Source organism: Bidens hawaiensis, unplaced genomic scaffold (genome assembly GCF_021521415.1).
Source record: "Bidens hawaiensis isolate Kalapana, Puna unplaced genomic scaffold, B.hawaiensis_p1.1 tig00021689_1, whole genome shotgun sequence".
Taxonomy (NCBI): domain Eukaryota; kingdom Viridiplantae; phylum Streptophyta; class Magnoliopsida; order Asterales; family Asteraceae; genus Bidens; species Bidens hawaiensis.
In genome coordinates, this window is record NW_027493373.1 from 1 (window position 1) to 72,089 (window position 72,089).

Sequence of the window (72,089 nt, forward strand, 5' to 3'; positions counted from 1 at the left end):
GTAAGATATTGAGAAGAAGATGTGTAGATAAATGCATTTTGGCACCTCATTTTCCGCCTACCGAACCACTTAAGTTCACCATGGCTCATCGGGTTTTCGGTGCTAGCAACATAATTAAGTTATTACAGGTAAGTAATTGTGTTTGTGCTATTTTCTTAACTCCTATGGGGATTTTTTTTCTAAAGAAAAAGTGTTAGAAAAAACAGGGTAGTAATTTTCATTTTCTTGTCAATTAAAAATACAAGGCGGGTATGATTTGATTCAGTTATGAGCTTAAAACGAACTTACAACCGATTCAGTTATCCAAAGATTAGTGTTTGTATCATAACATATTACATTGTGCATATATGTCTATATGAGACCAAGTATTTGACTTGTGTTAAAAATTTCAGGAATTACAAGAATTCGAAAGACCGGATGCAGTTAGTAGCATAGTATACGAGGCTAATGCAAGAATCATAGACCCGATTTATGGAACTGTAGGAACCATTTTTCGACTTCAAAACCAAGTGATTGAACTTCAAGCACAACTAGCCAAAGCGAAAGCCGAGATATTCAATATGAAATGCCAACAAGCGGCCTTGGTTTCTACTGAAACGTGTCGATCTTCACTAACATCGCCCGAACAATTTTTTGATGAATTTAAACATGGTTCAGAAGATAGTTTTGAGAGTAGTAACCCTTGTGTCTTTCATGATGATGATCAAGAGTCGTTATGGGATGCAATTTGGGCATAAACATGCTATTTTTGTATCGAATCTCTTAAAATGGTTAGAAACGAGCAAAGCTTAGAATATCAGATGTTAGGAATAAAAGTTATCACTTAGATTTCGAAACTTAAGAGAGGAAACTAGGTTGATACTATGTGACATGTGTTTCTTATAACACAAACACCATGCACATGAATTTGTAAACCGAATACCTAATATCTAGTTTTTATTTGCATATTCAAAAGAACAATCGAATTCACATCCATCTTCTCTAAAATTAGTTTGTATTTTCAGTTTTTCTCAATTGTTTTGTCTAATTATCATATTGTAGCCTTTTTAATTTGTTGGATAAATCTCATTGCAATTTGTTTTAAACATTTAATTATTTAAATGAATATCAAACTAAATGTAACGTGTTAAACTAAGTCTTGTATGAAGTGGTTCTAATGATGTTAATACTTAATATGATGTGACCTTCAATTAAATTTAATTCAACCTTTTTGATCATCGAAATTTATTGATCAATGTTGATGGTTTGATGGCTTCCCTCTTTTACAGACTATTCGATCAATGTCTAAAAACTCTCTATAACTAAAGCCTCCGGGCCATGTTATCCACATATTTGTCCAACTTAAACTTTAAAATACATGAGTAATTCTAACATTGATAAAATCAAAAAGGGTGAGAAGCAATCAAAGGACGACATGTGTACCATATGATGAAGGTCAAATGCGTATGACTAAAAGCGGAAATGAAGTTGAGAAGACACATAAGCTAACGGCCTAGTTTAGACTTCAGACAATTTCTATGTGGACTCGGGTCGACTAGTTAGTGTTTCAACCCATGCATACCTAAGGCAATTGAGGCCAAATAATAATTAGCTTGAATGCTAAAAGTGTACAAAACCGGTTTTTTTACAAGCCGAACTGGTTTGGTTTTTGTATATTCAAAACCGGTTTGACACAAACCGGTTCGGTTTAAAAACGTAAGCATAGAAGTAGCCAAACTGATCCGGACCGGTTCTTGCCGGTTTAAGAAAACCTGGTTGATTGCAAAATACCTAAACCGCTATATGAACCGGCGGTTTGGTTTGGGAACTCGTTTGGTAGAAACTGGTTCTAGCAACGAACCGATTCGGTTTGATTTCCGGTTACACGGTTCCAAACCGGTTTTTTTACACCTCTACTGGATGCAGTCCGATAACATCCAAAGTGGATCTGGCCCCAAACACCCCAACACATAGTTAAACCCAACAACTCAAGTCCAGTCCAATCCATATAGTTTTCGGATTTTGGACCAACCAATGTGTATCTTTTCAGACCGATTCATTTAAAACATTTATAAAATGTTACCTAGTTAATAATATATAATTTATTAATTAATATTAGTGGGATGTGATTTATAAAGCTATTCTTGGTTAATCAATAAACCGGCTATTAAATGTTGTGATAGACTTGAGGATGGCCTTGGTTTGTCAGGGTTCGAGTTCTAATTTCACCTTGTTTTACCTGCTCCTCGCTGTCGTGTTGTTTGGCAGGCGTGGGGGTCGGGTTTTATCCGGGGAATCCCTCAATAGGTGGATTGCTAGGGCTCCGTCCGTCTGGAATCGTGGCCGGCTCGGACTACCTTTAACCAATGGAGGCCGCGCACGAAGTACATGGCGTTACTTAGTTGGCCGTTCCAAAAAAATAATGTTGTGATAGACTAATAGTCATTCCCAACGGCATACATACGTTGTGATGCTGCATTGGTATATTGTCTTCAGATACTCGTTAGGATTGACTATAACCAATGGAAATCTTTTAGATATTTATCAGCATTGAATAGGTCGGCAGATAAGAATATTTGTCCATCAGTAATTGAAATGACATTAGTAGGAATATAAGCCGAAACGTCTCCCGATTGGGTTTCAACTATTGGTAAAGCGGTCATACTTCCTTCACCTAAAAGAGAACTTAATTTAGCAGCTCTTTCCAAAAGGCGTGAATGTAAATAAAAAACATCTCCTTGGATAAGCCTCGCGCCCAGGCGGTCTTCTTAATAGAAGAGACATTTGACGATAAGCTTGCGCTTGTTTAGAGAGATCATCATAAATGATTAAAGTGTGTCGTTCACGGTACATAAAATATTCAGCCAGAGCTGCTCCTGTATAAGGAGCGAGGTATTGTAATGTCGCAGGGGAATCCGCCGTTTCGGCTACCACAATAGTATATTCCATCGCGCCCCTTTCCTGGAAAGTAGTAACTACCTGAGCCACAGAAGATGCTTTTTGACCAATAGCTACATAAACGCATATTACGGCCTTGTTGATTTAGAATTGTATCTGTTGCTACTGCTGTTTTACCGGTCTGTCTATCCCCAATAATTAATTAATGATATCCCTGTTTTCTAATAGTGATGTACATATACGTCATTAATTATCTATATGTATATATAAATGAAGAGTGATGGGCACTAAAGTCATTTCATAATTGCATGACAAGAATAAAAATGACATATCATAATGAGTAAAGTGCCATTTTAGTCCTTGTGGTTTGGCAAATAATACGAATTTAGTCCAAAAAGTTTATTTTTTACATATGGACCCTCCACGTTTCCCAGTTCTTGCCAATTACATCCAAATCACTAACCCTATTAAAATTTTATCGTTAAGTCAGGGATAGACATGTCTTTTCACTCTTTCTTTATTATAATACTTATTTAAGTAAACTGCGGTTTTCGTCCCTCTGGTTTGTCAAAATCTGCAGTTTTTGTCGAGTAGTTTCAATTTTGCAATTTTCTTCCTTATGGTTTCATTTCACTTGCAATTAAACCCGAATTTATTAACCTTGTTAAGTCTTGTACCCATTTGCGTGCCCCTCATGTGATGATCAATTTTGTACTTTTTCTCTCCAAATAAACCTCAGCCCTAATTCGCAACCCCCTCATTTGAGGGGCTGGGGTGTATTGGGAAAAAAGGGAAAAAGAAGGGAACAAAATTGTCCCTCACGTGATTGGCACACTGATGAGTTTAACAACCAAACTTAACGAGATTAGGTCATCCGAGTTTAATTGCAAGTGAAATGAAACCATAGGGAAGAAAATTGCAAACTTAAAACTATTGGACTAAAACCGCAGATTTGGACAAACCACAAGGACGAATACCGCGGTTCACTGAAATAAGTATTATAATAAAGAAATAGTGAAAAGACATGTCTACCCCTGACATAACGATAAAATTTAACAGGGTTAGTGATTTGGATGTAATTGACAAGAACTGGGAAACGTGGAGGGTTCATATGCAAAAAATAAACTTTTTGGACTAAATTCGCATAATTTGACAAACCACAAGGACTAAAATGGCACTTTATTCTTTCATAATTCATGTTTTATGAAATTACTCTTTTATCATTTTGCTTATGTCATTTCATAATTGCATGACAAGGACAAAAATGACGTTTCATAATTTATTTCAACTATACTTATTAATTTGTGTGCATGTCATTAATGTAATTGGTGGAGTTAATGATCCAACATCCAACGTAGTTCTCTTTTTCCATTCAAACACAGCAGCCTTGCACGCCAATCTTCTTCTTTGCAATAACCCGCTTGACTTCTTCATACGTGAACAAAACCGATTAGGTTCAATAGTAATAAAATGTGTCACATGGTCACTTGCTCATGTTACATGCTCTCATTCCAAGTGTTTTGTAAAATTGTTGTTAGTGTTTATATCGAATAGTTTTCTTGCTTTTTTTTATTTTAGAGTATTCTTGATTAAATATATTAATGAAAATCTTTTTAAAATGATTGTTTTAGAAAAAAAAAAATCTTAGCTGCCCTCTTTGACGTATCTTACACTTTGTCGTATATACACCTATATATCGTATAAAAATAAATGAGCTTTGTACATTGTAAACTTTATATTCCACAGCACACATCACACAAAACAATGGTATGTTAAATGCTAATATAGAGGGTTTAAATTAAAGCACTTTATGATAAATCTATTACGAGTTAGCAGTGCTAGATTACAGAAAGTCGCATACTTTAATAACTAACGAACCACAAATAAATGAACATAGTTAGTAAATACTACAGCCTTTATATTATTATCATATATATATATATATATATACATTAGTTTTTATCCCTCATATTACGGCGATTGTTTTACATTATTCGTTATTAATATTTATATACTTTTTGGAGCTTAATTCTATTTATTGTAATAATTCGAGTTTGATGATAAAAGAGTTTCACAAATAACAAAGATGTTATAACCCGGTTTAAAAGTTATCTGGGTTTGGTGAGATCAAAGACCCGCTTATTTTTTTTACTATAAAATTGTGTCTTAATTATAAATAATATCTTTTAAAAAAATCATGTAATAATTTTTAGTATATCCTATTTTATTGGATTTTCACATCAATAATTTGATGAGAATAATTTTAATTTAATGAGATGTTATAACCCGTTTAAGGAATATCTGGGTTTGGTAAGACCCATACCCATGAATTCGGATCAAATGCATGAGAAGCCTCCATTTAAAAATCAAGCAAATCTGGTGACTCCTAAAAAAGGGGGAGCGACCACATCGCGACACATAGGATTTTTATATTTTTGTTTATATATATTATAGATATATATTATTATTATATCTATATTATATATTATTAAGCATAAGTGATTGACGAAATAGTAATTTCACAATTAGAGGACAAGGATAGAAACGACATTTCACAATTGGGCAAGAAAAGCAATTTGGCAATCCCTCAATTCGGTTTTAAAGCGTTCGGTACAACTAAATAAAGCTTCTCGTTTTGTGACATTACTCTTTTATCCTTTTTAATCCTTTGAGAATTATATAAGAGGTTATAATAATTAATTAATAACAATGTCCATTTTGTAATTTAACACCACACATTCCGGAGATGCCTTTAATGTTACGGTTACGGTCTAGCCAGCTTGTTCTTCTTTATGACAATCCTTCAATTGCTGTCATGCCCCAATCAATAACCTTTGGAACGCTTAATTCTGCAATCAATGGAATGATTTTGGGAAAATCAATTGAAGAGTTGAAACCGACCGTCCTTAGCAGTCGTATGCAATAAGTATGAGCGATGTTTCATCCCCCCATAATCGCATCCCGAAAGCCTGGAACGTGTACTTACTCTATCTGGTTATAGATTGTTTACCAATTTGATGGTCTTGAGTTTTTTATTTGGATTTAGGGTTTCGTTATATTGCATTTTTGTTTGTTCTTTTCTGGTTTTGTATAAATGGTTCCTCTATATGCTATGATATGTTAAGAGTGGAAAATTGTGGTTAACTTGTTATTGATGACTCAAGTTGCATTTCATGAAATAATGGATGTTGACATCGATGAAGGTTGTTATGAATTTTCATGATAATTATAAAATATATCAAATGTAGGTAAGTTATATTTTTATTAAACAATTGAAACTCCGATCAGCAAGGTTTTTGTCTGTTAAATCCTAAGTTTAACTGTTTTTTAGAGGCCCCTCTTTCTAAAACCATATGAATAAACCTCCATCGTTGGGAAATTGGGGCTTCTGGATTTTGATTATATTCGTGGGGTTTATATGAATTTCATCTTTTAGGTAACTAAAGATAAACATTTAGAAGGTTTTGAGATCTTTTAACTGGTCACGTTGTAAACTATTGTGGTGAAGGGTACAAAGAATAAAATTTTCTGTTTGCTTCTACTACGAATCAATTGTTAAATATTTCACTAGGTCTAATTTGTTTTATTCTTTTACTATACGCTCTTCTAATTGTTAACTTTTTCATAAACATGTCTATTACAAGTTTTAGGCAGCTTTCATTGTTCCAATCAAGTTTCTTGCCATCCAACACCATGATCATCTTCTTAATTTGCGAAGAAGAGATTCAGGGCTGATCTGATCTCATTGATGATAAATGTGTCTTTATTTCTGAAATAAAAGACGACAATCTTCTTGGCTGTCTTATAGAAAAGCTTAAAATTGTGAGGCTTCTGTTACATGTAAGGATTTGAAAACCAGTATGTTATTGTTTATATCGTGTCATTTAGAAGTTAACTAATGTTAGTTTTTTAGGTGGATGTTGCTAATAAAAGGGCTATTCTTTCAAATAAAGACTATTATTATGACATGTTATATTTGGTACCACTTTCAACTTATCAAAGTCTACCTTCTGGTAATTATCTTAAACCAATTCTTTTGGATGCATAGTATGTTTATGTACATAAATTCTAATTTGAACTATAATGTAAGCAGACAATGAAGCAGATGGGAATGGATCTGATTCAACCATATCTTGCGAGTTTGAATTGTAGCTGTCACTAAGGTATCTAAGATCAAAGAAGACGAAAAACATGTTATGAGGTTGCTATATCTTTACTCCGATGCGGTGCGATGTGCACTGGTCTCTGTTTGGGTGCTAATATGGCAGTTGTAAACCTTATCATGGTATGACTTTACTTTATAATACCTGCATAATTTTGTGTGTGTTCGAATATAATTTGTCATGAAACTTTTTAAACAATATTTTTAATTGTTGAGATGGGCCATGGATTTGAATAAATATAAATGTGAAAGCTTGTAACTGAATCATCGAGAGACAAGTGTGTGACATTTGTTAACTTATTTTGCATATGGCTGTTTTTTTAGTTAATGGTAATGAAAAACTTATCGTTACAAATGATGATGACGATGATGATGGTTGACTTGATGAGGAAGTATTTGAAGCTGAGTTTTGTCCATTTTCTCTAGTAATTGGAAAGGAGTTAAAAATCGTGGGTTGTATCTTAAGGTATATTTATATTGTGTTTTATGTTACATTTTGAGAATAAACGCCTTTACGGTTGGGCCGTAGGGGTGCGCATGGGTTGGTATTTGTAAACTTTTCAAGCCTTTTCGTTTTGGTTTTTATGTTGGGTTTGGTTCGGTTTTTTTTAGTTATGCCATTTGTGCCTGGATTTTTCAGTCGTAACAAATTCCTATTAGAGCCACCCAAGTTTTGCAATATTCATTCCAATCACTAAACCACTCCATTTCGACCGTCGATATCCGATTCATCTTAGCTCTGTTTTGGACAAAATTTAGTTCATTGTGAAACTCTCACAAAGTAGAGCACAAACCTGAAAATAATTATTCATATACCACATACATAAATACAATTATTAGTCCAAAGTTAGAATAAAAGTCATCTTCCTAATTTGTTAAGACTCATTTTAACAATTTTCCAACACTACCAATATTTTCATATGCATGCAACTACTTGCTACAGTGTAGAAAGAGGAATTTGCTTCATAAAAAGTTGTAGTTGTACATATTTGATTATTTAATCACTCAATTTGTCAGGTTGAAACAATTGATTTAGACATGGATGAAGATTGTAACAATATAGCGTTTCTTGGAGGGAATATTAATGTTGAGTCTAATAAAGAGATGAAGGGCATTATAGGCATTTTAAAGTTGTCCCAAAATAATAAATTTGAGTCTAATTGTTTTAAGTTGTTAATTAATTGATTATTATACATTTGTTTTAACTTTTTTATTTTTATTAATTACTTCAAATTCAAAATAAAAAATAAAAATCTATAAATTTGTTTTGGTTTGCTTTTTCGGTTTTAATTACATTCAAAACATAAATGAACAGAAATTTGGTTTTAACAAAAAGATAAAACCAAACCATTGTTTAGGTTCAGTTACATCATTTAGAGGCTAGTCTTAAAACCTTTCATTAACCGTTTTGAGATGTCATGTTCAAAAATTATTCTTTGAGATCATTTATATAATTATTTTCCTATCATCAATGTTTAAATATCATCATTAAAGAAGTTGTGCACTCTCTTTCTTCATATAATCAAGTTAGATCAACTGTTCTTACCTGAGTGGAGCTAAGGTGACTTAAGTCAACCAGTTATGTTTGATTACGTAACAAAAGGGGTTGTAAATCTTTTCAGTTGAAGACTTCTATTTTAAGATTCTTGTTTTTTTAATGGTTTGCTGGTCTTTGATCAAAAGTTTTGGAAAAATGCAGCTGCTAACATGGAAGCTTAGCCCCTTGATGGCCCAATAAGATACACAATTGGTTCCAAAATGTGCCTGTAAGGTTCGGTTAAAACCGGTCCTAGGAAAAGCCTGCTTAGGGCCCGAAAATTATTTATTATCTATGTAATGTGATGCAAATGCTATAATGTATTTTATTCTCTATAAAAATAGCGCTAAAAATGGTTCCCTATTTGCTCACTCGTATCAATGTTATTTTCCCTTTATGCCTGAAATATGAAATATGGTGTTGTGGTTTTGTGTAGTTTTACTGGGAAGAGCCGAACATGCATAATAATTGTGTTTGCTTGTTGCAAAGAAAGTGCAACCAACCCAACATCCTTGTACTTCGGTGTTGGATGTCAAATCTTTGATGTAACAAATTTGTCTTTAAATTAAAATTTTGACTTATGTGAACTATAAACCACCACATGTTAACATGTATATTTTTAAATAATAATTATAAAATAATATTGTACTTTTGTTGGATCAATAAGTAGTTTATAAAACCCCAAAATACAAAGCTATTTTTAACATTGCTTATATTACTTATATTACACTACAAATATTAGGGTGTCCAAACCGTTCGCCATTTAAACTCGCCTGCCGCTCGTTCAGAAATTGCTTGGAAAATGCTCGTTCGTTTTTCGCTCGATTGTAAACTAGCTGCTCCGCTAGGGTCGTTTTGTAAGTGAGCCAAACAACGGAGTCCGTTATGTCTCAATTCCCACGTGTACCCTGACTCATCAAACGTTACACCAACCATAATTATAAAAAACATATACGAGCTTACTAAACAGAACGGAGCCCGTTATGACTCTCCTGCTTTCTTAACGGGCCCACTTTTGAGCCGATGAACCCATGAAAAATTCCTTTAACTATTTGAAGGGTTAAATGGTAAATTATTAGTTTTGTTCATGTCAGCATCATGTGCATTGAAGAGGCCGTAAGCTAAAACGGAAGCTATTAGAAAAGCTAAAAGGTGCGAGAAAATTTATTGAGGTTCCTATAGCCATGCTTTCACATGAAGAATACTCTAATTTAGTTGCAAAACATCTTTTGTAACATTACGAAAATTTCGGACCAAAAATGCCAAGTTTTAAAACTAAAGGACCAAATCGTAAAATTCTGTTTTCCGTCGCGATACGTGACGGATCAGAAAGAAGCCCATCGCATATCGCGATGGGCATGTTTTCAAAACCCACGAAATTGGTAAACGGCGATACGAGACAGACCAAAACCCAACGTCATCGGGTATCGCGATGACGTGGTCTAACAGACGAGACCATTTGGCACCGCGTCCGCCACGTGGCAGACCTACATGTGGCTCACCATATCTATGTCGCGATACGCGACGACAAGATCAAGGGGCCATCGCGTATCGCGATGGGACCCCTGATCAGCCTATAAATAGAGGCATTTGGCCTCTTATTTTTCCCACCACTACTTTCTCTCTCTAGAATACTCCCTCTCTCACTAAAAACCACCTCGTAAAACGTGCCACAACAGACCTCGCAATCCGTGCCATAAACCAACGTATCTTGAAGTACGTGCCACCTACCGACGACATTATCTCTAAGTACGTGCCGACACGGGACGACCCAATATTCCGCCTCGAAGTGCGTGCGGACGAACTTTGAAGACTTGCGTGCCACGTATTACGTAAAGGAAGGTGTTGACCAAGATTCTCGATATACATGCAAGCGTCGAATTGCTGCCCGAAAATTTAGAAAATAATAAGCCAAGTAAGGTATGCATAATGACCGAATAAAATATTAATAAAATATATAAAGGCTTAGACCATAGTCAAGGGTATACTCAATACCTCAAAAATAAACAAAAGAAAATAGAACAAAGAAAGTATAAAGATAAAAATAGAAATATAATTCTTTATAAATGAAGTATAATTTATTATTTAAATAGCTTTTAAATAATAATGAAAGAGAATGAATAAAAGAAATACATGAAATAATCTTTATTAATAAATAAAGATAAAAGTATTATCATATATATGTTGTTTATATTATTAATATAAACTAAATAATGTATGTGTATATATATATATATATATATATAAGTATATGTTTTTGGGAAACGTAGATTTTAGAAAAGAAAAACGTGTCAGACTAAAGGTCCAAACATAAAAATAAAGGATACATGATTTGAACTATAGGTTCAAACATGTTAAAAAAAGAAAAATATTTAGAATAAAGGTTTATCTTGTAAAAGAAAAGAAAAGAAAAGTAAATAAGTTAAATAAAAGAGTTTTAACTTATAAAAGAAAGAAAGAATATTTGAACAAAAGGTTTAAATAAAGAAAATATATTTTAAATTAGAGGTTTAAAATAAAGAAAAGATGTTTTGAATTAAAGGTTCATAAAATAAGATATAATTGAGGTAAAGATTATACAAAAGAGACTAAAGGTCTTAAGCCAGATTGTATATCCGACTAACAAAATGTTATACTCTTACTATAGGTGCGAGATATCAAAGAAAAAGGGAAAGACCATCGGACAGTGTATTGAAGTTGATCCAAAAGAAAAGGTGAATACGCCCCAACTTTAAAAACTCGTTTAATCGAGTCAAAAAAATTACATGGGACTACGTGTCTCTAAAACGTTATAAACAAAAGTAAGCGCTAGCCCTCAGGCTGTCGTGTACTTTTGTTTGTGTCACACCCCGACTTAGGGCCTAGGCGTGTGACCACAAGTTGATACCTGTTTTGTAAATATATCAGAGTTTATGGGTTAATTTTAACGGAAGACTTTAGGTTGAATATAATATTAATTTACATTTAAAATTTACTTGGGAATTAAACACCCAAGTATAGTTTACAAAATATATGTTTTATAATACAAGGATTTGTTTATAAAAAACGGAGCCATCTTGTACGCGCTTCTATCTTTATAAGACTCCAATCCTTGCTAATGCTACTAATGCTTAATTACCTGCAATGGGTTGGAAAAATACGTCAGCTATATGCTGGTGAACACGTATGACTCAATAAAACATTTGAATGATATTACAATACAAATATAATTTTCTCTACAAGCTCAGCAGAAGCATTTCTACTTCTGGTCTATGTACCACTCCCCTACACACACAATTGTTCCCGAGCCACGTAGCCCTTACTGGGAGACTAGTTATGACCATTAGCCCGCAGCCACGTAGCCTTTGAATGATTAGGCTGAACGGTTATGTTTGGATCCAGACACATGTGTATTCGGCCTGCGTTGTTTTTATTCTCTACTTTGTATTATAACGTTTTAGAGATCATACAACCTCATGTAAACATTGATTGACTCGTTAAGACAAACACCCGTTCGTCTCATTGAGTATAAATATTTTTGACTGATCAAAAAGGTTAACGTATTCACCTGTACTGTCGGTGTTGTAACCCTTGACTAATTGATTGATTGGGAATGTTACTCAACCTATACATAAATAGGTTCGTATGAATGTTTTGAATGATGTTAAGCTATGATTGTAAGCTTAACCTTGAAATTATTTATTTTTTATTGTGAATGAAAACACTTAGTTTTATGTGACGTTTGATATAGCATGCTTTGGCCTAATAGGTTCTATCATGTTGGTAAGTTTCTCAAGGTAAGTAAACGGGTCCCTCGGTTGATTAGGATTTGTACGAATTACTTTTCCTTAGGCAAGAAACTTACTACTAGTGATATCCCCCTTCCATTTACTACATGCCCGTCAAAATATATTTTTTGTTTAACATTACTTCATCATGAAGTAACTTTATGAAAACACGATTGTGAATGATTTGAAAAATACGATCAAGGTTAAAGACCATAGCCTTGATTGATAGTCTAAGCTATAATTCAAATAACTTAAACATAACCCCTACCTTAATTCGGATGCTTAGAATGATAATAAGAAAAGGTTGGATCTTGATCTACTCGCTTAAATGATTATATGCTGGCTACTCGATTACGACTTCGTTCCTTGCACGAATCACGAGAAAATGGCACGTCGGCTCGTCATGGCTATTGGGCACGCCTCCCTAGGTTAACTATGTGAAAATGAAGGTGAGTTTGGGATGAATGGGGCTCATACCCGTCCTCCCCTTTTATAGCAGTTTTTGGACCCCATCGCGGTACGCGATGGGTTCCTGGTGCCCGGTCGCGTACCGCGGCACCGCAAAAGAAGCCGCCTTATGCGGTGGTGACACGTGGCCTGACACAACGTGCCACGTGTTGACACGTCGTTGGACACGTGTCCACTGACTCAGCAAGCCCATTGCGCTACGCGATGGGTTGAGTGTTACCCCGTCGCGGAGAAGATTTTCAGAATTTTCATTTTTGGTCCCTGTTTTTCTAAGTTAGTATTTTTAAGCCATAATTGTAAAGGGTAAAAGACGCGGTGTTACATCATCCCCACCTTTTGAATAATCTCGTCCTCGAGATTTATTGGAATAGATTAGGATACTTTTTCTTCATTTCTGACTCGAGTTCCCATGTATACTCAGGCCCTCGTCTTGAATCCCATTTTGACTTTCACGAGTTTGAGTCGTTTGTGTTTGAGAAACTTGATCATACTATCTTCTATTTGGATAGGTTGTTCCACAAACTTAAGCTTCTCGTTGATCTTGAGATCTTTTAATGGCATAGCAAGAGTTTCTTCGGCCAAACACTTGCGTAGATTGGATACGCGAAACACGTCATGAATTCCTTTCATTTTATCGGGTAATTCTAGTCGGTAAGCAACTGGTCCGATTCTTTCGAGTATCTTGAATGGCCCAACAGATCGTGGACTCAGTTTTCCTTTCTTCCCGAATCTTACTACACCTTTCCAATGCGATACTTTTAATAATACTTTGTCGCCTTCTTTGAATTCTAATGGCTTGCGGCGAATGTTCGCATAACTCTTTTGCCTATCCCTTGCTGTTTTCAATCGTTCACGGATTTGTATTATTTGATCGGTGGTTCTTTGAACTATCTCGGGTCCTGAAAACTGACTCTCACCTGTTTCTGACCAACATACAGGTGTTCTACACTTACGACCATGCAATGCTTCAAATGGTGATGCTTGGATACTCGTATGATAGCTGTTGTTGTACGAGAATTCCATTAGTGCGAGATGAGTGTCCCAACTTCCTCCTAAGTCAATAACACAGGCACGAAGCATATCTTCCAAGGTTTGAATTGTACGTTTACTTTGGCCATCAGTTTGGGGATGGTATGCAATACTTAAGTTTAATTGAGTCCCCATAGATTTTTGAAAACTTGACCAGAAATTTGAAGTAAATCGACTATCTCTATCGGATATGATGGATAGCGGCACACCATGTAAGGATACAATGTTTTCGACATATAAGTGTGCTAACTTATCCATGCTGAATGTTTCTTGGATTGGAATGAAATGAACAGACTTCGTAAGTCTATCTACAATAACCTAGATTGCATCATTTTGGCATGAAGTTTTTGGTAACCTCATGATGAAATCCATGGTTATCATATCCCACTTCCATATCGGGATTTCCGGTTGTTGTAGTAATCCTAACGGCTTTTGATGTTCGGCTTTCACTTTTGAACACGTCATGCATTTACCTACATATAAGGCAATGTCTTTCTTCATACCAATCCACCAATAATCATCCTTTAGATTATGATACATCTTGTCACTTCCCAGATGCATCATATACTTTGATTTGTGTGCTTCTTCAAGAATCTTATCCTGTAGATTTCCGACCATTGGTACCCAAATTCTTGTACCAAATCTAAGAATTTCGTCACTTCCTTTAATCAATTGATCAATTGTGTCGTTCTCTTTTTCGGCCCTAATGTTACCTTCTTCCAGTGCCAACTTCTGAGCTTCTTTGATTTGACAAGCTAAGTCGACTTTGACTTCCAATCTAAGAGCTCGGACTCTCTTTGGTTTCTCATGTTCTTTTCTACTTAAGGCATCAGCTACAACGTTGGCTTTTCCTTCATGATACACGATCTCACAATCGTAATCATTTAGCGTTTCCATCCAACGCCTTTGTCTCATATTCAACTCCTTTTAATCGAATATATGCTTCAAGCTTTTGTGGTCAGTGTATACTGTGAACTTTACACCATACAAATAATGTCGCCATAACTTCAATGCAAAAATTATTGCGCCCAATTCAAGATCATGTGTGGTGTAATTCTGTTCATGGACTTTCAACTGCCTCGAAGCATAAGCAATTACTTTCTTTCCTTGCATTAAAACACATCCCATTCCTGTGTGCGAAGCATCACATTATATGGTAAAGTTTTCCAATCCTTCAGGTAAAGCCAGAATAGGTGCATTGGTTAACTTTTGTTTGAGTGTTTCAAATGCTTCATCTTGCTTCGGTCCCCATTCAAATTTAATTGCCTTTCTTATGAGTGGAGTTAATGGAACAGCTATTCGAGAGAAGTTTTGAATGAATCTTCTATAGTATCCGGCTAAGCCTAGAAAACTTCAGACTTGAGTCGGTGTCTTGGGTTTCTCCCACTTGGTTATAGCTTCGATATTTGCTGGATCAAGTTGAATACCCTTTTCATTTATGACATGACCAAGAAATTGAACATCGGACAACCAGAATTCACACTTAGAGAATTTAGCGTACAACTTCTCGTTCCTTAGGGTTTCAAGTATGATTTTAAGATGAACTTGATGATCGTCTTTGGATTTTGAATAAACAAGAATGTCATCGATGAAGACAATAACAAACTTGTCCAAGTACGGCTTGCAAATCCGATTCATCATGTCCATAAAAGCTGCTGGAGCATTAGTGAGTCCGAAAGGCATAACGGTAAACTCATAATGTCCATATCGGGTTCTAAATGCTGTTTTAGGTATATCTTCCTCTTGCACCTTCAATTGATGGTAACATGATCTAAGATCAATCTTTGAGAAACAACTTGCTCCTTGGAGTTGATCAAACAAGTCATCAATTCTTGGTAGTGGATACTTGTTCTTGATCGTGACCTTGTTTAACTCTCGGTAATCTATACACATTCTCATTGATCCGTCCTTCTTCTTTACAAACATAATTGGAGCTCCCCACGGTGACGAAATTGGACGTATGAATCCTTTTTCCAAAAGTTCATCTAACTGCTTCTTTAATTCCTTCATTTCCGTAGGCACTAGGTGATAAGGTGATTCGGCAATTGGTGAAGTTCCTGGCATAAGGTCGATTTTAAATTCTACTTCTCTGTCAGGCGGGGCTCCTGGTAACTCGTTAGGAAATATGTCTTGGAATTCAGACACAATCGGTACTTCCTCCATTTTCTTTGGTTCAGGTTCCGTGGTTACATAGGCCATAAATGCGAGGCATCCCTTACTTATGCAATTACTTGCTTTTATCTTGGATATGATTCTTACCTTTCTTCCTTCTTTATCTCCGGTTATACGAATGGTTTTGTTATTAGGTGTTCGAATGTCGATGTCGTTAACGTTACATAGGATACGGGCCTGATTAAACGATAACCAATCCATACCTAGAAAAACATCAAAACCTGCTAATGTCATAGGTAACAGTCGTACAGGAATGACGTGATTGGCTAAAGAAATTGTGGCATTATCTAAAGCCTCGGTTATTCTACTTATACTTCCATCAGCAGTTTCTACTTCATAATGTTTATCTAGTTTAACTAAGGGCTCATTTAATAGACTACAAAATTTATAATCTATAAAACTTTGATTTGCACCCAAGTCGAATAATATTCTAGCATAAACATTATTTATAGGAAATGTACCGGTGATCACGTTCGGTATATCAGCTGCTTTCTGGGTGTCTAGCATAAAGACACGAGCGTTTCCTTTCTTGGCATCAGTCTTTGCACCGCTGCACTTGCTCCAACCATCATTGTCGTTGGTTTCTTTTTCGAACATTCGTTGCTATAATGTCCCTTCTCACCACACACGCAACATTCCACTGTTTTCCTTGTGCAATTTGCTTCCACATGACCCGGTCTCTTGCAAAAATTGCATGTAACCGAGTTGTTTGGTTGAAGGCATCTTCCAAAGTGTCTCCTACCACATGTCTTACAAATAGGGCGACTATACACAAACGCCCATTCTCTTTTCTTTTCCAGGCTTTTTCATCTTTCCACCAATACTCACTTTTCCATCATCCTTCTTCTTCTCATCCCTGTTTCTTAGCATTCCATCCATCAAATATCCGGCCAACTCCATAGCAGATTCCGTTGAGGACGACATATGTGACCGAACCAAGTCACGGATTTCGATTGGCAATCCTTATATGTATCGTGTCACCTTATTGATTTCAGGAGTGACCAGATGAGGCACAATTCTACAATACTCAAGAAACTTGGTGTTGTGTTCCTTGAGATTGGTTCCCACAACCTTGTGGTTCCACAGTTTAGTCTGAATTTGATCCATCTCGTTTATCGGACAAAACTTCTTTAATAGCATGGCTTTGAATGTTGCCCAATCTAGGTTGTATAAATTTTCTCTACCCTTGATTCCAATTAGGGTATTCCACCATTCCAATGTCTCCCCCTTGAACATCTGGGAGGTATATTGCAACTTCTCGCTCTCAGTGCACTTGATTATCAGCACAATTGATTCCATTTCCTCCAACCATCAGAGGGTAAGTATTACTCCTTTATCCCCATGAAACTCTTTGGGGTTATAGAATTTAAACACCTTGAAATCACAACCTTCGTGTATTTTAAGTTTCTTTGTCTTTTCACGAAGGTCGTTTTCTGCAGTCGAGCTTTCATTACTCGCTTATTTCTTTCTTTCGGTTTCCTTTTTCTTACTCTCCTTCTTTTCCGATTCCTTTTTGGATTCTTTCCTTGATTCTCTTTTTGAATTAACCATTTTACTTCGACTTTCTCTTTTGTTAGATTGTGAGGCGGTTCTACTTGGATCATTTTTCAGAATATATTAGATTGGATTTACAGCCTCCTCTCGAATCTCGTTTGCTTGTTGGGAGATTGATGGTCTTGGTCCTAAGTATGGAGGAAAATCGGGATTCTCATTCTCCCCTTCCTCGGGATCCTCCTCTTCTTCAGGATCCTTGTCGGATTCATAAGGGCTCTTGATTGGTGCTTGAAAAGTTATCTTTTCATGGGGCATTGTAACCCTCATTTTTGGTTTGTGACTGGGTTCTGTAGATGCTGGTGGGGTTTCGTATTGATAGTTCAATTGTGGTGATCCAAATTTCCATCTCCTTTGATCGGAGTGACAATTCATCCAGCTAGACGATTCCGATTCTATTTCTTGTTTCATCTTACTCTGGACTTCCTGTTCCTCGGAAGGATGGTAAGTCGGAACCTCAAATGGATAATACTGAGGATTGTTGTCGGTGGTGTCGTCAGAAATCTCTATTGGCATTTGCTGACTCCCTGGGAGATACACGGGTTGGCTCCCATAGGGTATCACCGGATTGATTGGTTGATTGTGACTGAAAAAGCTAGTATAATAACTATTGCTACTATCCATATCGGAGGGTTCAAGATTGATTATCGGCTTTGATCGAATGGCTACTCGGTGTCTACGACCAAAGTAGTTAATATAAGACATCTGCATTTAGTTAGATTAGGGATAGGAGGTTTACCAATCCTATCTTATCCCTACGAATAGTAATAATAATCATAATAATGATTAAAGCCTGGGTACTAATGTTTAATACCAAATTCGCTGAAACCGATGGCTCTAATACCAACCTGTCACACCCGACTTAGGGCCTAGGCGTGTGACCACAAGTTGGTACCTGTTTTGTAAATATATAAGAGTTTATGGGTTAATTTTAGCGGAAGACTTTAGGTTGAATATAATATTAATTTACATTGAAAATTTACTTGGGAATTAAACACCCAAGTATAGTTTACAAAATATATGTTTCATAATACAAGGATTTGTTTATCAAAAACAGAGCCATCTTGTACGCGCTTCTATCTTTATAAGACTCCAATCCTTTCTAATGCTACTAATGCTTAATTACCTACAATGGGTTGGAAAAATACGTCAGCTATATGCTGGTGAATACGTATGACTCAATAAAATTTGAATGACATTACAATACAAACATAATTTTCTCTACAAGCTCAGCAGAAGCATTTCTACTTCTGGTCTATGTACCACTGCCCTACACATACAATTGTTCCCGAGCCACGTAGCCCTTACTGGGAGACTAGTTATGACCATTAGCCCGCGGCCACGTAGCCTTTAAATGATTAGGTTGAACGGTTATGTTTGGATCCAGACACATGTGTATTCGGCCTGTGTTGTTTTTATTCTCTACTTTGTATTATAACGTTTTAGAGATCATACAACCTCATGTAAACATTGATTGACTCGTTAAGACAAACACCCGTTCGTCTCATTGAGTATAAATATTTTTGACTGATCAAAAAGGTTAACGTATTCACCTGTACCGTCGGTGTTGTAACCCTTGACTGATTAATTGATTGTGAATGTTACTCAACCTATACATAAATAGGTTCGTATGAATGTTTTGAATGATGTTAAGCTATGATTGTAAGCTTAACCTTGAAATCATTTATTTTTTATTGTGAATGAAAACACTTAGTTTTATGTGACGTTTGATATAGCATGCTTTGGCCTAACAGGTTCTATCATGTTGGTAAGTTTCTCCAGGTAAGTAAACGGGTCCCTCGGTTGATTGGGATTTGTACGAATTACTTTTCCTTAGGCAAGAAACTTACTACTAGTGATATCCCCCTTCCAGTTACTACATGCCCGTCAAAATATATCTTTTGTTTAACATTACTTCATCATGAAGTAACTTTATGAAAACACGATTGTGAATGATTTGAAAAATACGATCAAGGTTAAAGACCATAGCCTTGATTGATAGTCTAAGCTATAATTCAAATAACTTAAACATAACTCCTACCTTAATTCGGATGCTTAGAATGATAATAAGAAAAGGCTGGATCTTGATCTACTCGCTTAAATGATTATATGCTGGCTACTCGATTACGACTTCGTCGCTTGCACGAATCACGAGAAAATGGCACGTCGACTCGTCATGGCTATTGGGCACGCCTCCCTAGGTTAACTATGTGAAAATGAAGGTGAGTTTGGGATGAATGGGGCTCATACCCGTCCTCCCCTTTTATAGCAGTTTTTGGACCCCATCGCGGTACGCGATGGGTTCCTGGTGCCCGGTCGCGTACCTCGGCGCCGCAAAAGACGCCGCCTTATGTGGTGGTGACATGTGGCCTGACACAACGTGCCACGTGTTGACACGTCGTTGGACACGTGTCCACTGACTCAGCAAGCCCATCGCGCTACGCGACGGGAGAAGATTTTTAGAATTTTCAATTTTGGTCCCTGTTATTTCTAAGTTAGTATTTTTAAGCCCTAATTGTAAAGGGTTTAGACGCGGTGTTACAGTTTGGATCCTTACATATATGGTAAAAATTCGGTGGGCACACCGCACCATACCTGGTCATATGACGCTTCCCACGAGGGGAGAATGACTATGTGTATGCGTATGGTACCTAACTAGTGTCAAACGCTGCGGTGTTTGCTGGGGTGTTTTGTGTGAACTTTATTTATAATTGTGTTTTATTTTAAATCTTGACTATTCCTAAGCCACGATGGGTGATGTATATAAAAATATATATCTTTTTAGCATCAAATAATCTCTAAAAACTGCAACTTCTATCATATATATATATAGTTAAAATAACTACTTGTCATGTTAAAATGTTCTTTCAGGTGAATTCAAGCCTCAAACGAAGAAACAAATGAAAAGCCAAAGAAAAACCCAAGAAAATAGCAAAACATGGGGCTGTGCTTCAGAAAACATGGGGTTGTGCTTCTGAGAACATGCGTTTGTGCTTCTAAGAACATGGGGATGTGCTTCTGGAAAAACGGGGTTGTGCTTCTAGAAACACGGGGCCGTGCTTCTGGGAAAACGGGGCCGTGCTCACCTTTTAGAAAAGACAAAAATCTACAAGATAAGACAAAATAGTGAACAGCTGGACACGGGGCCGTGCTTCTGAGGACACGGGGTCGTGGTCACCTTTCAGAAACGACAAAAAAATTAGCACATGTCACTAAAAAGCACAGGGCCGTGCCTCATGAAGCACGGAGCCATGGTGAGTCATCATGTACGATCTGATAGCATTTAATGCAACTGGACACCTGGACACAGGGCCATGCCTCATGGAGCACGGGGTCGTGCCTCTCACTCCAAAGTGCCTATAAATAATTGCTCATGTTGCACACATTTGGTGTGCCTTGAAGAGAGTTCTATACGGGTTTCACTTATAAAAATACCCACTAACACTCATATTGAAGATCTTGTGGAGAGTTTGAAGACTTGGAGATCATCATCATCATCCATCATCATCATCATTAAGGGAAATTCATCCACATTTGGTTAGATTATTCTAGTTTGATCATGTACTTGTTATCTTCATCTCTTTTGATGTCATTAACCATGCTCATTATGAGCTAAACTTCATTCACCATCTAAATTCTATGAAGAAGGTTTGCTTTACTTGATGAATATATTGAACATGCGGTTTAGTTTAGTAAAGTACATGATTATTTTGCAATTATCCTTTGATGAAAAATGTTTTATCACTTTAACTCAATACATCAAGGTTGATGATTAACAATCATTCATGATTCACTCATGTTCTTGGAGACTAGAAATGGTAAAAAGAATACCTTGATACATTATTCAAGATAAAACATGGATCCTTATATTGTACTTAGAAATGATGAGATATAAGCTATGACCTATTTCTCTAGTTTTAATAATTCTAAAATAACATTGTTAACACGATTGCTTAGGTTATCATGCTAGTTAAAGAAATCATATGTTAATGGAATGTGTAATTATAATCTAATTAAATCAACCAAAGGGAGGTTGTGTGACTAAACTATAACCACCTGAAGTTGTTAGACTTGGTATTTGAGAAATCGAAGTCAATCCTTATCTTTCTACTTTACTAGACTACTTACCTACTCAAATTGACATTCTCGTGGTAGCATGACATTAGGAAATTGTTGACTTTAAAATGCGCATGCTACTTTCTTTTATATCATAGGATATGTCCACTTAGAAATGAGGGGCTATTCTATCATACATTATTACGGGAAGTTTATCATATGTTCACTTTACAATCACCAAGGACAAATGGAGTGGATTCTCGGATTTAGATGGTAACCTTCATATAATTGAATTACTCATTTAGAATTTCTCGTCTTGGTCACCTATATTATATATATATATATTATTTTATAAAAGTTACAAATCAACCCAAAATGGTTAAAACTCTCTGATTAAACTAGAACAAAGATTCATTATTAGAAACATTTGTGTCCACGGATCGATACTTGGTTCTTACCAATACTATTCTACATATATGATATGTACACTTGCCTATTTTGTGTGTGTTTAGTCTTAGTATAAATCACTTTTATAAATTTAAACACGATCTTGTGCAAAAGTTAAACGTCCAATCTTTTATATTTTAAGCACACACACGCACACATCAAGTTTTTGGCGTCGTTGCCGGGGACACGGTTCGTTTCTAAGAACGATCCAAGTTTTAATTTAATAATTTTTTTATAATTGTACAAATTTTTAACTTTCATTTCATTTTAATTTTTTTACCTAACTATTAAATTATATATTTTTTTAAGGCTAGCCTAACTTATATTAATTAGCTTATATATTAGTTTAGTTTTAGACTAACTTTTAGTTTAAACTCAACTAACCTTTAGTTTAATTTAAACAGTTTTAATTTGATTTAATCCCATGTATGTCCTCTACATTCGAGCCTGAGCTAGTTTCTCCAATTTCTGAACCGGAACGACTCTTTCGTCGACGAGCACGTAAACGGATAGCAGAAACCGCCGAAACAATCAAAGACGAGTCAGTAGACTCCTCCACATTAGGACAAAATCAAACCGAAGAAATGACTGCTGCCCAAAAAAACGAAGCAAATGAGCCAGTATGCCAAACCAACTCTCGAAGGCTACGACAATGGAGTGGCTCCACCCGAAATCAAATCAAGCACCATTCATATGGTGGAAAATTCAGTTCAATTTCATGGTATCCTCGACGAAGACCCTCTTTCTCATATATCTCGATTCCTACGAATCTGCGGATCCTTTAAATTCCAAAACTGCACAAAAGATCAAATCAAACTCAAACTCTTTCCTTTCTCTCTAAGGGGCCAAGCCCTAGAATGGATAGAATCGCTTTCTTCTAGTTCCAGCACCACTTGGGACCAGATGGTTGAACAGTTTCTCCTCAAATACATTTCGCCTGATAAAACTGCCAAATACTGAGCCAGCATTACCGGATTCCGGATCGATGATGATGAATAGCTACACGTAGCATGGGAGAGATACACAAGTATTATGAGAATATGCCCTCATCATGGACTAAGCGTATGGTTACAAGTACAAACTTTCTTTGACGCACATTCCCGTCAAAACAAACAGGCCATCGACCAAATCGCCGGTGGATACCTGGGATCCAAATCACCTAATGAAGCATTTGAAGTCCTGGAGAAGGCAGCAAATAAGAGTTTCGCTTACAAACCACCAAGATCTACACCAACCCATAAAGGAATGCACCACTTCGATTCCAACACTCTTGTCACCACACAGCTTGAAGCCCTTTCTAAGAAATTCGAACAACTTCAAGCCGAATTATTGAAAACCAAGATCATCTATGAAAAAAGACCGATGAATCAATCCTTCCAGCCTGAACCACAATTCCAAGATCAAAGTTCCAGTAGCCATCAAAATCCGAGCTACTCAAAATCGAAGAAACGTTGATCCAAATCATGATCAAGACCAATGAAGCAGAAAAGAAGGCCGACTCAAGAGCTGTTGATATTAGCGGAGTATTGTTAAAACATGAAGCTGACCTACAAAGTCAACAAGCATCATTGCGGTATCTAGAAACTCAGGTCAAACAGATTGCCCGACAATTGTCAGAGAGACCACTCGATGCTCTTCCAAGCAACACTATAACAAACCCACCTGCAGCAGCCAACGCTGTTACATTAAGAAGTGGCACAACCACTGTTGCCTCACCAACTTTAGAACCAGTTATGGAGAAGGAATCCCGTGAAAAAACGAAGGAAAAACTGATCCCAACAGGCACTGTACAACCTAAGGAACCAGTCCGAACTTATGTTCCACCCATTCCATACCCTAGACGGCTGAAACAAGAGAGATTGGAAGCTCAGTACGAGAAGTTTTAAGAACTCTTCAAACAACTCCACATCAACATCCCTTTCATCGAAGCCATTGCTCAAATGCTGACATATGCAAAGTTTCTCAAAGGAGTGCTGACCAACAAAAGGAAGCTGGAAGAGCTATCGCATGTCACCTTGAGTGAAAAATGTTCAGTTGTCCTCCAAAGCAAGCTGCCACCGAAAATGACCGATCCAGTGAGCTTTACTATCCTTTGCCTCATAGGAAATTTGTATGTTAGCAATGCCCTTGCTGACCTAGGATCTAGTATTAATTTAATGCCTTATGCGGTTTTTGCAAAACTAGGGATAGGAGAACCAAAGCCCACCCGCATGAGCATCTAGTAGCTGACCGATCTGTTAAATATCCTCGGGGTATTGTTGAAAACATGCTTGTCAAAATTGACAAATTTGTTTTCCCAGTAGATTTTGTGATTCTAGGCATGGAGGAAGACAAAAGTCTGCCTTTGATTTTAGGAACACCCTTTTTAGCCACCGCAAAGGCTATTATTGATGTTTGCACTGACAAACTCACTCTCAGGTTCAATCACGAGGCAATCACTTTTGACATAGGAAAATCTATGCAATATCCGCAACATCACGATGACGCATTATATTTTGTCGACATCATCAATTCTATCGTGAGTTGCTATGTGCGAGATTCCTCCATCACTAGCAGACTGGAAACACAAATCTTAACCGAAACCATCACCAAACCAATTTTAGAAAACGAAAATCTCAATGCTATCAACAGCAATCAAGAAACATCAGAAATAGTATGTGAGATCACCGAGTGTAATGAAAAATAAAAACCATCAATCGAAGAACCACCAGCCTTAGAATTAAAAGAACTCCCGAACCATCTCGAATACGCCTTTCTAGAAAAAGACTCTCAACTCCCAGTAATTATTTCATCTCGCCTTTTTAAAAAAGAGAAAGAAGAACTTCGTCAGGTTCTTAAAAACCATAAGAAGGTTATCGCATGGAAGATCATGGATATCAAGGGCATCAGTCCTTCCTTTTGTACTCATAAAATCCTCATGGGGGAAGAATACAAACTCATGGTCCAACATCTCAATCCAAACATGCAAGATTTGGTGAAGAATGAAGTAATCAAACTACTTGATGCCGGATAAATCTACCCGATTTCGGATTCACCTTGGATTAGTCCCGTTCAAGTAGTACCCAAGAAGGGAGGAATGACGGTCGTAATAAACGAGAAGGACGAGCTGATACCAATGATAACCATCACAGGCTGGCGAGTTTGCATTGATTACCGGAAGCTTAATGACGCCACAAGAAAAGATCATTTTCCACTTCCTTTTATCGATCAAATGCTTGAACGTCTATCTGGAAAAGTGTTCTACTGTTTTCTTGATGGATTCTCCGGATACTTTCAAATTCCCATTGCTCCTGAAGATCAGGAGAAAACCACCTTTACATGTCCGTATGGCACCTTTTCCTACCGAAGAATGACATTTGGACTATGTAATGCTTCGGCCACTTTCAAACGTTGCAGGGTGGCCATATTTCATGAAATGATCGAACACTCTATGGAAGTTTTCATGGATGACTTCTCAGTATTTGGAGAATCCTTCGATGATTGTCTGAAAAACCTAGACAGAATGTTGACTAGGTGTGAAGAAGTGAATTTAGTACTCAGCTGGGAAAAATGCCACTTTATGGTCAAAGAGGGCATTGTTCTCGGTCATAAAATATCCCGAGCAGGACTAGAAGTTGATAGGGAAAAAATCGAAACCATATCCAAACTTCCGCCACCAACTTCAGTCAGAGCCATTAGAAGTTTTCTAAGTCACACAGGATTCTATCGCCGTTTCATAAAAGGCCTATGACCAAACTTTTGGAGAAAGACGCACCATTCGTCTTCTCTGAAGAATGTGTTGAATCATTCAACATATTGAAAGACAAACTTCTCAACGAACCAATCATGACTACACCGATTGGACCCTTCCATTCGAAATCATATGCAATGCAAGTGACTTTGCAGTTGGAACCGTACTCGGACAACGCAAAGAGAAAAATTTTCACCCAATTTACTATGCTAGTAAAACTCTTAATGATGCACAAGAAAATTACACCACAATAGAAAAAGAGTTATTAGCAGTAGTTTTCGCCTTTGAAAAGTTTAGATCCTACCTAGTTCTTTCCAAAACCATAGTTTACACCGACCATGCCGCCATACGATACCACTTCAAAAAGCAAGATGCCAAACCCAGACTTATCCGATGGATTCTGGAATGCCGACTTCGCAAACTATCTAGCTTGTAGAATCCTAAGAAAAGGGCTAACTCATCAACAACGGAAGAAATTCTTTTCCGGCCTTAAGTTCTACTTCTGGGAAGATCCTTACTTGTTTAGGATAGGTGCCGATCAGGTTGTTCGTAGGTGTGTAGCAGGAAAGGAAGCCTTAGATATTCTCAAACACTGCCATGAAGGACCTACTGGTGGACACCACAGCACCGCCACTACGGTCAGAAAAGTGTTTGATGTAGGATTTTTTGGCCCACCATATATAAAGACACACATGCTTTGATCCAAGCATGCGATGCTTGTCAAAGAGCCGGAAACATCTCAGCCAAAAATGAGATGTCTCAAAAGGGCATTCAAATTTGTGAAGTCTTTGATGTATGGAGAATATATTTCATGGGCCCATTTCCTAACTCTTTTGGAAATAAGTACATCCTTGTAGCAGTCGACTACGTTTTTGAATGGGTAGAAGCACAAGCTCTTCTCACTAATGATGCTCGAGTAGTTGTACGATTTCTGAAAAAGTTATTTTCAGGATTCGGTACTCCAAAATCCCTAATCAGCGACAGAGATACTCACTTCTACAATACCTTAATGGAAAAAGTATTAGCACGATATGGAGTTCACCACCGAATGGCAACACCATATCACCCTCAGACCAGTGGGCAAGTAGAAGTCTCGAATCAAGGAATTAAAAGGATCCTCTAAAGAACTATAGGAATGAATCGCAAAAATTGGGCACAAAAATGCTTATCACTTAACTCAATACATCAAAGGTTGATAATTAACAATCATTCATGATTCACTCATGTTCTTGGAGACTAGAAATGTTAAAAAGAATATCTTGATACATTATTCAAGATAAAACATGGATCCTTATATTGTACTTAGAAATTATGAGATATAAGCTATGACCTATTTCTCTAGTTTTGATAATTCTGAAATAACATTGTTAACACGATTGCTTAGGTTATCATGCTAGTTAAAGAAATCATATATTAATGGAATGTGTAATTATAATCTAATTAAATCAACCAAGGGGAGGTTGTGTGACTAAACTATAACCACCCGAAGTTGATAGAATTGGTATTTGAGAAATCGAAGTCAATCCTAATCTTTCTACTTTACTAAACTACTTGCCAACTCAAATTGACATTCTCGTAGTAGCATGACATTAGGAAAGGGTTGACTTTAAAATGCGCATGCTACTTTGTTTTATGTCATAGGATATGTTCACTTAGAAATGAGGGGCTATTCTATCATACATTATTACGGCAAGTTTATCACATGTTCACTTTACAATCACCAAGGACAAATGGAGTGGATTCTCGGATTTAGATGGTAACCTTCATATAATTGAATTACTCAATTAGAATTTCTCGTCTAGGTCACCTATATATATATATATATTATTTTATAAAAGTTACAAATCAACCCCAAAATGATTAAAACTCTCTGATTAAACTAGAACAAAGATTCATTATTAGAAACATTTGTGTCCACGGATCGATACTTGGTTTTTACCAATACTATTCTACATATACGATACGTACACTTGCCTATTTTGTGTATGTTTAGTCTTAGTATAAATCACTTTTATAAATTTAAAACACGATCTTGTGTAAAAACTAAACCTCCAATCTCTTATATTTTAAGCACACGCACGCACGCATCAATGGGCCGAACATAACTATGTCTCCAGGGGTAATTAAATAAAAGAAAATATTTTTCGCGTCAGCGTATGCAGCATATAGTTGACGTATTTTTCTAACATTTCAGGGAAATACAGTAACAAGAATTAGAGTCATTCATGAAGTGGATGTTTACAAGGTAGAGATGGCTCATTGTTTTAATTATTATAATAACATGCTAAATTAAGCAAAGATTTATAAAACAAAGATACTTGGGTATGTATTCCTTGAGAAGCTTTTACGAACGAAAGAATTTATATTTTATTTATAATGATTTCAAAATGTATAATATTTATTTTAAAAAAAATAAAAAGTCTTCCGCTAAAACAAACTCTGATATATTTACAAAAACCGGTACCAACTGTTGGTCACACACTTAGACCCTAAGTCGGGGTGTGACATCTTTATAGTTTCTTGCAAGATGTTATATAAATTGATTATTATGTATATACTTATAACTACATCAAACAACATATTACTGATGCTACTTGAAATGATTGAATGAGTTGGGTGATTTCTAATTTTTTTCATGAAAGTTTTTTTAACATTTCTATTGTTTGGTTTATATTTGTTCATTCTATATATATACATCGGTAATCGTTCATTCATTTTCAATGGTTCGATCTCACTTCAGTTGAAAAATAAGAAAAACATAACTGATTTGTCCTTTTAGTTTGATTTGATACAAACCTATCACTTTATAACACCATTTATTATATATATATATATATATATATATATATATGCATACGCCAATATATATGTGCACAATCAAATCACGTATGCCCATCATTTTACCCTTTTTACAATTCATTGACTGACATCTTGGTGGCTTTAATTTGAGTATTTATTTCATCTCCTGATTATATTTTAACTCTAACTACTCACCAACTAACATGCATTCAATCAATTATGTTGATTAAAAATCACAAAACCCATAAACCTACTTTATTAACATATATTTCACAAAACACGATGCATAGTTTGCACCTCCACACAAAATACACCCAACAAAGCATATGCACGGGCGGCAGCGTGCTCGCACTGATAACCCATTACACACCACATCAAACTCTACAAACCAATACAAGGGGATAATTTGCGCAAACCCGCAACAACGCGCATGCACTTATGCTAGTAAGTAATAATGCATATTTATGCTTTACAAACTTTTCATTAGTTATTATGATTTATTTGGATACATGTAACACCGTGTCGAACCTCTCCCGCTTAGTGTCAGTCGGCATTAAGTTTGATGATGAAGTTCAAGGCTTGTTGTTATTATCATATTTGCCCTACAGTTGGTCGCAAACTGTGACTGCGATTTGTGGTTCGTCTACAAAAATTACCTTTGACGGGATTCGAGATCTAATTATGGGAGAAGATTCAAGACGCAAAAGTTCATGCGAATCATCAAGCAATATGTTAGTCACAGAAGGCAGGGGTAGGGCAATACAACGAGGCAGTGGGAGCAGGAAGAGGAGTCAGTCTAGGACTGGTAATGATATTGAATCCTAGGGTTGTAAAGAGAATGGACACCTCAGGAATCAGTGTCCGAATGGTAAGAAAGAGGTGCGTTACAGAAGACGACACAGATGACGGGGTCAGTAGTGATGAGGCTTTGGTTTGTAGTGTTAAGAGTAACGTTATTGATTGGGTGATGGATTCTGGTGCATCGTTTCATGCCACTCACTGTAGTGAAACGATGAAGAATCTAAAGTTTGAGGATTTTGGAAAGGTTAGACTAGCGAACGATGAAATTTTAGAGGTTACAGGTATGGGAGATGTTGATTTGATTACTTCAGCCGGTACTTCTTGGACTTTGAAAGACGTGAGGGTTATTCCAAGTTTGAAGAAACGTTTGATCTCAGTTGGGCAGTTGGATGACCATGGTTACGATGTTAAGTTCGGGAATGGGCGGTGGAAAGTAGTCAAAGGGAATCTCGTGGTTGCTCGTGGCAAGAAAATGAGTTCGTTGTATATGGTCGATATGTCACCGAAAGAAGTGGATCCAGTTTTGGTGAAAGACAAAATCCGGTTCACAGAATCTCGTGGGCAGAAGAAGGTTCGTTTTGCAAGTAACAAACCTAGAGCCAAAGTGAAGATTCCGGATGAACGAGCTAGGAATGTTAAATCAGTCAGAGGACATCGTGACAGTGGGAGCACAGCTCGTGTTTCAGTTACAGTTCCAGTCAACAGTGGACTAAGAAAACCAATATTCCAACTGTAAAAGTCTGTCTAGTGGATTACTTGTTGAATATGGAGAGTGTTTGTTCTCAGTGTATCTCAGGATCCGGTAGTTCGTTACAGTGGGAGCCGATAGGGACAGAGAACCGATCAGGGGCAGTTTTAGCCGTGACTGATGTTGGAGCTCCGAGGAGCTTCAACGGGACTTCAAGTTAATTGATGAGAAGGCGGTGGCAACTAGAAGATGTTTAGATTACAGAAGTACGATCAGGAGTGCAGACGAGAGTACTTAAGACCTCCGAGTGGGAGATTGTTGGGTTTCGTAGGCCTTGTTGGCCCGATTTATTATTTGAAGTCCAAAGGGCAGACGGGTGTAGGGTGGCCAGACCGAAGCCCGACCCGGGTTGAATTTCTTTTTGAATAAGATGCTAACCCTAGTTGTATCTCCATATATTTGACGTTATGTACTTGTAATTATTTGTCACTCAATAAAAGAATACATAGTTGCCACCCGTGAACGTAGGTCAGTTTAGACCGAACCACGTTAAATCCTCGTGTTCGTTATTGCTTTCGTGTGTTTGTGTTTGGTTCGTGTGTGTGTTTAATCCTAACATTAACCTTTACAAACAGTCAAAACATATTTATACTCGATAAGATGAACGGATGTTTGTCTTAAAGAGTCAGTCAATGTTTACATGAGATTACGTGATCTCTAAAACGTTATAATACAAAGTAGAAAATAAAAGCAACTCAGACCGATTACACATGTGTCTGGATCCAAAATAACTGTTCAGCCTAAACAGTCAAAGGCTACGTGGCCGTGGGCTAACAGCCATAACTAGTTCTCCATTAGGGGCTACGTGGCTCGGGGAACAATTTTGTGTGTGTAGGGTAGTGGTACAAATCCTAAGAATGAAATACTTCTTGTTGAGTGTATAGAAAACTATATTTGCATTGTAACTGTTATTTAAATATTTATATAGTCATACGTGTTCACCAGCACATAGCTGACGTATTTTTCCAACCCAATGCAGGTAATTAAGTTTTTACATGAAGTAGCAAGGATTGGAGTCGTCATGGAGTTAGATTAGCGTAACAAGATGACTCAACTTTTGATATTAAATCCTTGTAATATGAAACACGCATTTTGTAAACAAATACTTGGGTATTTAATTCCCAAGTAATTTTCAATGTAAATTAATTATTATATCAACCTAAAGTCTTCTGCTAAAATTAACCCATAAACTCTGATATACAAAACATGTTCCAATTTGTGGTCTCACGCCTAGGCCCTAAGTTGTGGTTTGACAATACATAACCAATATACATGGTTTAGTTATTCGTCCTAATTATCTCATCAAATAACAATATTTATAAGCTTATCAGTCTTTACATTCATATTATTATAAACTAGAGAGAATGGAGAGTGAATGACATTCTATTTATATGTAAATACAAAGAAACATATCTACTATTGTAATAAAACAGGGTTTTTTTATCCATACATCAGCCCCTCCTTTTATTTTCGCACTCTATTATTCAAACACGTGGCTTCACCGTAGTGCAATCCAATCGTCTTCACCACAGTGCAATCCAAACGTATATGAAACCCTAATTTCTTTATTTGATAGAAGCATTGATAACCTATGTTGTTGTCTTCAACAATTATCGACTGAAAGCAAACCCTAATTTTTCGAGTCGATTTCGCCAATGTCACGGATTCATGATTAATATAATCAACTGTCGGTTCAGTTACTTATCAGCATCAATTACAGGTTACCAATTTGATGTTAATTAGACTTTCGCATCCATATTTTTTATCATATCTTTTAGATTAATTCACATACAACCTAATTTAAATATAAATCTGATTAATGATTACTAATACGAATGAGTTTGTTGAATTCAATTGAGTAAATGTTATTTGCAGTTTACGATATTACAGACAAGCTTATATGTGGTGCCAGAATATTAAAAACCGACTTATCACTTAAGGTGCGCCGGTAGCATTTTCAATCATGTTTGACTCTTATTGATTTTGTATTAGTTGACTTTTGATTCTGGTTATTTGATCTACTTATATTAAAGTTAAAAGCTCCGCCGTTTCAATTTGTTAGCCCGTACGATGAATCTTGATAGCCGCTGTTGTTGTCCCTATAGTATGTATATATTTATTATAATTTTTTCTTAAGTTTATACACAAAAACTGTATATAAAAGATTATTATCATCTGTTTTGTCATACCAATAAGTTGATGTTCCTTAATTCAATATTTGTTTTAGTTACAAATTTACGTAAATGAGAGATTCATATAGCTGGTTGAATAATAGTCTTACAAATTAAAATCAATTGAGCCAAGTTATTCAACGAAATTGCATTGTATATTAGCTAATTTCGTATGAACTTTACTTTTATTAATTTTATCATATTGTTTATTAACAAATTATGTCATATAATGTAATGTTAACCTAAGTTAAGAGACAACATACCAATTTTATGATGCAGAAGTGCAGAACTAAAACGTTAATTGTCATTATACATTAGTGGTCAAGGTTTTGGAGATTTTTTTTTTCAAAAAAAAAAAAGAAGGAATAACTTGTACACAATCTTTCATATATGAGTTTTAAAATTGATGTAAAATACATTTTATTTTCAGTCCTTTCTATGTTGTAGGTTGATTTATCTGCTTCCTATTGGATGATAGATGTTTTACTTGGATTGCGATCTTATATCCTAAAAATGTTCATCTAAGAAACTAATTGCCTCATTATACGGCTGAGATTAATTATACATAACAACAGTTTATATATTTTTGTTTCCAGCAGCTACATTCATGGAAACATGTTATTTGCAGTTTTTAATGACAGTTTTCCAAAGTATGTAAGTATAAATAAGTGGCAACTGGCAAGTGTTTAGTAACTCGCACATACTATTTTGCATTCTCTTTGTTTTTTGTTTTCATAATGTCTAAAGTTGTGAGTCATGGGACTTCAAAACTGACTCCAAGGTATGTTATAATTCTTATAGCACCTGTGATTACCTCATTTTCTGATTTATATAACTTAATTTTCATAATACTTACAGGTTAACAGACAATTCTGAGATTACTCACCTAACAGACTGAATGCTTCAATGACTAATGTCAAATTCAAAGTAAGAATTATTAAGCTATGGAGGCTACCTTCCTATAAAGCCGTTAATGGTACGTATGCAATTGAAGTAATTCTTATGGATGAAGAGGTATTTACAAATTATCAATTAAAACTATTTCACTTTGTTAATATATGTATGGACCTTACAATGTGTTTGTAGTATGTTTGTAGGGATTAAAAATCCAAGCAACCATAAGTGGTGGTACCCATCTAATCAAGCATGAAAAGTTTTTAGTTGATAAATCGTGTGTTTTTATTCAAAGGTTTGATATTGGTGACAATATATCTACCTACCGTATCACAAATCATCCTCTTAGGCTATTTTTGACTTTTGATATAGCTGTGACAAAATGTCACGAGGAAGTTGGATCTATATGGTTTAACACTTGCTGACTTTGACGTGCTTCGCAACAATGGTGTATCGTCTGACTCGGTTATTGGTAACTAATAATATTAACTTCTTTAACTATACCTTTTATTTTATCAACTATAAATGTGTATTACATTGCAAACATATCATTGTTTAACATAGCTTTTAGCTAACATTGTTTATTGTAAGGCCCCGTTACCGGTGCCTCACATTTGGACGTTGGATTTACTCATAAACACATTTCTAAATATCAGAGTTAATTAAACATTTACGCGGAATATAAAACTTTCATAAAACATTACATAATTTATAACTTGTCTCAAAACATCCTTTGTCTTTCATCATTAAAGCATTATAACATCATAAGTCTTCATATGCCAGCCTCTTATTCTTCTGCCATGTGTCCCCGCTCAAGCCAACTGTCTCATCCTACTCACATGCGTGCATACTAAAAGTCAGCTACGCTGAGTGAGTTCTAGTTAATCACATATCATATAATACTTACACTTACCTTCAATTATGCATCCGAAGATACATAATAATTACTTTACTAACTTACTTTCATTACATAATTTCATACATACATTCATACTTTATTACTTTCATACTATATAATTACTGTTCATTCTATCTCAGATATTATTAGGCTCTGATCCCTCTTTCCTTTGTGTATCTCAGATATTATTAGGGTCTGATTCCTTTCTTGTCTATCTCAGGTATTATTAGGGTCTGGTCCCTCTTTCCTTTGTCTATCTCAGATATTTTAGGGTCTGATCTCTTTCTTGTCTATCTCAGATATTATTAGGGTCTGATCCCTTTCTTGTCTATCTCAGATATTATTAGGGTCTGATCCCTTTTTACTTCTCTATCTCAGATGTTATTAGGGTCTGATCCCTTTCTTCTCTATCTCAGATATTATTAGGGTCTGATCCATTACTTCTTCATCTTCGTACATACTGTCTTTACATACCCGTAATATATATATAATTTCTTTTATCATTCATACATACTCATATGTATACATATATCTAACATACACATTCAGCTATCATATACATACCTCCCTTGTCAATACGTGCAATATCCGAAGATCGTTCACGTACCGACAAGCTTTCATTTACATTCAAAATATACATACATAAATAACATATAAATCATACACGGCATACACTTACCATTTAAGGTAAGTGTATTAACTATCACATCGAGTATGCACACAGCCCCGAAAACATAACAATGAAATGGGGCTAGAAACTCACCTGGATCCTATTGCGCTCGCCGTTTATCATAGTTCCTATCTTTAACTGAGCTCGGCTAACTGTAACATATATTTTTGTTAATTAACCTTCAACTTGATTAAGTTGGTATATAAGTTAACCAATATGATTCTAAGTTGGGCTTGCTTATTTTAGTTCATGCTGATGGGCTGATCTGATTTTAACTATGGGCTTTACATGATGTGGGCTTAGTTGTTTCTGGCCCAACTGTTCACTATCTGAGCCCAACTGGATTCAGCCCAAAACCCAACAGAGGACTAGTCAGCCGAGAACTCTTGGCAGAGAACCCAGCTCGTGACCGACAACTATGGTCTTGGCCGAGAACCACATGGCCGAGAACCCTAAATCACCGAGAAATCTCGTCACCGAGAACTCCATTTGGCCGAAGACCCATGTTGACCGAGTTCTCGCGTTGACCGAGAACCCCAGACGGAGGCTCAGGTCACCGAGACCCCTAGTCTGATGCGTTCAGCTCAGGTTTCTACCTTTAAACCCATTCTATAACGGCTAACGGTCCATGGTTAAACTTTAAATCATCTATAGCCAACCACCTTAACCGTTTCTCATCTGTTACCTCCCGTTAACATCACGGCTTCAAGATCTAACCCATTCGAGTCATAAAGATTGAACCTTTAATCCTAAAACGTTCTTTAAGCTAGTTCTAGGGTTTCATCCATGAGCCGTATCTAACCACGAGCCCTTTACGTCCATATTAATCATCAAGTTTGAAGCTTTATGATTTATCTAGACCCGATCTATCATCCTACCAATTTTCATGTAAATCCGTTTATGAAAAGTAAGCCTTTTTAACAAAAACGTACCATTGAGGTTTTTGTATGAAATCACTCGAGATGCTCAAAACCATATCAAACGAACTCATATTTGTGTGATTCAAGTGGCCACGGAACCGTCTTGTCCCGATCTACAAACCCATTAGCTCACCTTCATCGTAAACCGCCTCTACAGTCGCCGAAATAGCTGAATAGTCGCCGGAATCTTCACTTTTGAGCTGCTGTGGTTTTACTGATAAAAACCGGACTTCCCGACCTCTGATCGAAGATCTTTTCAGTGGAAATCTTCATTTATATGTCATGAATACTCGTTTAAAATTTGAGACTGATCCGACGGCTAGATCTCCGGGAATCTTTGTGTCTTTGTGGGTGTTTTTCTCAAAAACGGGAATTTGGTTAAGTGTTTGTTTTGATGGTGTAGGCTATGGTGTGGAGATGTATGAAAATAGAAAGGATTAGGGTTTTAAGGGGTATTTATACTCCCTGAAGTCCATGGACCTTAGGCACATCTTTCCTTTTTGGTCCATAATTAATTCCATCTAATTAGCTTACTTATCCTTCCATCTTTATTATTTTATTTCTCTACTAACTTAAGTAAACTTTTACATCTTAAATAAATAATGTATTAATTATTTATTCTTAGAAATTTTGGGATGTTACATTTATTTGTTTATTATATAGATTTGATTGGGTATGTCTACACATACTTTGACATGTATGATTACAAAGCACAAGGAGGCCAAATCAAAAAAAAAATGAACCTTCAAGTTAGGTATTTAGAGTAAGTTAGGTTAAAATATAAATTTATTTATTTGAATTGTTTAATGTGATGTCTATAACGCGCTTTTTTTTCCTTTCTATTTTTATATTATTGTAGGTCTCGTAGTATATTTGTTACTTTGTGGGAGTCATAAGTTGAGCAATTGAATACCTTCATGGCAAACGAACACGAAGATGATACCGTTGTTATCATCCTACTGTTTGGAAAATATAATTTTTCTGGCGATTAGAGATTTGTTTTCCAATCTTTTAGATTTCTTTCAGAAACATGTGTGCTCCATTTTCTATTTTACAAGTTTTGATTATATATATAACTAATTTTATTTACTCTCTATTAACAATTTGCTTGAAAATGAAGGACATCAATCTGTTTCAACTCGACGTTTGGTTTCACCACAATTGTCTTGCAGTTTGGAAAATGATTTCTTGACCAACTTTATTTTCAACACTATAGCATATGTGAATAAAAGGGTAGAGGTTATTTACTTTCGATTCTTTTAATAAATAAATATAGTTTTGCAAAATTTATCATTGATTATTCTAATTATAATTATTGCAGGCAGGGGCGGACCTACATAGTAGCCGTCGGGGTCCCGGGACACCAATGTTTTTTAAAATTTATTTAGAAGCGATATAGAAAATTTTTGAAGGACCCCATATAAATTAACACTTGAACCCCATATCAATATTACCATTCTAGTCTGGTGGAAACCCCCTTCCAATACCACACGAATGACCCGAGTTCGAGCCTTGCTCTTTCCCGTTTTTTTATGTATTTCGTTTTTTAAAAATTTACTTTATATTAGTTTTAGTTTTGACTTTTGGCCCATGGGTTTTAACATATCCCAACCCAACTCATCAGACGTAACACCCTCCACACACATCTCAACCCCACTGCTTATCCCTAACTCACGCCTCTCTCAGTTTTTCCGGCCAGCCTCCGCCCATCTCCGCCCATATCCGCCAGCCTCCGCCTCACTCCAGCCACCGTTCACCCCTCTTTGGTCTTATAAGTCTTTGTTTCCTCTGATTTTGTCTCAAACTAAAGGTAATTTTATGGCTAATTAGTTGATTGATTTTATATATAATTATACATTTATACTCATGTTGGTTATTGTATGTTGTATATTGTTGTTAGATTGTGACTTAGTTTTCTTAAAAACTTGAACTTTAGGGTTAATTATGCAAGAATCATTGAAAAGAAAGTTTGAGCCCTCGTCTTCTTCAAGTAATACATCTAAGAAAATTGATTTGGAAGACCTTCCATCAGATTACGTTCATGTTTTTCGGGTATGAATTAAAAGTGTATGTTTCATCTAGTTTCTAATTTAGATTCTTTCTACTTACTCGTTTCCAATGACACCATAGTTCCGTGTTTTATTATGTTCCTCGCCTCGACCCGACCCGAATAACGACCGACCCGAAAAATTTTGTAAACCGAAAAATTGGGACCCCATCGACAAAAAATCCTGGGTCCGCCACTGATTGCAGGTCAAGTCTATTGTAACTGGTACTATTATAAGTTTCATGTATGGGTTAACTGGTACTACAATGCATGCAAGGCCTGCAACAAGAAGGTCAAAACCGTTTATGTTGTTACCGATCCTGTTGACGCATCGAATAAGGTTGAATCAGAACATTTTATTAAATGTCCTAATGATGCATGTAACAAAAGAGCAGTGTCCACTATTCCAAGGTTATACGTTGACTCTTAATTTTACAATGCATGCAAGGCCTGCAACAAGAAGGTCAAAACCGTTTATGTTGTTACCGATCCTGTTGACGCATCGAATAAGGTTGAATCAGAACATTTTATTAAATGTCCTAATGATGCATGTAACAAAAGAGCAGTGTCCACTATTCCAAGGTTATACGTTGACTCTTAATTTTACTATATGTTATTGTTAATTATTAAGTTATTATGATTTTAAATTTTAAGTATCAAACCATATTTTTCCTACAAAATTATAGGTTTAAGATTCCATTGAGGCTACAAGACAACACCAGAGTTGCCTCTCTAACTTTTTTCGATCATGAAGCTCAAAAGATGTTGAAAAAGTGTGACATTTGTCAAATTCGAGTTTCGATTTTCTTTCGCATTTTATTTTAATAAATTAACTTCGAACCCGTATTTTTTTGTAAACCCAACCCGATAATTTTATTAATCATTTAAGTCGATCTTTAAATTTTCACGTACTTAGTTCATCAAAACCCGTCATATAGGCGTGTGCTAATCGTCGTTCATTTAACATAAAATTATTTATAAATTGTAAAGGGTAATTCTTGCCATTTTCGAATCTATATTAACATTTCTTAAGTTTAATACCCTTTCGTAAAATATTTAGAACTTGAAGGGCCTTTCTGAAAACATGTAATATATATATATATATATATATAAACAAACCCTAACCCTAACCCTAACCCATTTTAAACCCAGCCGCCCCCCATCTCTTCTGGTTCGTTTTTCCGGCGACCGGCGATTCCAGCCACCTCTCTCCCCCTGGTCAGTAACTCCGACGCCACCACCCTCTCTTTCCCTAACCTTCGCATTTTTCCGGCAACCCCCTCACCTTCAGCCGCCCCCTTCTCTCTCTCTCTCTCTCTCTCTCTCTCTCTCCGCCTCTTCTCTCTCTCTGGTTCGTTTTTCCGACGCCTCCGGCAGCCGGAATCGGTCTCCGACGACCCCTGCTCGGCTCCGACAATTGTTCTCGGCCAAAAATCATTTATAGGTAATGAGATTTAGAGTTTTATTTGTCTTTGTATCTAACTCATAATCGGTAATCGAACTTGATAATCATAACCGGTTGTAACGAAAATGGATATGAGTATAAGGTTTGGATTTATATGTTTAGGGGAAGATGATAGTTTTGGGTTAATTATTTTAAATCTCCCTTTTGGGTTTCCTAACAAATAGATGGCTAGTGAAGTTGGTTGTAGTTGTGACTCGGGTTTGGGAGGTCACAAGTTCGATTCCCCCTTAAACCGACTTTGGAGAGTATTTTTAGAATCATTATTATTAATATCATAACTTATTATAAAACTCATTATTATTTTTATATTTATTATTATTATTGTTATTATTATCATTAACAAAACAATTATTTTTATCATTATTTTCATAATTAATATATTATTATTATTATAATTATTATTATCATAATTATTATGATTATTAAGTAATATTATTAAATTCTATTATTGTTAATATTATCCACTTGTTTTATTGAACCGAAACCCATGTCGGGCCTAGTTGCCATTTAACGTCATTTTTACTCGAGTTATATTTTTATCACTGATACTATTATTATTAAAATATTATAAGTATTAGTTATTATCATTAATATGGCACATATAATTATTAATATAATAATTATTATTATTCGTAAAATTCATAAATCTATTAATAATGTATTCAACAACAAAAGTAATTACTATTATATTGATTATTATTATTACTATTATTAGTTTTAACAACAATTCTCGATTGGTAGTATATTTATATATTATTATCATCATTATCTTATATATATATATATATATATATATATATACATGTATATAACATATTTCTAAAATTATTATTATCATTACTATCTTTATCATTAATAATATTATTATAAGTTTTATTATCAATTCATTTTTATAAAACCGAACTCTTGATTTAAACCCGTCTTGTTTCTATTTAATACTAGTTTAGTTATTTAAAAGCCCAATAAAATAATATTATTTTATTTTAAATTATCAATTAAGTACGAGTCCCTAATCGTTAACAAATCAATCGGTAACCTGATTAACAACCGAACCTTCTCGTTTATTGTTTCAAATGTAGTTTCAACTAAAGTTCAAGTTCATTAATATATTATTTATTCGTTTTCAATTAGCTTTCAAGTCGGATTTGTTCGTTTCGTTCACAAGCCTTCTATATTTCGATCATTTATTATTTCTCGATTCATCAATCGAGGTGAGTACTTCATACCCCGTTTTTCATCTTTTGTTTTGGGGTGACATTTCATACTTATTCAACTAAATGCTATATACATGAATCTTAAACCCACAAACGTGATTGTATACTTTACTTAAATAATTGCTCGATTTGTTGTTCTATGTTTATATGCCTATGTGTTTATCGCTTTTGGTTGGTGGAACCATGGTTGTAAAAATCGCGCCTAGGCGCCGAGTACTCAACGAGTAATCCCCGAGTAATCCCGTATAGACCGAGTTCTCGATGAGTCATCCCCGAGTATTCTCCGACTAAGGTCGAGTACTCACCGACTATGGTCGAGTACTCCCAACTCCCCAGTCGGTCGTCTAGGGTCCGCCTAGCGACTTATCGTGGAACTATAAAATCCTAGACTATTTGGCATCCCCTTATAGCAAGGTGTCGTTAACGTAATGCAATTAACGATAACTATCAAAATCCTAGACTAGCTGGCATCCCCTTATAGCTAGGCGTCGCTAACGTAATTTTATTAGCGATATCTATTTATCCAAGTTGTTGATTTTATCTATTGTTTCGTATACAAGTTTTGTGGCTTTTTATTACTATATACCTATATGCTCAAACTTATGAGTTGCTCATCAACCTTTGTGTTGACAAACTTTATTTTATGAAATGTTACATGTTTGACTTTTGTTGACTCGAGGACTTGACAAAAAAAAACGTGACCAAGACTACTAGAATATTAGTAAAACGAACAATATAATTGTTACTTGTATTCAATTTTGGTTGGTGTGAACGAGATGTGTTGATTATTGATTTATGAAATAAAATGAATTGATTAAATATTGCCACTTTAAATAGTGTCTTGTGTATTTGTCCAATCACGTTGCACCTCAGCATGTTCCGCCGCCTTTGATCGGGGTGTGACAAAAAGTGTGTCAGAGAATTACTTTATAAGTTTATTGAGGTATAATTTGATCCAGATTTAGATATGTAAAACTCATTTGAGGAGACCTATTTTAATTACCTTTTTATGACTTTCACTTTTTCTAAGGGATGGTCTTTCCATGATTCCACTTGAATTGACTGATTAGTGGGAAAAAAGTATGCCTTTAAGATCGAGATTACTGACTACAACATCACTAACAACTACAACACTTTTACTATCAAGAAGTTTATTGATGATTACTCAATTATCTAAACTGGAATCAAAGTTTGAGGTTGATCAGGTAATATATCTAATACATCTTATATGTTTTATACATGCATCTTTTTGTATACTAAATCAATTGCTTTTTACAATTTAGGTTGACCTTTCCCAAGACATCTAATATGAAGGCAAATTTTTTATATATACAAAACTTTACATTATTACTATATTTTAACTTAATATATTTGTCATATGGTTATTGTGACATTAAACTTTTGATTTTTTTATTAAGGACGCCATTTCAAGCACAAGTGAAAATGACACCCCCCTTATCTGTTATGTCAACAACTCATGGAAAGGCCATCTTGACTGAAGAAGCTTATGTTCAAAAAAGTTCTCATTCTGAAATGAGTCTAAAGCAAAATTTGTTAGATGTTTACGATGTTGATGAACCCCCAGCTGAATCTTCAAGCAAAGCCCATCGTCAAGACAATCAAGGTCCGAAAGTATATGTCAAGAAACTCTTCACTCCAAAGCTGGAAAAATAAGTTCATTTTAGCATATTTGAAAAAAAACTCTGTTTTCATGTATTTGTTGTTTTCCAAGTTTTGTTTACTTTGTTTCATGTTTGAACTTTTAGTATCTTTAAGTTTTTTCTTAAGTTGGATGTTTTAATTTGCAAGTGTTTTTAATGAACAAGGTTTATTTTCAATTTCTATTATGTTTGGAGTTTTATTGTTGACAAATTGTTGTCAACTAAGTTTGATTATAATAATATTATTATAAGTTGATGTTATTTCATATAACATCATCTTCATGTAATACCAAATCAATCAAAATGCAAAGTATTAACGATACAACTGTTTCAACTTTATATACGAATTGTACATATTGTCATTGAAGTTGCTGCATACAACCAATTCTATAAGGATTAACTTTTAACTTTTGATAAGAGTGATACAAACATGTAATCTTATTATCTTGTGAAAATTGTATCTTCATCATATGTTAAAAAGTTATCAACTAAATTGTAATAGAAATTAGCAGGTCGACACAAAATCCGCTTTTGTTAAGAGCTATTTTTTTATTTCTCTAATTTATTAATTTCTTACTTTATTTAGCTTTCTAATATAAATTTTATCTTAATTTTAATGGTATAGATTGAAATTTGAGTATTATATTTTTTATTGTTTTTGTTTAATTATTATCTCCTGTCATGCATATGTTATAACTCACGGGAGTCATAAATGATTATTATTTTTCGGTCTTAAATGACATTCAGAAGTAGATAAGACCTGCATTTTTACTCACATGAAATTAATATTCAAGTGTAAATAAAATATTGTGAAATGTAGTTTGTATTTATTAATCATAACTAGGTTATTAACCCGTGCATGACACGGGTGGAAATATTTAAATTTTTGAGCAAACACTTGTCATTTGAAAGGACAACATAAGTTGTTAAATGTTATTCGAGACGACAACATACTTTAAGTTGTAAATAATATTGATACGAAAACCAATGATTGTGAAATACAAAGATAAACCCAAACAACATTCAGATTACAATCTTTGAAAACATAATCAAAAGGTAAAAATGTAAAATTCGTAAGCTACTAAAAAGACTTCCTCGGAAACCATATTTACTTTATTTGTAACTTTGTCTTCCTTGTTTAATAAGAATTTTAACACCACTCTTCGCTCTTGATAAAGCTACATAGAGTTGTCGATGTGTAAACACCGGGTCTGTGAGATATATGTCAACTCTCGCTAAGATTGACCTTGACTTTTGTTAATGGTCATTCCAAAACAGAATACAACTGGAAAAAACTACACTGTCTTCAATTTAAAGGAAAGTTTCTTATTAGAGGTGCTAGACCATAACTAATTATATTAGTGCGATAAGCAGTATTAGTACCTGAAATAATTTTTACTACAACAAAACGCTTATCCAAATTAATTACTCGCAATCTAATTCCATCACACAAACCGTTCTTTTGATCCATATTCCTTAGTAACATTATTGGCACACCGACTTTTAGAACCAATCTATGAGTCAAAATAATTTTGGTCTTTTTGATTTTATTTAGCATAATGTTTTATGAAAATTTTAGTTCAAATTAAAATATAAAAAAATAATTGGTATGATCTTACTTAAAAACCAAAAAGGTGATTTTTTATATGGACCACAATTAAATTTGTGAATTTTCTTGCAAAGTATGAAAACAATATAAATTGAGTTATGTAACATCCCGAAATTTCTAAGAATAATATTATATATATTATTTACGTATGAAGGGAAACGTTTACTTGAGTTGGTAGAGAAATGGTAAAATAACAAAGATGGTTCAAGTGGGCTAGTTAGATGGAATTAAATATGAACCAAGAAGAAAAGATGGGCCTTAGGTCCATGGGCTTAAGGGAGTATAAATACCCCTTAAACCCTAATCCTTTCCATTATCATCTCTACACCATAGCCTACACCTTGGAAAACACACACAAACCTTATCCTATAACCCGAGCCAAGATCCGAAGACGAGAACCCGAGCTTGTTGGTGCTAGATAGTCGTGACGAACCAAAGCAACATCAAAGACCAGCTTGTGTTCGTAGTTCGACTCGTTTACAGTACGTTTATATCGAGAACTTGTTCGTTAAGGTTCGGATTTAGTCTAGAAATCATAGATCTGTGTTAGTATGGTAAAAACGAATCTAACAAAGCTAAACTTACTGAAATTGATTACAGTTTGATGGGTTAATTGTTAGTATGAAGAAACCCGTATGTAGATGCATAAATCGCACCCTTTAAATGTAAATGTTTGGCCGATTTGATGATTGGGGTTTGTAGGCGCTGGTCAGACGATTCCATTGATACTAAAATCGTGACGTTTCGTTAAGAAACGAAGATTTAATTGCAAATAAGTTCTGCTGACTGTGGGTGTTCTTGACGATTTTGACTTTGACCCTTGAGTCAAAGTCTGGATAAGAACTGTTGATGATTCGTTAAGGTTGGGTGATTCATTACGTGGTCATAACGAATGGGACTCATTCGTGTGACTTGATAACGAATCAGCCCTTAATTCGTTAAATGCCCATTCGTTCTGTCAAGGTAACAAATTAGATACCAGTTCGTTATGTTCAAGTAACGAATCAAATGAAGATAAGGTAACGAATCAGTTAGTGAATCAGACTCAATTCGTTATAATTGAGATAGCGAACTAGGTCATTCGTTATAGCGAATGAAGGAGGATTTTGTAACGAATTAGACTTTGAAATAATTACAGAAGTGGCCCCTGGACTTGTGAAAGAATGAGATAATTACATAATAGCCATTGGACTTTGATAATTTATGAAAGATTCCTTTAAAGGTTAATGAGTAACGATTAACTAACCGGGTAATGATTCAATGAAGTAAAACCGGCTTAGACGAGTAAGACTAATTAAGTAGCATTGAGAGTGGCTAGAGTAGTATTTAATATTTGCAATTATTAAACAGTTAGTCACGCACAGCACAAGGAGGAATAACCAATAGCAGAAGAAGTAACCGAGTTCAGGTGAGTTTCTAGCCCCATTCCTTGTTATGTTTTCGGGGTTGTGTGCATACTCGATGTGATTAGTTGATACACTTACCTCAAGTGGTAAGTGTATGCTATATATGATATGTGATAGATATGAATGATTGTTTGTCGGTACGTGAACCATCTTAGGATATTGCGCGTACTGTCAGGTTATAAGTAAAGATATGAATGTTATATGTAATGTATAAATGATGTATGACTGTGATAGATGAATGCTTGTCGGGGCGTGAAAGATCTTCGGATATCGCACGTATCGACAAGGAGTATGATTGTTAAATGAATGATGTGGAGAACGTCTAGAGTGTTCTTATGCTACGATGTGATTATTGTATATGCAAGTAAGTGTATGCAGGTACAGGAATGAAAATGAGTTCTATATCTGACATATCAAGTTAGGATGGCAAATCCCTCTAACTTCCGTTGGACATAGACTTGGAATGTGATGGCGTAGTTAAGGACGGTGGGCCTTATACGTGTTATAGACGATAGATGAGAACGTAGGTAAGGACTGTGGACCTTATACGTGCTTATGAAATAGGAGTCAGCATAGGAAAGGACTGCGGACCTTATACTTGCTGTAATTGTGTTGTGATAGCATAGGGGAGGACTTCGGACCTCTTACGTGCTAAGAAATAGGTTGTAACACAGGGAAGGACTGTGGACCTTGCACGTGTTGTTAATATAGGATGGTATAGGGAAGGACTATGGACCTTGCACATACCATAAATGGTGAACATAGGTAAGGACGGCGGACCTTTTTTGTGTTCACGACCCTGAGTATAGGTATAGACGGCGGACTATGAACATACTCTCGGTGGATTTAGGTAGGTAGTAGTAAGTATGTATGTAGAATAGAAGATTAACTGGTTAAGTATAAATATGTATCTTCGGATACATAAGTATGTATGATATGCGTATGTATTGTATGTTACCTGATTAACTAGAACTCACTCAGCGTAGCTGACTTTTAGTATGCACGCAGGTATATATGTTTATCGTGATGGCATGAGGATGGCACGTGACATGGATTGAACGGCTGGCATCTGAAGATAGAAGAAACGATGTTTTAATTATGATGCTTTATGTTATGGTTTTTAAGAAAAGATTGAATGTTTTGTAGCGAATGTTTAATGTTTTATATTCCGCGAAAGTTTTAATAAACTCTGATCTGTAGAACTGTGTTTATGAGTAAATCCAACGTCCAAAGGTGAGGCACCGGTAACGGGGCCTTACAAGTTAACAAAATAATAGTAAAAAATAAAAAATTGAGAAATATCTTTGCGTCTCTAATTAACATAAATTGATTTGTATAAACATCTTTATTAACACATATATTTTAATTGGTTTTAAGAAAAGAAAATAGTATTGATTAACTGAAAATTATGTTTCGTATCATTTTAAAAAAGAAAATAGAAAAAAGAAAAGTGTAAGCATACATTCAATGTTATTTAAAATTTGTTTATCAAAAAGGTATAATGCAGTTAATAATAAATATATTAAAAATCGTTTATAATTTTCTGTTACAGGTGCTTAAATTTTAGTTAATAACATATTAGTTTTTATTTACTATATTTTAGTTAATAAAAAAGTTATATTTAAATATAATATAGTGTATTAACGCGTTCAAAATAAAATGTTACCGTTCAAAATGCTAGTAAGTAGTTCAAAATACTACAAAAGAGTTCTCAAATTCGATTCTTAAAAACATAAATAAATAAATGTATAAATGATTGAAATGTATCATTAAAATTAAAGATGATGATTATTTAGCACAAATAATCAATTATAGTGAATATCTAAGATTATGTGTAAATACAAAGACGATTACAAGTAAACTAATGACCCACACATTCGTCTCATTTATCCAAACAATATAAACTTTGAAATGAATGATAAAGTTTGTATTGCGGATCTCTTGGACTTGACTGCTGCAAATTCGAATTACTTCTAACAAATGTCAAACTTGAAAAAATATATAGTTCGTAACTTACCATCAAGAAAAAAGTCATTTTTTTCAACTAAAATGTATAACTTTTAACTTTAAAAGGTCATATTTGTTTCGGTAAATTATACATATTCCATACACTTTCTTTTGAGCTAGTTTTTCGTTAAATATTGCTCATAACTGGCTCGTATTTGAATTTTGTTAGTTTCGAGAGACAATGAGCTATGATTATAAAATGGTTATCGAAAAAATATGTGGTTTATTTTAGGCATACATATTGACATTTAAACATAATTATAAATTGGTCTAAGAAAAAAAATGAAAATATTTATGTTATTGGAAATCATCAAAATCTTTTAGATGTCATTAAGAATTGGTCAAAGAATGTTTGTTGATATTGGGATACTACTACAATTAGATTATAATGTTATAATTTGACAAATCATAATTATAGTATTTGTTAATAAACTTTTGAATGAAGTTAAAACATACACACATGCTTTATATATGAACAAAAACATATAATTATATAAAACTGTAATCAATAAATAAATAAATTATTATAAAAGAATTTTTATTTTAAATTTTGTATAAGAGACATTCAATGACTTTGTAGTTAGATCTATTAAATCCAAAGCTATGGTTCATTTTTATGAATAAAAAAAATTAGTAAATTTTCAAAAAAAAAAAAATATTTAGTATAGTTGTATTGTAATAGATAATTTCGTTATAATTATAAAAATTTTAAAATCATATTGATTAATTAGTCAACTTCCAAAACATATGAAAAGTTTTATTATTTTTCAAATAATCAAATGGTGTGTTTATTTTAAACATTAATTTTGACATTTAGGCATAATTAAAAAAATGGTCAAATGTAAGAAAATGAAAAGGTTTGTTGAGATTGAAGAGTATAGAAAGATTTAAAAGTTTGTTGCTAATTGGTCAAATTCTGTATTTAATCAGATTTAAATGTGTTATGAATATTAAGAAAAAATTAAGATACAAACGTCAAAAAGTGTTAAACTAAACTAAAAAACAAACATTTAAAATAACCTCTTAGTGAATAAGAATTAAAGTGTCTGGCTTTGGGATCATTGATACCATGTGTCTTTGTCCATTCATTAATCTACAGACAATCATCAAAATTTTAAAGACAAATTGTTATTCCTTCACTTATAGCTATATTTCCTTTCTTAACCTCATAAACTTATAGAACATACTTCTTGTTCAATAACTTTAAACATGTTTTGTAACCTTAATTAAAAGTTTAAAATATGGATTTATAGGATTGGATAAAAAAAGAAAATACATTAACTAACAATTAATTTTTGTTTACTTTAATAAAAACATGAAAATTAGAGAAATTTCAATAGAAACAATAATACATTAATTAATAATAATTTTTGGTTAACCTAATTAAAACACGTATTATAAGAATCTTTATATAAACGTAAATACATAGATTAATTAATAATAATTTATTGGTTACCTTAATTAAAACGCGGTAATTAAAAAAATTATAATAAAGAAATATTTGTTAACTTAAATGCGCGTTTGAACTAAAATCATTTTAAAAACTGCTTTGAATTCGAATTCGATATTAAAATTGCTTTTGATAATTCCTACAACAGTCGATATAATTTAAGTAAACATAATAAACAAATCAATATGAAAATATGTTATTAAGCTTAGTACCAAATGTTATGAAACTCGATCTCTTAATCTCTTGAAAATAAAAAAAAACTCAACACGTTTTACTGTTTATATATGTAATAATTAAAGGTTTTAATTACAATTAATTCATAAACCGATGATTTTACATAATTATGGTAAATTTAATTATATGTAATTTTGGTAATTGAATGTGATTTTAATCCGGTCATTCAAATGATTAAATTTTGAAATATTTGATGAAATTAGAAAAGTTAATCTCACCAATTTTATTTTAGTAAGTAAATAATTTTGATAAATGACTATCATAATGTTAATTAAGAAAAGTTAGAAAATTATTAAATGATTTAATTATATTCGGAAAGAGCATTTGAATATAATTTAAATTTGGAAAAAAGTAAACTCTAAAACTGAAAAGTTATTATCTAGTCATCAAAGTAACATTAATTAATAAGTTAAAATTTGAATTTGAAATGAAAATATTTTTAAAAATAGTGAATTAATTTCTAATTTGCCATTAATATTTAATGCTGATAATTAATAAACATTATATTCATTTTGTTTTGATAATAATAATTAGCAATAACAAAGCATATAAAGAATAATCAACTAAATTCATTTCCAAATTATATAATAATCAATTGAATTACATAAATTGTGAAAAATAAATAAATACATGAATACTAACAGAAATATACATCAATATTAAACAAAATAAAAAACATTTTATCAAACAATCTTCAATCCATGAAATTAGCTATATTAAGTTGGGATAATAACCTGAAATGATAAAATTAAATATTAATATTAATATCACACAATAAATAAGTTACAAATTATAGAAGATTTGAATAATGTGAAAAAATGTAAAATTATTGTTATAATTTACAACCGAAAAATTTGAATCACGTTACCGGAAAAACGAAATAGTGAAAATCTCCATTGAATATTCGATTTTGATATATAACCTAAAGAGATTATAAAAAAAATCATATAATTATTAATATAAATACAAACAAAAACAGAAAAGAAAATAATTGTAATTGATATAAAACCTTACCGGAATAATATGATAAGAGTATCAAATAGAGTATGAAATATAAGTCTTTTAACCAATTGATTCAAAATAAGTTAAATGTACAAAAACTTACAGTCAAAGAAGTTATAGCGACTTAAGTGTTAAGTTTTTAGTTTTCAGCCGGTGTCATTGGCACAATAAGAAGAGCATCCGAAATAGCTTGAACACCAGTTTGAATAAACAACCAAAATATTAAAGCATATATTTATTAGAAACATATAAATGTAGAATATGATCTAATTTAGAGTGCTTACCAAATCCATAGACAAAATCATTGATGCTCCTTCTCGAGTCATGTGTACTTTTGAAAGATTAGCTACATAACAAAATGATATCATGTTAAATATTCATAATAATTTTAATAATATATTTTACACAAATCTAAAACTAAATGTAATAATATCATCTGACAGTAAAACACCAAAATTCCATATTATTATAACCTAAATAGAGTTGAAATCTTCCATTCAAATTATCATAACTAACCTTATTGTCTGCTGCCTTGATACAATTCAACTTACATGACTTATAAATAATCTTCGTTTTTCCTCTTTCCTAGAAAACCATATGAATAACACTTTTAACCCAAAAAACTAAATAACAAAATGGACGATATAAACACAAGAAAAAATATAAACCATAGAAACAAATATAATCGTTTTTGCTTGGTAATGGTGTGATAATGTAAGAATTCTTGTGTGAAAGTGACGTATTTATCCATAAATAGTAAAACATTTGAATTTTGGGAGACTTGAATAAATAAGGAATGTATATGCGGAATTAATTAAAAACCAAAAATTAGGGAATTTTAATTACCTTAAAGTATGGACGAAAAGTAACGGATGAGGATTAATTGTTTTTTAAAATTTGAATTACTAAAATGTAATGTTTTATGGATGCTTAGTCAAATAGTTAATCAAATAATAATTAATAATTAATTAGAATATAAAAATTTCATAATTAAATATTTCCTTTTGTTAGGTTCTTAAAAGGTTTTTAATTTAAATATCCAGAACGGTATATATGAGGAAATTGACATTTGTGGATGGTTCTTAAAATTTTATTCGTAAAGGTTTGCTTAATAATTATACATAGTATAATTGTTGATATAAGTAAAATTTTATATTTGTGTGAGTCAATCGGTGAATTTCATAAATTTTTAGAATTATAATATTAGAAGCAATTATACTAAACTTAAATCCGTAATATATGTATACTGAATCCTATTTGATGAAATATCAATTAATTATCAAAATTATCTATTATCTAAAATACATTAAAATTGAATTGTTAATGTGAAATGACTATTCTTTTTCTGGTAATACACTATTTTAAGAGAAATGTTAAATAGTAATTACATTGCCAAAATGAATGAGTATTTGACCTATGATTAAATAACTGAACTATTTTTAATATGATATAATTTAGTAGTGATAATTTCGTAAATATCATTAATTGCCTAGAAATTCCCCAAAATGAATATAATTAGCCGGAGTCATAATTTAGAGTTATAATTATTAACTTGAAAGATAATTATAAAAGATTCAAGATTTAAATTAAATTAAATATGAAGAGAATAATTAATGAGAATTGATTGTATCTTATTTAAATATATTATTGATTTATTTTATTAAGATGAAAATTAGACAACTCATTGATATACATGGAAGGTTTAATCAACAACCAATAGGAAGATGAGAAATGGACTTAAAGCCTATTGCTTTAATAGTATAGTTAGATATATTCATAATTTCATAATGTTCAATACCCATTCCCGTGTAGCACACGGGTTATAACTAGGGCTGTTCAAAGTCCATGGCTCGCGGCTCGCTCGAAACTCGCTAGAAAATAGCTCGAAAAAAGCTCGGCTCGAAAAAGCTCGATTCTAAATGAGCTCGGCTCGGCTCGGCTCGGCTCGATTTCTAAACGAGCCGAGCTCGAGCCAGGGTCAGCTCGGCTCGTGGCTCGGTTTTGGCTCGACTCGTTAGCTCTGCTCGTTGGCTCGTTTAGATTAAACCCTAAATTTTAATATCTATATATAACAATATGATATTTATACATACATTATGTCACTCGATACGTAAAACCTTATAAAAGAATAACGAAAATAAAATATATAAAGTTATAAATTCTCTAATTTATAATATTTATATAATGTGTATGTTAAAATTATATCTTTTGCCTTTTATATATCAAAATTTGTAAACTAAAAAATAAAAAAATTAAACTTAAAAAAATAAAAAAATTTAAAAAAATTAAAGGAGACTAGCTCGATGAGCTCGAGCTCGGCTCGAACTTTAAACGAGCCGAGCTCGAGCTCGATTTTTCAGCTCGATAAAGAAAACGAGCCGAGCTCGAGCCAGCTCGATTATGTTCAAGCTCGAGCACACTCTGGCTCGGCTCGTTTACAGCCCTAGTTATAACCTAGTATATATATACACTAGGTGGTAGATGTGAAACGGTAATACCATCATGAGAACATAATAATGGTACATAATGTCTGCATTTACAACCACTTATAACACATATATTATATTTAATATGGACTTCAGCTTTGCTTTTAAAAATTTCAAATTGAGAATTACTGGCTATCCGGCCCGATCTGGTCCGTGATTCTCTCTCACTTTCGCGCTTCATATGCATTTTGAAAGCGCACACACACACACACTGACACACAGAGTTAGGGCTCCAATAAAATGGAATCAGATCTTCCATTGATTGAAATCGCTGAAGAAGACGATTCTCTTCTTCAACAGTTTCCAGATCTTAATCAAACGCCGTCCAAATCGCCTCTCACTTACTCGTCATTCGCACTTCCACCTTCGAACGCCAGTAATCACGTTTATCTTATACATTGCATTAATGTTGCGTTAATTGATTCGATCGATTACAATTATGCTGTAATTAGTATTTATGTAATTACGTATCGTTTCTATTAGTTTTAAATTGAATTTAATTACAAGGATGGTTTACTTTTTGTTTATGTTTCTCGATTTAGGGTTTGTTTGCTAGTAAGTGTTTAATTGGAGGTATTGGAGTATATGTAATGGAATCATTAACCTAAACCTGGTAGTGTAGTATTGCTCAATTAGTTATATCTAAAATGATACCAGATTTAGCTATAATTGGTATCTCAACTGTTATGTTGGTGGTCAATGTTGTAATAATTGCGACTAGGAGCTTACTAATTGGCGATTAATCGGAAATCGGAGGGCTACCGATTCGATTTTACCCAATCCACCCCTAAAATTGGTACTAGTCAAAATGAGTCAAAATTGGTCATGCTTTTGGCCACAACGGGTGGGTCAAAATCGGTCAAAATCTTTGAAGTAATTGAAAAATTATATAGAAAACTTAGTGTGTTTGTGTGTGTATAGTTTTGAAAAATTACATATAAATTCCAATTCGATTAATCCCTATTAATCGCTAGTTGGTACCTCACTGCCCGACTAGCGCCTATCGTGTTCAACTAAATTTCATGTAACCAGAAATTGTTGTTTGATACAGTTAGTAGAAAGTAGTCTAGACCTCACCTGTGTTGACGGTTATGTTTGATTTGTTATCTGGTATCTGCGACAAAAATTGTGGTTAAGTTACTTAAGTGATGGTGTTCCTTTGTATTGCAGAATATCTGAAAGATGGTGTATGTATGGAAAAACCTAATAGTTCATCTTCTGAAGCTAACAATAACAAAGAGAATATGAATTCAAGCATTGGAGAAGGGCCGAAATTAGGTATGGAACCTGTGCAGATGAAGAGGAAAAAGAAGGGGGCTGGATACAATTTGAGGAAAAGCTTAGCATGGGATAGAGCTTTTTTCACTGATGAAGGTTGACTTACAGCTTACTTTTCTGTTGTCTGATATTACACTCAAAAACATAATTAATTTGATTAAGAATACGAGTGACTTGACACCTTTTCATTCTATAGGCATTCTGGATCCTTCTGAATTGACCTTGATTACTGGTATTGATGCTAGCACATGCGGAGGTGGATTGTGTACTATAAGTGAAGAAGAAAATAGCTTATTTTCTTCAGATGTGATATGTACAGATGAATCCAATGACACGGAAGCCTCTGAAGAAGCTCCGCTCAAAGAGTTACGTGACAAGAATCATACACTAAAGGGAAACCGAGAGAAGGCAGATTGTTTGATGAGAAATCATGGTTCTTTGCTTCGTCATAAAGTAAGTCTGACTTTTTGTATTGTTATTTTGAAGTATTATCATCTGTTTGTATATTGCACAGACGGGTTGTTTTACATTTCAAAGTGTTATGCCAGCAAGTTACAAATAAAGTTCTTTCAAGTGATCGTGCAAATAGAATCGGGCCTAAGGTTGGTGGCTGCTCACAGCCTTTAGCTGCATCTTCATATCCTTTTTTGTGTTTTGAGCAAGATTAGAATTTTCACATTTTGTAACATGACTTTGTTTGACCTTTGGGATAAATTTTGATATGGTTTTGGTTATTAGCCTTAACTTATGTACTCTGAAAAGGCCAGCAAATTCAAACACTTTGAAAACAGCAAACAAAGAATCCAAGATTCCTAGACTACCAATCTCAAAGCCTGGATCATGTTCTTATGCAAATAATGCAACAACAAAAGGCTCTATGGCAACTAGCCAGTTGGGGCATAGTCTGATTCCTAAGCCAAGTAAGTGCCAATGTATTTGGAAGCATATTTGTATATCTCGTGATTCTTGTCTAATACTAACATATTGCTTGCATAGGAATATGTTTCTAATCTATCTTTTTCTTCCTGCAGCCAAAAATGTTGAGAAGAATTTTGGGTTGAAGAGCTCTTTACAAAAAGTACATGGTTCTCAAAGTAAACCAAAATCAAGTTCAAGCAACCTCCAATTACCAGTTAGAGAGCTAGCTAAAAAAACAACCAAAAATTTGGTAAGAACATCACATGGGTGCTCACTCAACTTTTCATTCTTTAGAAGTTATTTACAAAACATGATATTTTACTTGGAAGCACTATCATGTTGACCACATATATCTTTGTTTTGAAGTAACATGACCCTGAAAGCACTCATCTATTGAATGCGCTAGTAACTGAATTGTTTTAAAATGATCTCCTAACCTGTGCAGACACAGTCATCTAAAGCTGCTTCTTCAACCAGGTCACTATTGGTCAAGGTTGATGGAGCTAATAACAATTCAGAAATGGTTTCAGCTACATTGCATGCATGTAAAGTTCCAGGGACATCTGCCCCTCTTGCAGCTAAGCATTTTGCTCAACATGCTGCAGAAAATTCGGTAAAGAGTCGAACCTTTATAATCTTTATCATCCAGTGTAACATGTAGTTCTTAATGCTATCATATTTGTATCGCATCACTAACTCGGAGACACAAACGTTTTCTTCTTTAATCATACAGAACAACTCAGTGTCTGAAGCAGCTAGGTTGACTAGTTCAGGACCCTGTCATATTCAAGAAGCTACTAAGGGCCTGATGATTTCAGATAGATTAAATTCTAGTGAAAGTCAAGACCATCCTTCTGCACTTGCAAAACCATCAGGACTGAGAAAGCCATCGCCGTCACTGCGATTATTTGACTTGGTAGTTTTGTATTTCATTTTATTTGTATTTCATTTTACTAACATGCCAAAATTAACTTCTAAAACTATATTTATCATTTATGACATTGATTTCAGAGAAAATCTTCAGAGTCCGCTCCCTTGAAGCAAACAAAAGTTCAACAATATATGGGCTCTGATAGAAAGTATGGTGACATGTTGCCGCCAGCAAGACCACCCATGAAAAGTAATGTTATCACAGAAAACGTACGCTGTGTGGCTCTAACGCCCGGTAAAGAATTTTTTGCACCTGCCACTCAGAGTCCATCACCAAATTACATGTTCAACACTAGTACTAAACGGGTAGCAGATACAAATGTATACCAAAATCTAGGGAAAAAAATTCCTTGTCATCAACTGATTTCCGAAGGTAGAGTTCCTGAAACAAAATATAAACCTGTAATTCATAACGAGGAAGATGGACTACAAAGTTATACTGCCTCTTCAATGTCAACATGTGGAGAATCCCTTCAACATAAAGAAGAGACCATTTCAATTGAAGTTGATGATCTTGATCACGCTCAAACATCATCGGAACAAGCTGATTATAAAAGTTCTGATGATGCTTCTGTAAAGGTCAATCTTGATCATGCTCAAACATCATGGGAGCATGAAAATGATGTTTCTAATGTAGTAGATGACAGAAGTTTACCTATGGAGGAACATGATGTCACAGAGTTGAAAGATGAAGCTGATGTCACAGATTTGAAAGGTGAAGCTGATGTCACAGATTTGAAAGATGAAGCTGATGTCACAGATTTGAAAGGTGAAGCTGATGTCACAGAGTTGAAAGGTGAAGCTGATGTCACAGAGCTGAAAGGTGTAGATACATCCTGTATTCCATTTCAAAGCTTGAATACAGAGCAAAGAAACTATGATGCTGACTGTGTGGATGTCTTTTCAACTAAATCACCTCGTGTGAGAGATCCGTCCGCTGAGTTACAAAGTATTCCATTTTTTGAAGGCCTCAACATTGAACCAACTCATATTATAGAAAATAACCGTGAGTTACCGGTCACACTGCTTTTACATGATAATCCACCATCTGCTGAAGGTAGAGAGCCTGAAACAAAATACAAATCTGTGCTTTATAGCGAGGAAGATGGATTACAAAGTTATACTGTCTCTTCAATGTCAGCATTTGGACAGTCCAGTCAGCATCAAGAAGAGACAATTTTAACTGGATTTGATGATCTTGTTCCTGCTCAAACATCATGGGATCTAGCTGATACTGCAAAGTCTGATGATGCTTCTCCCAAGGTCAATTCTGAGTCTCATTTGGATGCTTGTAGCCAAGTGTTTGTGGAGTCCCATGAGCAAGATGGTATAGGAAGTCATTCTGGTATGCTGCAACACGAGCAAGAAAACAATACTTGTAAAGTAGTAGATGACAAGAGTTTACCTGTGGAGGAAGATGATGCTGAGGGTGTAGATGTCTTTTCTACTACTACTAAACCACCTCGTGTGAGAGATCCATCTGCTGAAGAAGGCAATGGCATCCACATCGATCCAACTACTTTCATCAGGAGTAAAGCTCAGTCAAATGATAGTCTTCTGAGAGACACTGTAAGACAGATTCTAAATGATGGTCCATCTACTAACAGCTTCAACATTGAACCCACTCTTTCCATAGATAATAAACATAAGTTAGCTGTCACACTGGTTTTACATGATAATCGATCATCTACTGAGGCTTCACCATTGAACAAATCTCATTTACCGGATACTGGCTCAGCTAATGGATCTGTAAACTGTTTTGAGGCCACAACTCCTTGCATTTCTGCATTATTGAATTCCCAGTTGTCAGAAGAGTGCGCATTTCACAATGAGGCTAACATTAATGATCATCTTTTTCAAGAAAAAAGTGTCTCAAGTGCTATACTTATTGAAGTACCGGGTCAAAAACAAGATGAGGTTTTGATCTCAAGGGAGGTTGCTCCTTTGATTGAGTTCATTAGTGAGACTTCATTTGTGGGTGATGATTCACTTGTTAAAAGCGAATCAGTGCTGCAAGGGGCACCCTGCACCGACACTTATCCGCAGAGTTTGGAAAAAGAAAGACTGGATATAGAAGCACCAACAGTTGAAGCATACCATGTACAAAACCACAAGAGCCAGGAAATGGGGTTAGTGGCTGAAAAATCACTACACTCTCATGCTAGTATATCAGAGACCGAACCAACCGTTCAAGGGTGCACTGGTGGACCAGAAACTCATAGTCAGTTTCAAAGTGAAAATCAGACACTTGAAGGCTCTGATCCTATGCTAGAAGAAAAGACAACACTTTTTCTTGATGATCGAGTGCTTATGAAGGGCTCTTTACCATCTACTGAAAAGATTTTGGACTCAGAGGCCAATGTCCAGATTTTGCCAGTAGAAATCTCTGAGGAAAACTCAAAATCCATTCAAGGGCGCACTGTCATTGTTGTTTCAGAAGAAAACTCGGATGCCAGTTCCCAGATTTTGCCCACGGTGCAAGTAAATGGAGACAATCAGCATCGTGGTTTTGTCGGGTGTACACATTCAGTAGAAACACCCGACTATTTCACTAATGGAAAGTCTGATTCAAGTTTTTCTGTGAGCCAAGAATTGAGTATGGGTGTGGAAACCACAAGTTTGGACAAAGAGTTTGGCACGCCACTACAATCATGCTGCTTGGTTGGTACAAAAACTAAATGTATGATAGAAGCTGAGGAGTCAAAGATAAGCAATGGAGAACAAGTTGATGCCACTCCAATAGATGGTGGATTTCAACATGAACTGGATGACTTTATAGACCACAAAGATGCAACAGGGTTGATGTAAGCAACTTGTACATATATTGTCTGTTTTAGTCGATCTTTTGCTTATAGTTAACCTTAATGCTTCTTGATAACCCATCTCTAATTTATGGGGAAAAATCTTTAACTTTTGACTGTTGCTCTGTTGCCTGCAGGAGGTCAAATAGCATCAAAAGGCAAGACAATTCTTTGGTCATACACCCCTCAAATGCTGTTCCTTCCTCTGATGAATGGTTGGTATCTTTTGAAGCTGCTGGAGAGGTAATATACGTTTTTATCAAATAAAGTAATACCATGAACATTTTTACTTTCGGTTTTAACAAATTGAATTAATTACCATTACGTTTTGTGAAGATGTATTTTTATATCATTCAGCTCCTCGTTCTCATCTCTATTTGATGGTTCTTTTTGTTGATCTAAAGAATCTGATGGAACTACGGGATATAATTAACTAAATTAGGTCCTTAGACACCATAAACATTGTTCTTAATACATTTCTTCCAGCAAGCTTGCCAATTGAATGAACATATTGTTTCTGATTTCTGATGATAATCTGGTATAACTTTTATTCTAAATATGTAATAGCATAGTGAAATTTTCATATGAACTTTTTAGACAATGACTATTTCCCATTTTAGGAGAATAAATCTTAGGCACCCATTTTCTTCAAAAGGACAATTAGGGCTTTTTCCATCTATAGCCTATCTATAAAATAGATTGACAGCTTGTCATGCTCTTCTGCCTAATATAGTGGGCCTAGTGGAAATACTGGAACTTGATTTAGTTGTAGTGTTACACATAGTATAACTATTTTGATGAAGGTTTGTTATTGCATCTTTTAGTGGAACTGGCATATTTTAAGACAAATTGATATTTTCTATATACAGCTTTTAATAAATGCATACGAGGAAGATGGACTACAAAGTTATACTGCCTCTTCAATGTCAACATTTGGACAAACCATTCAGCATCAAGAAGAGACCATTTCAACTGGGGTTGATGATATTGATAATGGCTGGACATCATTGGAACAAGTTAAAACTGAAAAATCTGATGATGCTCCTCTTAAACTCAATCCTGAGTCTCATTTAGATGCGGATAGTCAAGTGTTTGTGGAGTCCCATGAGCAAGATGAAGTTACTAAAGGAGAAGATTATGTTGGAAGCACAAAGTGTGTTGCTCCTGGTGTAGAAAGTTATTCTGGTGTGCTGCCACATTGCCAAGAAAGTGATGTTTATACATTTGTAGATGACAAAACTTTACCTATGGAGGAACATGATGTCACAGAGTTGAAAGGTGTAGATTCGTCTTGTATTTTATTTCAAAGCTTGAATACAGAACAAAGAAATGATGATGCTGACGGTGCAGATATCTTTTCTACCACTACTAAATCACTTTGTGTGACAGATCCGTCTGCTGAGTTACATGATAGTCCATCTTCTAAAGGCCTCAACAATGAACCAACTCCTTCTATAGAAAATGAACATAAGTTACCTGTCACACTGGCCTTACATGATAATCCGTCATCTATTGAAGGGTTGCAGCACTTTATCCCAGCCAATTTTATTAAGAACAACTCTCAGTTACAGGATACTGACACAGCTAATGGATCTTTGAACTGCTTTGAGGCCACAACCTCTTGCGTTTCTGCATTGCTGAATTCTCAGTTGCCAGTTAGCCGCATTATACCTGAAGAAAGCTCACGTTTAGAAGAGGGCACATTTCCCAACGTGACTGATATTAATGATCGTATTTTTCAAGAAAAAAGTGCTGAGTTCATTAGTGAGATTACATCTGTGGGTGATGATACACTTGTTGAGAGTAAATCAGTGCTGCAAGGGGCACAATTCACCGGCAATAATCTACAGAGTTTGGAAAAAGAAAGAGCGGATATAGCAGCAGAAACAGTTGAAGTTCAACATCAAATCCTTGTAGAAAATCAGCCTCAAGGTTTAGTTGGGATCACTCATTCAGTAGAAACACACGACTGTTTCACAACTGGAAAGTCTAATTCAAGTGTTTCTGTGAGCCAAGAAACCACAAGTACACCGCAATCGTGCTGCTTGGTTGGTACAGAAACTACGTATATGATAGAAGCTGAGGGGTCGAAGATAAACATTGGAGAAGCAACTCCAATAGTGGGTGGAATTCAACATGAGCTGGATGACCCCAAAGATACAACAGTGTTGACGTAAGCAACTTGTTCATATATTTTCTGTTTTAGTCAATCTTTTCTTATGCATATGCCTAACCTTAATGTATCTTGATATTTCATCTCTCTTATGGGGAAAAATCTTTAACTTTGACTTTGCTCTGTCATCAGCAGGAGGTCAGATAGCGTCAAAAGGCAAGATAATTCTTTGGTCATACATCCTTTAAATGCTGTGCCTTCCTCTGATGAATGGCTGCCAGCTTTTGAAGCTGCTGGAGAGGTGATACACTTTTTGTTTTACAAATAAATTAATTACCATAAGGTTTAATGAAGATGTGTTTTATATCATTCAGCTCCTCACTGTCATCTCTATGTGAATGTCCTGTTTTGTTTAAAGAATTGGTGGAACTACGGGTTAAAATTTTGTCGTTAGACACAATAAAAAATTGTTCTTAAAACATTTCATCCAGCAAGCTTAACAATTGAACATATTGTTTTTGATTTTTAATGATGATCTGTTATAACTTTTATTTAAATGTTTAATTAGCATAGTGGAATTAGCATATGAACTTTTTAAACAATGACCATTTCCCATTATAATATGACTACTAAGAGAGATGCATAAGAACAAGAAATTGATTGTTGTAGCATTACATAGTATAACTATTTTGATGAAGGCCTCATATTACTTCTTTTAGTAATGGAACTAGCATACAAAGAACTTGTTTTAAGATACATCTCTATTTCTCATCTTCAGCTTTCAGTGAATGAATACGAAGAAAATGGACTACAAAGTTATACTGCCTCTACAATGTCAACCTTTGGACAATCCAGTCAGCATCAAGAAGAGACCATTTCAGTTGGGGTTGATGATCTTGATCATGCTCAAACATCATGGGAACAAGTTGATACTGAAAAATCCGAGGATCTGCCTCCGAAGGTCAATCCCGAGTCTCATTTGGATGCTGGTAGCCAAGTATTTGTGGAATTACATGATAGTCCTGTGAGAGAAAATGTAACACAGCTTTTAAACAATATTTCATATGCTGAAACTTCTTTCATAGAAAATAAATCATCTGCTGAGGCCACAACTCCTTGCATTTCTGCAATACAGAATTCTCAGTTGTCAGAAGAGGGCACGTTTCACAATGTAACTGATATTAATGATGATCTTTCCCAAGAAAAATGTGTCTCAGGTGCTATCACTATAGGTCAAAATCAAGATGTGGATTTGATCTCAAGAGAAGTTGCTTCTTTGATTAATGAACAAGTTGAGTTCGTTAGTGAGACTGCATCTGTGGGTGATGATGCTGAGGGATCAAAAAACATTGAAGAACAAGCTGATGCAACAGTGTTGACGTAAGCAACTTGTACATATATTTTCTGTTTTAGTCAATCTTCTCTCTTGCTTATAGTTACTCCTTCATGTAACTTGATAATTTATCTCTTAACTTGTTTTTTGATCTGTTGTCAGCAAGAGGCCAACAACTAGCATTAAGAGGCAAGATAAGTCTTTGGGCATATGTCCCCCAAATGCTGTTCCTTTCTCTGATGAATGGCTGGCAGTTATTGAAGCTGCTGGAGAGGTAATAATATACATTTATCAAATAAAGTAGGAAAATTGGATTTTAATAATCCCAACTTAATGCATTTGGCTGATAATAATCCCAACTTTGAAAGTAGCTGTCACTGGTCCCAACTTTCACACTATTTATTTTCATTGGACCTCTGTTAAAAAAAACTTAACGACGTTATGTTTTTTTCCAAATTTCAAACTGATATTTTAGGGCTTTTGATCGGAATGAGAATACGAGTCGATTGATGTAAAACTTAACTCGAAACGACGCTTCAAACAGCTTGATTTTTGTTAATTAAAAGTTCAAACACTGAAATTGAAGCTTCCTTTAGTCGTTTGGACCACCGTTTGGAAGTAAGTTTTACATCAATCGACTCGTATTCTCATTCCGATCAAAAGCCCTAAAATATCAGTTTGAAATTTGGAAAAAAACATAACGTCGTTAAGTTTTTTTTAACAGAGGTCCAATGAAAATAAATAGTGTGAAAGTTGGGACCAGTGACAGCTACTTTCAAAGTTGGGATTATTATCAGCCAACTGCATTAAGTTGGGATTATTAAAATCCAATTTTCCAATAAAGTAACACTTTTGTTTACAGTTTATCTAAAGAATCTGATGTAACTATGGGTTATGCTTAACTAAATTAGGTCATTAGGCACCACATAAAAGTATTGGTTTTAAAACACTTCATCCAGCAAGCTTGTTATATTAATATAATGTTTCTTTAAGATTTTTATTTATATTTTTCTTTACATTTGCGCATATTAGAACTTTTCGTGAGAATTAAAGAGTGCTTGTATCATCAATATAACGTTTAGTTGAGATTCCAATTTCTAAACTCATGTACTTCAAACGGTAATTTGATTTGAGACACATCAATAATTATACACATGGTTTATTTATTTATTATTTATTATATTATTGCAGGAAATCCTTACAATGAAGCATGGTGCCGTACAGCATTCACCCCCAGACAAATCTCTTCCTGAACCAAGTCCATGGTCTCCGGTATACTCTACAATCCTAACAATTACTCTTAACTGACTAAAGTAGTATACACTCGTTACAAAACAAAACACTTTTTTAAAATTGTTAAGTTTTCTAGTGTTGATGTATTTGTGATATTTATTTTAACGAATTATCAGGTGAAAAAGAAAGGGAATCAGATTGGACCATATGACTGTACAAAGTACACGAATGCCATGCCAACAAGTTCTCAAGCATCAGACCAGTAATTCCATTCGGTGCATATTTATTCTCCTAACACAACTACAGTTGATCCATCAAGAAGATGTTCTCTGCCAACTATCCTTTCATATCATCACATACTTCTGCAGTTAATACACATCAATACATTTGGTTTCACACATGTCGGCTCATAAAAGTTCACGACTGATACTTCAAATGAGACTGTAAGCGTTCTGGTTACTTATGTCAAATGGTTCATCTCCTGTGAATTCTTGATATTGCCTTTCTCTTTTCAAGGAAAAGAATGTTTTTAGATTACCAATCAGTGCATGTACTTTTACTCATGTATGAGACTTAAATCCCATAAATGCATGTTTATGTTCTACGTTAAACGTTAATTACATTCTATGTATCATGCACGAATGCACTATAATGCATGAGCTTTTACTCACAGATACTCTACTTTCTCAGTGCTAAAACTGCATGTTTTGTATTTTAATTAGTTATATTTTTGATGAATCTTTTGTTTTGTATTTCTAATGGAAATTTCTAAACTAGTTATTGTAAGTTGGAAAAAAAAATGGCTAATCAATGCAAGAGTTGTATTTTGTAAAACATGAGATATGGATTTGATATAATTGATTTTGTACATTTGAACAAAAATTAAGTATGAAACTATCTGGTTGTATTGAAATGTACATAACACAATGAAGATGCATCATAAAATGATTGTAACAATAAGTTTAATGAAGATCCATGATAGTTTTCATTCATTCTATGAGACAATGCTCTAGCATATGATATCTAAATAACATCTTTCCGTTATAAGCGTCTTAATAAGTGTTTACTAGGGGTGTAATGGATCCGAAACTAAAAAATCGAAATATCAAAACCGAAAAAACCGAACCGAAACGAAAACCGATGGTTTGGTTTTATGTTATTGTAAAACTGAAGTAATTGTTTGGTTTTGGTTTTGCATGTAATAAAAACCGAAAAAACCTAACTGAACCGAACCTAATTTCTAGATTTTTATTTTTTTATTTTGAGTAATTTATAAGAATTTAATTAGTATGTAAATTAAATACTTTTGGCCAATTGTATTTAAATTATATATATCTAAATTATTTTTGGCCAACTTTTTTTTTTTATCTAAAATTTTCAAGCTCAAATGGCAAAAACCGAAAGCTAACCGAAACCAAAACGAAAACCGGAAAAACCGAAACCGAACGGTTTCAAAAATCCAAAAACCGAAGTTTTGGTTTTCGGTTTGGTTTTAGCCCAAAACCGCACTGAACTGTGCCATGCACACCCCTAGCTTGTACCAACATATGAAGAGGAGAAAGGAGACGATGTCGGCTAGAGTTGTGGAAACCCTTACGGTGGAGGCAAGGAGTAGAGGAAGACCTAATTTGACATTCGATGAGCGGATTAGACACGATTTGATAAAACTGCACTCTCCGAGGACATGGATGACTTTATGGAGACATAAGATTCAAGTTGTGGATTTTTAGGGGATGGTGTACAAATTTGTTCTAGCTTTGTTATAGGCACTTAGTTTTGTCATGACTTGTGATGGACTTCCACGGTATCTTCTTCATGTCTTCGTGTCTATATGATGTTTTCTGTGGTTATTTACCACTTTTCTCTTACCAACAACCTTTTAATAATATATGCATAGTATTTTTAGTATCTTGCTGTATAGATTATATGAGAAAACACTTAATGCTTATATTTTCTTTTTCAGGTCCATGATGGCTATAGGAGTTGACGGTCTTCCTGGAAGCACCATCTTTATCCTTTGAAAAGATGTATAGTTTGCTTACATCTCACCCTCCCCAGACCCTATCAATAGCTTGCTATTTGTGGAATTTGGATATGGTTGTTTGTTTGTTTAACCTTTGTCTATTAATTATTTATTTTAGTAGATTTATTATATGAAAAATCAGGTGGCGTATGCTTTCTAAAAAAAGCTAGGCGGGAGGTCTTCTGTTCGTATCGCTCAGACATGAGCTTCTGCATTGTTTGTTTTTTGTCGATGTTTCATTAAAAAACATCCGTGCAGACTTTTCTTGGTGCAGATTTGGCCTAACCTCCTTTTACCTATTCTAACCTCATAAACCATCATTATCCTTCACATATTCTCAACCCTAGCCGCACTTCTCGCTCCTCCACAGCCGTCTCCCCTTCACAAGCGCTGCCCCTCCACAACCCCTACTCCACTGAAGAAATCCAACACTAGGCACAAACCTATTGTATCATGTTTCGCTACCTCTCGTCACTGCTGCTCTTCATCACTGATTATAAGTGAAATTAGTAGCCTCTGAATTTTTTATTTGCTTAAATTTTTTTGTGATGAGATTGAAATTAGTCATAAGATTTTCGTGTATTTGAAAGTTGAAATCAATGTATAAAGCATTTGTGAGCTCTTTTAAGTTAAAAAAAAATCAGTTTATTTAAATTTCAATTTATTTTAGTAGTCTATATAAGTTAAAAAACAAACATATTACTTATTACAGATTGCAAATATTGATCCACCTCTTCTTATATAGAGGATTGCAGATATGGTCCACAGACCGCAAACAATTCACCACTTAAAAAACAAATTGTACCTTAGATTTTCTTTTAGGATATTTTATTAATGATATTATTTATATTTTGTATGTTGTGACGGTTAAACATAAGATTATATAAAAATTTTTGTGATATTATACATTTATGATAAAACTTGTACGTATGTAATGTATCATATTTCATATTGTAATAGTTATACAGAGGTATACGGTAATTACAATGGTAACAAATGTACTTGGAATTCTAGCATGTATTTTTTTTATCAAACTAATAAGTGTACATGATATCTGATAGATGATTAGCTGATAAATACTTGACGGGTATTGTGTCAAGTATAAGACATGATTTTACAACCATGTATGGGACTAGAATTTCCAACACATGTTCCAAACCTGACTCATTAACATCATTACCCTAAACATTGTGTTATGTTTTATACGGATACCGATCTCTTTCATATAACAAACTCTCACAAACTAAATCAAGTGTTGGAATCCCACTAGTTTCTTACGGAAAGTGTTGATGAATATAAATAAAATGAGCATAAAGAAACCCACAATAGTAATACATTACCGACCAAGGAAAACATTGAAAGAGTAAACATAAATAAAAGCCCATAGTTTTTAATTACCATTCATGCAAAATCACACTTTTTTGCCTACACAAATGAGAAGTACACAACCAATAGCCCATGTGTCATGCCATCATGTTTCATCCTAATGCACTCATAACCCATCAAACTCATCATCCCATTTCCCTTTTCCTTTCCTTTCATTCAAATTGTCAACCTTCCATCCCCCCTCTTATTAACTATATCACCTGCCCTACTCACCAATCCTTATTACTTATAATAATGAAAATAAGAAAAAAAACATTTATAATCAAGTGTATGTTCTTTCATCTTTTCCTTAAGGTCTAATAATGTGAGTCCTTTTTAAATAAAAAAATACTTTTCACATAAAAATAATAAGAAATAAATCTAAGCTAATTTTTAATATTTGTTTGTGAAGCTAGTGAGAAGAAATGAATAAGCACGCCCATGTAACATTTATGTAGATAAATTGGACTTAACCATCCAAATTATAAGTCACCTGAACATTATAGTTTATCATGACAGGTTAACAAATGTCACTCATAACTTTTAATTTCATTGTTAAGAGAAATCTTTAACCAAAAAGTTTCACTGACAATAGCGTATGATGCGTCCATAGCATGGCAATGTCTGATAAGAAGAATCAATATGGTATCTATTTAATAATTGTTGTAGTTGGTTTATGTTGGATTGTATGTTTCCAAATAGATGACACCTTATATGTCACGTTCTCAAAGGCAAACATAGATCTTTTTTCTTTCAGTTTGATTGCCCCTGGACCTTATAAAATTTAGAAGTGCTAATAATCAAAATGTTAATATGAATTATTATCTGTCAGTAAATTATATTTTTAATTTAAAAACCAGTTTACATTTTATTTAATGACTCACTAGTCTAAAAATAATTATTTTGTTCCCCCAATTATAACTTGTAAAATATGATGTTTATATAAAATTTTAAATATACAGTTGTAGCATACATATTATCTACGTTTTAATGTGAAATTCATTCAAAACGGAATTGTGTGTAATCATGTACAAGTTGTTATTGCTTATTTATGGTTTTTTATTTGTCTTGTTTTTTTATTTACTCGTGTTCTTTGTTTATTTTTCTTTTATTAATTTTACTAAATAGACTTTTAAACTATAATATTTTATTTACTATAGTGTCTTAAATTAATTTAATTTTTATAATTAGTTTTTATCTTGTTTTTATGTACATATTCATATAAACTTTTTCAACATCGATTCGTCTAAATTTTATTAACGTTTAGGTTAATACAATAATACTAATGCAAAAGTTGTCGGAAGCGATCCCCGCCATGGAGTGCATTGGTTACCACTAGTTTATAATAAAAATCGTGTATGAATCTGGCACCATGAGAAAAACACATGATGCAATGTACTTTGATTCAACACGCTTTGAGTATATTTTCCAAAAATAATTACTATACCCATTTTATATAATTTATTTCACATACTTGTTTTTATTCCCTTAGATAATGATATATTCATGAGAATCTTCACGTTTTTAAATTTCATAGAAAACAATGCATATACGAACGCAATGTCATTAAGTTTAATAGAAAACATGCATTACCATATGGAATGATTGTTGCAGTTGTCTTATGTTGGATTGTATGTTTCCAAGTAGATGACAGCTTATACGTCTTGTTCTCAGATGCAAACGTAGTTAATTCTATGTTAAAAGTGAGATTATCTTTTATAATGAAGACGGAATTTAGGAGTTTTTTCCTTTTTTCTTTTAATAAAAAATTGTCAATATAAATTATTATTAGTGAAGAATCCAATTTGCCTTCCTATTTATATATTTCCAAGTAGTCATTATTTTGTTTCTTAATTATTGTTTTAAACTTCACATTATATAATAATAATAATAATAATAATAATAATAATAATAATAATAATAATAATAATAATAATAATAATAAAAACGAAATAATAATAAAAAAACCCTAAGGATACGGTCTACGGATACGTTGAATAAATCACATGATGCAACATACGTTGACCCGACATGTTACAAGCATGTATATTTTTTTGAAAAGAAAGTTACTATAACTATTTTATATAACACATTTTACATCTTTTTTTTATAATGTCTAGTTTCATAAAAAAACACAAAAAAACACATACGAACCGCAAACCTAATGTCTTTTAAGTTTCACTAAGCGTATATAACCATGCGAAATGATTTTGTACCTGTTAAATGAAAATGATAAATTAATCTACTAATTGGTAATTAGAATTACTACAACTTTTTTTTAGAACAACAACTTTCTTGTGTATTAGGCCATCGCACTCTTCAATTTGAAGAGCTCCGTTGCCCCACTCTGATCATACTATGTTCTTTTAACCGGACACATGCTGGCTTCGTAGATTCATAATTATATGATTTTCAATATTTCTATAGTTATAATAAAAATATATTTTCGTATAGATTTCCAAATGGTAATAATTACAGTTACACACAAAAAAAAATTTGTTTAGAAATAAAAAAAAACAAAGAAGAAGTAACCAAATGAATCAAAACAAAATGGAATCAATGGGTTGAAGAAGGATTTGTGTGGTGGTGATGATGGGCAGGGGTTCGTCGGTTCGAACCAATCCAATCCAAAACCATCATTGCGAATCTTACCAGTAGCTAGCTTGAACCACCCTTCCTCTTTATACCCAAACTACCCCTGCCATTACATGCCAAATACCCCATTTACCCCTACTGATCATATGATCGATCAGTAGAAGACGAACAACATTAAAAACCTTGGCCTCCACAAGCCGCCTTCTCTTTGCTGCTTCAGAATCTACATCATGATTAGTTTTGTGGTACATCATATGTACATGACCCACCCCACTCCTCTAATTATTATTATTTTCCACTATATATTTGGCTACTCTCATGCTTCATTTTGCCTGTCACAATCTTGTTACTTTTGTGCTCCTGATATCTAACCAGAAGATCAAAGTTTCTTGTAGCTTTTGAAAGGTAAACATATTTGAAAATCTTAATATATTAATATATGTGTGTGTGTATATATATATTTAATATTTAGTGTATATATATGTGTATGTTAGGTAAGATATAAATGTTGTTACATGGGAACATGTCCTTTGGTGATATCTATGGCTTTGTATGTATGTGTTTAAAGTGTGATCTTTGTGTTTTAGTAGAGTTTGTATTATCCGACGATGTTGCTTGTTGCTTGTTTGTCTTCTGTATCAATGTAAACACTGCTTTTTACTGTTGTATTTTGATTTTGTAAGCAGATATGGAAAGGCAAAACTCAAAGCTGTACATGGAGAACTGTTTGATAATGCAGGAGAATGAGAGACTGAGAAAGAAAGCACAGCTTCTTAACCAAGAGAATCAAGCATTGTTGTCTCAACTCAAGCAAAGGCTTGCTGATGGTGACCAAAATGTCAATAACACCCCTGACTCCTTTGCCAACACCAATGCTACTTCAACCTCCAGGAAGCCCAAGAAGAATTAGTGGAGCCATGAAGACCATGTTTTGCAACATAGGAATGAATCAATGGAACAGAACCCTCGTTTGCTAAATATTTTGCATGTTTTCTTGTGTTATATAGGTTCTAGACTTCTAGGGATAATAGAGGGGTAGTATTGTCATTCTACATATTGCACTTAATGGGATTAAGTTTCTTTTATTTTTAAAATTTTGCACTTTTGTTTAAGTTCACATTTTTTACTTACTATCAAAATTTTTAAAAAAATATAAGAAACATGAAATATCTTTCAAAAAAAAACCAAGCCATAATGATTCACATGTATTCATTAACCTATTTGGGACACCAAACAGACTTACAAAGTTCATTGATTCTGTATTTTTAAACAAGTTAGACAATTCCGATTCCACTATAGCTTGTTTTCAACAAAAGTTGTTGTGGATGAGTTAAAGTGTTACATCATGTTAAAGTCCCACTCTTTTGAAAACGCGTTGGTGTTTAAAGTCCCGTTACCACGTTAAAGCCCTCAAAGTTAGCATTTGGGCCTCACCATGTGTTTATGCCTCTCCTTTACCGCCCGGTAATATGTTGAAGATCATCCCTTACCACCCTGACGCAGTGTGCTGAGCTTTAAACTCGTGTCACATAAGTTTATGAAGTCCCTTTTGCAAGTTACAAGCTTAATGTATTTTTGTCTAGCTTGCACCTTGCCATGAGTTATATTAAATGAGTTGTAATAAGAATTAAATTAAATGAGTTGCATTTAATTTATGATAGCTAATTAGATTAATAGATAAACATGTAATTTTTATTTATTATTCAATTAGGGGTTCGAGTCCATCTCTAATTGGATCGAGTCATTGTCTATATAACCTAATCAAAATTATAATGATGGTTAGATGAGTTTGTAATAAGCTTTTGAGTTTTATTTTTCAAGTTGTAATAGATTAAGAGTTATTCAATCTAAGTTCATTGATTACGTTTTGAAGAGTTACATAAATTCATTCCTGAATTTATAGGTAGGGAAGAAATTGTAGAAAGCCCACCTTATAACTTTGTAAACATTATGATCCATGGAATCTAAATTGTGAACCTCTATCTTAATCTTAAAACACTTTTGACCAAATTAACATCTTAACATGTGTCATGTGAAAGGTTTTGCGTTGCTTAGATGTGAAGCATTACAAAGATAAATGCATCTTTTAAGCTCATATTTGCTAGTTTTCTAGGCATTTTGTAGGATCACAATGATTCAGATAAAGAAAAGAAATAAAGTTGTAGGACCAAATTAGTTATCTAATTGTCCTTATATAGACTGATTGGTGTTAAACAAAAGTATACCATTTTAAGTACTCAAATCAAATGATTATTACTTAACAAATATAAAAAAGACACATGGTAGATAAAAGTGAAAATTATCAAAATGTCTTGAAGAGGGAAGTCAATAAATTGTTAAAACAATAATATTTCAGAGATTGTTTCTTCCAAACACGTTGACGTCCAATTGTCCAAGATTTTTTTATTGAGCTTAACACATTTTTGTAGGATCCATAAGTAAACAGTTACATGTCGGTACCAGACTACCAGTTTCTTGTTTGCCAGCCATTTAAATTCGTCATTGGGAATTTCTAGCTAAATTTACTGTCATATTTTAGATTTTATATTAATAATCATTAATTTAATAATTTGTTTTTCTTTTATAACTTTTAACAGTTTTATAAAATTCTGAATATAACTTTTAATAGTTTGATTGACCAATTGCCCTTATGTGCAAGGCATGTGACCTGAATTAACGAGAACATAAACTGAGTTAGGGTCAAAGGACAAACGGTGCAGCATTTGAAAACGTAAAGTACAGATTATGTTAATTTTGAAGATAAAAGATCGACAACCATTGAAATTTGGTGTAAACATAAAAGACATTTTCTGTAATTATGTCAATGACTTTTGTATCTAAAACATACATTTTTTATGCTATTAGAGCATTCACAACTAGTTCTCATTCCCTACTTTACTCAAATTATAATGAAAAATAGGTAATTTTGTTCATCTTCACTATATATTACGATGAAGTCCTTGTACCTCAATTATATGAAAAATTAAAGTAAAACGCGTCGGGGCAGCTGTCAAAACTCCATCGCTGAAACCCGGAGGTTGGTAAAATCAAGCGTTACGACCATGAGTCGACATGAATTCGGCCAGAACCGACTGCGTTCGTTACGATATAAACACCATTGATAAAATTCGAGCGTTAAAACCCAAAAAATTAATTCGTCAAATTAACATATAAAAACATTAACATATAATAAAACAAAATATTTAAGACGATGTTTGTTTG

General features: G+C 34.1%; 3 protein-coding genes and 2 long non-coding RNA genes across 7 annotated transcripts; all 5 read left to right on the plus strand.

Moving 5' to 3' along the window:
• Window positions 1-16: 16 nt before the first annotated feature.
• LOC143564014 (LOB domain-containing protein 11-like) lies at window positions 17-808 on the plus strand. The gene is made up of 2 exons (XM_077051415.1): window positions 17-128; window positions 393-808. Exons 1-2 carry the CDS (start codon window positions 81-83, stop codon window positions 735-737), a joined length of 393 nt encoding a protein of 130 aa, XP_076907530.1. The 5' UTR covers window positions 17-80; the 3' UTR covers window positions 738-808.
• Window positions 809-33,467: 32,659 nt separating this feature from the next.
• On the plus strand, window positions 33,468-36,627 carry LOC143564015 (uncharacterized). Its single transcript, XR_013140770.1, has 3 exons — window positions 33,468-33,681; window positions 36,361-36,451; window positions 36,557-36,627. It is a non-coding gene; the product is annotated as an uncharacterized LOC143564015 (long non-coding RNA).
• A 15,793-nt stretch (window positions 36,628-52,420) lies between these two features.
• LOC143564016 (uncharacterized) lies at window positions 52,421-55,004 on the plus strand. 3 transcript variants are annotated; one of them, XR_013140772.1, is made up of 5 exons: window positions 52,421-52,654; window positions 53,449-53,652; window positions 53,753-54,476; window positions 54,588-54,724; window positions 54,920-55,004. XR_013140772.1 is itself a non-coding variant. In XM_077051417.1 (3 exons), exons 1-3 carry the CDS (start codon window positions 52,519-52,521, stop codon window positions 54,181-54,183), a joined length of 771 nt encoding a protein of 256 aa, XP_076907532.1. In that variant the 5' UTR covers window positions 52,421-52,518; the 3' UTR covers window positions 54,184-54,818. The 3 variants fall into 3 exon arrangements, 1 of the variants encoding a protein (XP_076907532.1); XR_013140771.1 differs by having other exon boundaries at window positions 53,753-54,724; XM_077051417.1 differs by lacking the exon at window positions 54,920-55,004 and having other exon boundaries at window positions 53,753-54,818.
• LOC143564026 (uncharacterized) lies at window positions 54,278-61,702 on the plus strand. Its single transcript, XM_077051426.1, has 9 exons — window positions 54,278-54,476; window positions 54,588-54,724; window positions 54,920-55,087; window positions 55,208-55,390; window positions 55,486-58,208; window positions 58,343-58,448; window positions 59,075-60,378; window positions 60,514-60,619; window positions 61,097-61,702. The coding sequence occupies exons 1-9, from the start codon at window positions 54,278-54,280 to the stop codon at window positions 61,700-61,702; spliced, it is 5,532 nt and encodes a 1,843-aa protein (XP_076907541.1).
• A 122-nt stretch (window positions 61,703-61,824) lies between these two features.
• Window positions 61,825-63,114, plus strand: LOC143564021 (uncharacterized). Its single transcript, XR_013140773.1, has 3 exons — window positions 61,825-61,925; window positions 62,843-62,923; window positions 63,061-63,114. It is a non-coding gene; the product is annotated as an uncharacterized LOC143564021 (long non-coding RNA).
• The last annotated feature ends 8,975 nt before the right edge of the window (window positions 63,115-72,089 follow it).

Bases quoted from the DNA above. Each gene is read 5' to 3' on its own strand.
- LOC143564016 (XM_077051417.1), top strand. From the start codon at position 52,519: ATGGAATCAGATCTTCCATTGATTGAAATCGCTGAAGAAGACGATTCT. The intron at 52,655-53,448 runs GTAATCACGTTT...TTTGTATTGCAG, and splicing joins ACTTCCACCTTCGAACGCCA to AATATCTGAAAGATGGTGTA. The intron at 53,653-53,752 runs GTTGACTTACAG...TTCATTCTATAG, and splicing joins AGCTTTTTTCACTGATGAAG to GCATTCTGGATCCTTCTGAA.
- LOC143564026 (XM_077051426.1), top strand. From the start codon at position 54,278: ATGGTTTTGGTTATTAGCCTTAACTTATGTACTCTGAAAAGGCCAGCA. The intron at 55,088-55,207 runs GTAAAGAGTCGA...TTAATCATACAG, and splicing joins AACATGCTGCAGAAAATTCG to AACAACTCAGTGTCTGAAGC. The intron at 58,449-59,074 runs GTAATATACGTT...TTCTATATACAG, and splicing joins CTTTTGAAGCTGCTGGAGAG to CTTTTAATAAATGCATACGA.
- LOC143564014 (XM_077051415.1), top strand. From the start codon at position 81: ATGGCTCATCGGGTTTTCGGTGCTAGCAACATAATTAAGTTATTACAG. The intron at 129-392 runs GTAAGTAATTGT...TAAAAATTTCAG, and splicing joins ACATAATTAAGTTATTACAG to GAATTACAAGAATTCGAAAG.